General features: G+C 41.9%; 4 protein-coding genes and 1 pseudogene across 10 annotated transcripts in view; 1 reads left to right on the top strand and 4 right to left on the bottom strand.

The window, feature by feature from the left end:
• Positions 1-8,200: 8,200 nt before the first annotated feature.
• On the bottom strand, positions 8,201-25,500 carry LOC139557292 (GATA-binding factor 2-like). Of its 4 annotated transcripts, none has more exons than XM_071371925.1 (6): positions 25,145-25,500; positions 18,267-18,733; positions 16,707-17,278; positions 13,689-13,847; positions 10,023-10,148; positions 8,201-9,277 (listed from the first exon to the last, which is right to left on the bottom strand). In XM_071371925.1, the coding sequence occupies exons 2-6, from the start codon at positions 18,490-18,492 to the stop codon at positions 8,978-8,980; spliced, it is 1,383 nt and encodes a 460-aa protein (XP_071228026.1). In that variant the 5' UTR covers positions 18,493-18,733; positions 25,145-25,500; the 3' UTR covers positions 8,201-8,977. The 4 variants fall into 4 exon arrangements, with proteins under 4 accessions (XP_071228026.1, XP_071228016.1, XP_071228035.1 ...); XM_071371915.1 differs by lacking the exon at positions 25,145-25,500 and adding an exon at positions 19,031-19,152; XM_071371934.1 differs by lacking the exon at positions 25,145-25,500 and having other exon boundaries at positions 13,689-13,834; positions 16,706-17,278; positions 18,267-19,140.
• An 11,371-nt stretch (positions 25,501-36,871) lies between these two features.
• On the bottom strand, positions 36,872-42,517 carry LOC139557288 (dolichyl-diphosphooligosaccharide--protein glycosyltransferase subunit 1-like). The gene is made up of 10 exons (XM_071371894.1): positions 42,127-42,517; positions 41,408-41,472; positions 40,588-40,894; positions 40,227-40,436; positions 39,918-40,110; positions 39,691-39,790; positions 39,466-39,604; positions 39,057-39,176; positions 38,668-38,913; positions 36,872-38,553 (listed from the first exon to the last, which is right to left on the bottom strand). The coding sequence occupies exons 1-10, from the start codon at positions 42,370-42,372 to the stop codon at positions 38,371-38,373; spliced, it is 1,809 nt and encodes a 602-aa protein (XP_071227995.1). The 5' UTR covers positions 42,373-42,517; the 3' UTR covers positions 36,872-38,370.
• Positions 42,518-53,603: 11,086 nt separating this feature from the next.
• LOC139557358 (ras-related protein rab7) lies at positions 53,604-64,629 on the top strand. Of its 2 annotated transcripts, none has more exons than XM_071372060.1 (6): positions 53,604-53,944; positions 60,061-60,123; positions 60,244-60,370; positions 60,496-60,714; positions 60,807-60,935; positions 63,191-64,629. In XM_071372060.1, the coding sequence occupies exons 2-6, from the start codon at positions 60,071-60,073 to the stop codon at positions 63,284-63,286; spliced, it is 624 nt and encodes a 207-aa protein (XP_071228161.1). In that variant the 5' UTR covers positions 53,604-53,944; positions 60,061-60,070; the 3' UTR covers positions 63,287-64,629. The 2 variants fall into 2 exon arrangements, with proteins under 2 accessions (XP_071228161.1, XP_071228172.1); XM_071372071.1 differs by having other exon boundaries at positions 53,607-53,676.
• A 387-nt stretch (positions 64,630-65,016) lies between these two features.
• On the bottom strand, positions 65,017-67,120 carry LOC139557351 (abasic site processing protein HMCES-like; annotated as a pseudogene).
• Positions 67,121-71,545: 4,425 nt separating this feature from the next.
• Positions 71,546-71,851, bottom strand: part of LOC139557337 (transcriptional adapter 3-like) — a 20,182-nt gene continuing 19,876 nt past the window's right edge. For all 3 annotated transcript variants that reach the window (XM_071372018.1, XM_071372027.1, XM_071372034.1), the window contains one exon: positions 71,546-71,851. This exon is cut by the window's right edge and continues 394 nt beyond it. The gene's annotated coding sequence lies outside the window, so the exon portion shown is untranslated.

Raw genomic sequence — 71,851 nt, 5'->3', positions numbered from 1 at the left:
AGAAAGAAATAAACACCGCTCAGGTGTTTATTCTACGCCTGCTATGTTAGGTTCCTGGATACCCAACACCTTTTTGAACAGTAGGTAATCAATAAGGGAACACATCTTCATTTGCTTTCCTACTATGCCGAGTAGTAGCTTTCCTACTATGCCGAGCTTTCCTACTATATTTCGATGGTCTTTACAACCTTTTCATTACTGGCCTTCCCATTGTGAAACCCACAAGCAGCAGCAATAATGTTTACCACTAACCACTTCTCTATGATATGAAACACTTTTGCAGTTTCTTTCCCTCTTTCACTTCTGTCATTTTTCTCATTGTAGATCTCTTGTTAACCAGTCACTCTCTAAAACATTGATTTGTACAAATGTATTGAAAATATATATGAGGTAGGCTAGAGTACACTATAGCCAACTCTCTGTTTATCAATCTCGCTCTACCCTGCCCTTGTCAGATTGTTGGTCTCAATCAGTCCTAATAATACTTCATAAGTATTTCCTGTTTGGACTTCTCACTTCCTGATTTTCTTTTTTTATTGGTGCTTGGAAAAATGTGTGCAGCCAAGCTTAAGTGCAGCTGTAGCTATAGCTGTACCGAGGTGTGGCGTAGTGGGACAAAATGTGGGGTTGGGTCTGTGGTGAAAAAATACTATGAGGGGGGAGTACATGACTTATCATATGGTAAAAACAGTAATCCACTCCAGTCTGTGACTTGTGGGGAGTTTTTGTTACTTACTGTGTTCTGACAGGTCAGGATGTCACTATGAGTATCCTGGTTACAGAGGTCATCCATGATAGCCACAATCGGCTGTCAATTCTACTCTTAAGTTACAGTAAATGTCACAGACATAACATCAAGCTATGGTTAAGTGATTGGGAGACTGTGTCAAGGTTAACAAACCTGCAAGTGTGTTCATGTGTTAAGGTTTGTCTGTATCAGTGGTGTGTCCTGTGAGCTACAGTATGTTTACTAGGTGCTTCTATTGAATACAGTCTAACCACACATCTCTCCTGACATGAAATGAAATGTCAAGGGAGTGTATTTCTATGAATTTCTAATGGTCCGTAAAAAAGAGGAAGTTCACCTACAGCTTTAAATAGCATAATCACGGTGACGAAGCCTGCCTGCGTGTGTGCATGCATGTGGGAGCTTCTAGGCTACAACTAATTTTATTGGTGTAGTTCAAACTGTAAACCACCTAGCTGGAAATGCTTACTAATATCCTTGTTTTTCAATGTAGTCTGTTAAGATGATTTTCTGTCCACATAAGTCACTTCAGTACATGAATGTCAAACAGTGGGTTGATAAGTAAATATAAAACTGGAATGGGATATTAGTAGTTGGTATACATGAAATGTAAGACCTACATTAATCATAGATAACATCATGTACAGTATGTAGAAAGTATAACATTCAATGATGTGGCATGTACACTTGCAGGACTACATGTCCCATGCTTTAAAGCTCTAAATGTAATCCAGAAAATACCCAGTTTTACCTCATATCCTTCTAGGGGTTTTGGGTAGGGAGTCTGTTTTTTTCAGTTAGGCCAGCGTAAAGGTCAACCCCCACCCTCAAAACACACACACACACACATATCCACTCCAGGAGACCTGCATCTGAACCGACCGAACTGCACCTGCCAACATCTTTCCTCCCTGTCTCCCTAACTCCACTCCGTGTGGGGAAAGGACAACCACCTTTTGATTCTGCTAATTCAATTTCATAGAAAAACACATATATGAAGGGAGTGGGAAAGGGAGGGGAGGAATAAGTGGGAGTGGAAGGGATGGAGATGTTATAGAGAGCCAGAGGATGGGGTTTGTGGGAGAAGGGGAGGTGGGTGAAGGCAGAGATGGGTATAGGGAAGGAAAGACATCTGGAGGGGGAGGATGGGAGGGACAGAGAGAGGGAGAGAAGGAACATGAAAGTCCAAGGTTGAAGACTCATAAAGCTCTCATAACTGATGAAGATGACCATCATCTTCACCCTGCTCCTCGTCTAATGACGTCTTACCTCTGCATCTATCTTTATGGAGCTGTACTGTTGTAGTTTATTACTACCTTGGTGGTGAAGGTAATATTAGCTATAAATACTTATCGTATAACTGCTTTTGGGTTCTACATGGAACCCAAAATGGTATTACCTGGAACCAAAAGGGTTCTACCTAGTACCAAAAAGGGTTCTACAAAGGGTTATCCTATGGGGACAGCCGAAGAACCCTTTTAGGTTCTAGATAGCACCTTTTTTCTAAGAGTGTGTAATTCTCATCGAGCACTTTAGAATGAACTTTATGTTGGAAGATGGCTCCGATAGAGATGGCAGCTTCGCTTCTAGTCCTTAGGAAACTGCAGTATTTTGTTTTTTTAATGTATTATTTCTTACATTGTTAGCCCAGAAAACCTTAAGTGTTATTACATACAAACAGGGAAGAACTATTGGATATCAGAGAGACGTCAACTTACCAGCATGACGACCAGGAATATGACTTTCCCAAAGCGGATCCTTTGTCTGCACCTCCCAGGGCATTTGAACTGATTCCAGAGGCCGATCCAAAACAACGCCACCGGAGGAGAGGGTGCCGGAGCGGTCTTCTAGTGAGGCTTCGGATGCGCGCACACCACCCACCGCTTCCGAGTATATTACTCGCTAATGTCCAGTCCCTAGTTAACAAAGCCTACAAAATCAGGGCAAGAGTTGCTTTCCAAAGAGATATCCGGAATTGTAGCATACTCTGTTTCACGGAAACATGGCTAGCTTGGGACATGCTGTCGGAGTCAGTACAGCCAACAGGATTTTCAGTGCATCGCACCGACAGGAATAAACATCTCTCCGGTAAGAAGAAGAAGGGGGTGTATGTTTCATGATTAACGACTCATGGTGTAATTGTAAAAACATACAGGAACTCAAGTCCTTCTATTCACCTGACCTAGAATTCCTCACAATCAAATGCCGACCGCATTATCTCCCAAGAGAACTCTCCTCGGTTATCGTCATAGCCGTGTATATCCCCCCGCATGCGGATACCAAGACGGCCATCAAGGAACCTCACTGGACTTTATGCAAACTGGAAACCATATATCCTGAGGCTGCATTTATTGTAGCTGGGGATTTTAACAAAGCTAATTTGAGAACAAGGCTACCTAATTTCTATCAGCATATTGATTGCAGTACACGAGCACGCAACACGCTCGACCATTGCTACTCTAACTTCCGCAATGCATACTAGGCTCTCTCCCGCCCTCCTTTTGGCAAATCTGATCATGTTGCTCACCTCCTATAGGCAGAAACTAAAACAAGAAGCGCCCGTGCTTAGGTCTATCCAACACTGGTCTGACCAATGGATTCCATGCTTCAAGACTGCTTCGATCACGTGGACTAGGATATGTTCTATGTAGCCTCAGAGAACAACATTGACGTATTCACTGACTCGGTGAGCGAGTTTATAAGGAAGTGTATAGGAGATGTTGTACCCACTGTAACTATTAAAACCTTCCCGAACCAGAAACCGTGGATTGATGGCAGCCTTCGCACAAAACTGAAAGCACGTACCACCGCATTTAATCATGGCAAGGCAACTGGGAATATGGCCGAATACAAACAGTGTAGTTATTCCCTCCGTAAGGCAGTCAAACAAGCAAAGTGTCAGTATAGAGACAAAGTAGATTTTCCGACACAACAGTGGTAGGCTTGATTACCAACAACAACGAGACAGCCTACAGGGAGGAGGTGAGGGCCCTCGGAATGTGGTGTCAGGAAAATAACCTCTCACTCAATGTCAACAAAACAAAAGAGATGATTGTGGACTTCAGTAAAAAGCAAAGGGAGCACTATCCTATCCACATCGACGAGACAGCAGTGGAGAAGGTGGAAAGTTTTAAGTTCCTTGGTGTACATATCACCAACAAACTGAAATGGTCCACAAACACAGACAGTGTGGTGAAGAATGCGCAAAAACAGTGCCTCTTCAACCTCAGGAGGCTGAAAGAATTTGGCTTGTTACCGAAAACCGTCACTAACTTTTACAGGGGCACAATCGAGAGCATCCTGTCGGGCTGTATCACCGCCTGGTACGGCAACTGAACAGCCCACAACCGCAGGGCTCTCCAGAGGGTGGTGTGGTCTGCACAATGCATCACCGGGGGCAAACTACTACACCGGCTCTGACGCTCGTCAGATGTGGCAGGGATTGAAAACTAGTACAGACAACAAAGGGAAACCCAGACGCGAGCTTCCCAGTGACACGAGCCTACCAGACGAGCAAAATGCCTTTCATGCTCGCTTCGAAGCAAGCAACACCGAAGCATGCACGAGAGCACCAGCTGTTCTGGATGACTGTGTGATAACGCTCTCGGTAGCCGATGTCAACAAAACCTTTAAACAGGTTCACAAAGCCGCTGGGCCAGACGGATTGCCAGGACGTGTATTCAAAGCATGCCAACTGTCAAGTGTCTTCACTGACATTTTCAACCTTTCCCTGACCGAGTCTGTAATAACTACATGTTTCAAGCAGACCACCATAGTCCCTGTGCCCAAGGAAGCGAAGGCAACCTGCCTAAATGATTACTGCCCCGTGGCACTCATGTCAGTAGCCATGAAGTGCTTTGAAAGGCTGATCATGGCTCACATCAACAGCATCCTCCCGGATACCCTAGACCTACTCCAATTTGCATACCGCCCCAACAGATCCCCAGATGACGCAATCTCAATCGCACTCCACACTGCCCTTTCTCAACCGGAAAAAAGGAACACCTATGTGAGAATGTTGTTCATTGACTACAGCTCAGCGTTCAACACCATAGTGCCCACGAAGCTCATCACTAAGCTAAGAACTCTGGAACTTAACACCTCCCTCTGCAACTGGATCCTGGACATCTTGACGGGCCACTCCAGCTGGTAAGAGTAGGCAACAACACGTCTGCCAAGCTGATCCAGAACACTTGGGCCCCTCCGGGGTGTGTGCTTAGTCCCCTCCTGTATTCCCTGTTCACACACGACTGCGTGGCCAAACACGACCAACACCATCATTAAGTTTGCTGACGAAACAACAGTGGTAGGCCTGATCACCGACAACGATGAGACGGCCTGTAGGGAGGTCAGAGAACGGGCAGTGTGGTGCCAGGACAACAACCTCTCCCTCAATGTGAGCAAGACAAAGGAGCTGATCGTGGACTACAGGAAAGGGCGGGCCGAACAGGCCCCCATTAACATCGACGGGGTTGTAGTGGAGCGGGTCGAGAGTTTCAAGTTCCTTGGTGTCCACATCACCAACGAACTATCATGGTTCAAACATACAGAGACAGTCGTGAAGAGGGCAAGACAAAACCCTTTCCCCATCAGGAGACTGAAAAGATTTGTCATGGGTCCCCAGATCCTCAAAAGCTTATACAGCTGCACCATCGAGAGCATCTGTAGAGACAGCTGTTTTTTAGTCAAGACTTTCGTGTTAATTATTGTAATATGTAATTGATGTACTGTATTTGTGTTTATAGTTTTGTTTAATGTTGTGTTAGTGTCTGTAAATTGTTTGCATCTGACCATAAGGTGCTACAGAGGGTAGTGCAAACGGCCCAGTACATTACTGGGGCCAAGCTCCCTGCCATCCAGGACCTATACAATAGGCAGTGTCCGAGGAAAGCCCATAAAATTGTCAGAGACTCCAGTCATCCAAGTTATAGATTGTTTTCTCTGCTACCGCACGGCAAGCAGTACCGGAGCGCCAAGTCTAGGACCAAAAGGCTCCTCAACAGCTTCTACCCCCAAGCCATAAGACTGCTTAACAAGAATTGCCACCGGACAATTTACATTGACCCCCCCCCCTCCCTTTTGTACACTGCTGCTACTCGCTGTTTATTATCTATGTATAGTCACTTCACACCCACCTGCATGTACAGATTACCTCAACTAACCTGTACCCCCGCATACTGTCTCGGTACCGGTGCCCCCTGTATATAGCCTCGTTATTGTTATTCTTATTGTGTTACTTTTTATTATTACTTTTTATTATAGTCTACTTGGTAAAGTCTACACTTGTTGTATTCGGCGCATGTGACAAATAAAGTTTGATTTGATTTGAAACAACCTGCCCTCCAGGACACTTACAATATTCTCCATGTCACAGGAATGCAAAAAAGATCATCAAGGACAATAACCACCCGAGCCATTGCCTGTTCACCCAAGTTCCATCCAGAAGGTGAGGTCAGTACAAGTGTATCAAAGCTGGGACAGAGAGATTGAAAAACAGCTTCTATCTCAAGGCCATCAGATTGTTAAACAGCCATCACTAGCACAAAGAGGTGGTTGCCTACCTACAGACTTGATATCATTGGCCACTTTAATAACTTGAACCCTAGTCACTTTAATAATGCCACTTTAAGAATGTTTACATATCTCATATGTATATACTGTATACTGTATCCTACAATATATACTCTATATTAGCTATTGCATCTTAGCCGCTCTGTCACTGCTCATCCATATATTTGATACTTATATATTCTTATCCCATTCCTTTACTAGATTGTGTGTATTAGGTTTTGTTGTGTAATTGTTAGATATTACCTGTTAGATACTGCTGCACTGTCGGATGTAGAAGCAGCAATAACATCTGCTAACTATGTGTATGTGACCAATAAAATTTGATTTGATTTGATTTATAAATGCAATACATTAGATTCATTCATATATGAACACATTTCTGTAGCTAGAGGGCTTTATTTATTATAGCACAATACATACAGTGCCTTCGGAAAGTATTCAGACCCCTTGACTTTTTCCACATTTTGTTAGGTTACAGCCTTATTCTAAAATTGATTAAATTGATTTATTTCCTCATCAACCTACACACAATACCACATGATGACAAAGCAAAAACACGTTTTTAGAAATGTTTGCTAATTACATAAGTATTCAGACCCTTTACTCTGTACTTTGTTGAAGCACCTTTGGCAGCGATTACAGCCTAGAGTATTTTTGGGTATGCTACAAAAGCTTGGCACACCTGTATTTGGGGAGTTTCTCCCATTCTTCTTTGCAGATCCTCTCAAGCTCTGTCAGGTTGGATGGGGAGTGTTGCTGCACAGCTATTTACAGGTCTCTCCAGAGATGTTCGATCAGGTTTAAGTCCGGGCTCTGCCTGGGCCTTTCAAAGACATTCAGAGACTTGTCCCAAAGCCACTCTTGCATTGTGTTGGCTGGGTGCTTTGGGTCGTTGCCCTGTTGAAAGGCGAACCTTCGCCCCAGTCTGAGGTCTTGAGAGCTCTGGAGCAGGTTTTCATCAAGGATCTCTCTCCATTCATCGTTGCCGAGAGAGAGAGAGAGAGAATTTCCTGCAGTCCTCAGCTGCGAGCACATCTGTCTGTGAGGGGTCCAAACAGCCCCCCCGCGTGTTTGCTCACGGGTCGCCTGATTGCCTTTCCTTCCTCTTTTCTCTCCCGCTAAAGACCTGCTGTCCTTCCTCTCACTCTAATCAACGCACCACGGCCCAGAGAGGTGCATTCTGGGAGAGGCAGGGGAGAGGGACACACGGAATGGAAATAAGGGAGGAATCAAATAAAAATGTGTATTTGTGTACAAGAACATGTGTGCGCGTCAGGAAAGACTAGTGTGTGACTGTGTGCGTGTGTGACGTGGGCACCCTGTGCTCACCCTGGGTTTGGAGCCTGCTGTCTGGGTCACAGTGGTGCACCCTGGGGCCAGAGCTCCACAAAGAGGCCTTCTATAAACAGCAACACATCACTCCTGAGGAGCCCAATAAAACCATTTCCACACTTTGGGGAACATAGAGCTGGCTTCATTACATCTGATATCACTTAGAAATAGAGCTGGAATCAAGACCTCTTAACAAATATATTTTGGTATTTGTTTTGTTAGTCCATTGTTGATAGTTCCAAAATATTTTGTATGTCAGCAATCAAGTTTTCAATTTGCTGTATTTAATTTTATAAATACAGAAATATAGCAGTTGCGTTTTGGTATTTTGATATTTATCTTGAGAACTTGATTTCTGACATGCAAAACATTTTGGGACTATGTCAACAATGGATTAATGAAACAAATACCAAAGATAGTTTTTGTATGGAATTTTCCTTTAAGGCAATTTTAAATGTGTATAAGAAAGAGAGATGGGGAAAGAGAGAGACTGAAAGAGACACTGAGAGACAGAGAAATGTATACATTTCAATAATCAGTTTCAAGGACTCATCATTTATTATTCAAACTTTATTTCCTTAATGTTGTGAGATGGAAAAATGATAAACACGTACAGCTCTGGAACAATGTCTCGTCTAAGATAAGTCATGTTTTCTGAAGCAAAAAGAGTGAAAATAAATTATCATAACAATAATTATAACAGCAATTATAACAACAACAGTTGTTCTGTTTGCTTGCTTATTTTTTCAATAAAATCTGTTAAAAATAGGAGACCAGGTGGGTGGTGTGTATTCCAGCATGTGAGGGATGAGGGGTCAGTGGTGTTTGTGTGTGTGTGTGTACATGTGTGGGGAGGCTGGGCCAGAAAGTATTTTATTCCTACGGTATCAACAGTCTGTCCACAGCAGCCAGTCAGTGGGGGGGGGGGGGGGTTAAGCGGGGAAAGCAGTGGTTCCCCTATCTCTTCTCTGATAGGGTGGGGGGGTACCAAAGTGACTTAGTAGAAAAAAGGCAAAAGAACCATGAATGTCCCCATTCGTACACCCATGCGTCTTCGTCTTCCACACACTTGAAGGGAGCAACTTAGCATGCCCACATTCCTCTTTACCCTCTCACTTTCTTTCTACCTTCAGTCACGTTTCCTCTTCATCAATCTCTCAATGAGGCCAGGCAAAACAATGTCCTACTGACAGTTGATCCCCATTACTATTACACTTCTAAAAACAGACGCAGTCCTCTTTATGTGGTCCTACAGTAGTGGTGGTGATAGGGTTGGAGGGGTGGTGGTGGTGGTGGCAAGGCCTGATGCAGGGGCTTCAGGAGGCTTCAGTGCTCAGCCCAGGCCGGCGACCGACCTGAGTGGTGGGGATGGCTGAAGGAGGGGTGGTGGATGGGCATGGGAGTTGGCAGCATGTGTCCGGAGTGGCTGAAGGGGGGAAGGTGGCCCATATGGGTCATGTGTCCAGCCAGGCCGGGGCCACCCCCGAAGGGAGAAGACCTGTCATGCATGCATTTGGACAGCTCATCGTAGCCATCTCCGGACCGCTTGCCCCTCTTGGACTTGCTGGACATTTTGCGGTTGCGTGTCTGGATGCCCTCCTTCTTCATGGTCATTGGCCTGTTGACCTGTGGAGAGCCAGGGAGGACGGATGTTAGCGTAGAAGAAGCCAGACAAGTCTGGAGTAGGCTATTGGAGTAGGCTTCATATTGATATTTTGTGGGTTTCAATATCATGTCAAATACATGTTTCTTGTTTTAAAAAACTGTCCAGAACTAAATGATTTAGTCATTGGACATTTTCTTGCACTCTCAATGCTTTTATATTCAACTTTGTCAAGCTTCGTTCGTAATTGTGGATCATTTAGAAAAATCTAAACAACTATGATGGAAAACATATTGCCTTTTTAATAAACATGAGAAAAAATTCTGATGTGCCATAACTATTGTGGAACAGATTTAACAGACATTGGATAATCAAGCCACATTAAAAGGCATGAGCATTTTTCCACTTTTGTCTTTAAAATTAAATAGAATCCTCTCACTGAACATGAATACATGAGGACTGGAAGCCACGCTGAACCTGAAAGGGCTACTCTCAGACAAGTTGGCATCAATATAACTGACGCCTTTACCCTGAATGACAGTCCCACCCTCCAGCCTCTCCTGGGAGTAACACCCCCCATTGAAACACCCCCCATTGAAACAAAGATGGATTAATAAAAAGAAAAAACGACTGGCGGGTTCTGCTTGACAGGAAAAGCAGACTTTGCATCCCCAGCCTCTTTCTCCCCGGCTCCTCAATCGATACAAGCTGTCCGCCTACTTGACCAGCTCACCCCCCAGTTTCTATGTAAGCGGTCAGGCTACTTACGTTGTGCAGTTTGTAGTAGAGCCCGCAGGCATTGCACACCGGGTCACCATTGCCGTTGCGCCTCCAAAGGGTGGTGGTGGTGGTCTGACAGTTAGCGCAGCAGGTGCCAGCTCGTCTCGCAGCGGACTGAGGAGGAGAAAAACGCATAATGTTAATACATTATGAATAAAGCCATTCAAATGTTAGCTGATTTGATCATTGTATTAGGCAACAGAGGTCAACGAGGAAAGTGAACATGACATGAATACGATTATTGAAATTAACTACCGTGACCATTTAGGCACAGCCAAAGGCGGCTACATTTCAAATATTCATTCGGAATTTACAGGACATTTCTGAGTTTAGAACTTGAAACCACTCGTTTTAAAAGCCTACTGTAATGTTCCACCAGATCTACCCATATCAGCTAGTATCACGCATTGAACAACAGAATAAAGCATTCTCTTCGGTAAATATCTTCCCATGTATCTTTTAGGGTGATGAGTAATATGACTTTGTGTTGCTGTGTAGGCTATTCTCCAACCAACCTCCTCTCAGGGCTACATCCACAAATAACATCAAAGACAGCGCCAGTTAGACTCATGAAATTGCTTAAAGGGAGTCACATCTGTATTGATTTAATTGAATATATTCTGTGATCTATACAAGCTTAATTCAATTTTTCAATTTGTGCAATGCTGCAAAAGCTGTTTCTAGTTAAATGCGTTGTTTCTATCTTTTACCAATTACTGCTGTCATATTTCATTTAATTAAAAAATTAGATAGGGCACATTAATAATTTATGCCGTCTTTTTGCATGATTCTCCCTTGATCCAGAGAATCAAACGATCCGGACTAAGACGTCTACAATACCAGGGCCCTGTCTGCCAATGCGCTTTGTGTCCATTACAGATAAATTCTTCACACATAATAAGAAACATTTAAACTCAGAATACAATAACTATACAGCCATGATGCTGCATGTGTGTTTTTCTTTTCATTCATTTAAGGTTTTATCATATCATAGTTGTTCATTCAAAACATCCCCAATAAAAACAACGTTGGCGACGCACGGAATGTAAAAAAAGAGAAAAAGAAAAACGACAACAAAAAACACTTCGCATTCCGACGCATAAAGCTTGTGCCACTGCTAACCCAGCATGACAAACAATCCATTTATTTTCCGATCCCTAACCCCCCCTCACGTTCTCTCTCCACACACACATAACTGGTTCCTACAGTGCTGTGATAATCGCTTTACAGTATATGTCAAAGTCTGGCCTGAAAATGCAGCGGCGTTTGTTGAAGGCGGAAACACCGGGGAACCTGGCTTCCTTATCGGGCCCGGGCAGATATCCGGATAGGAAACAACTGGATGCCCTTTGAACTGAACTCTGAAAACACTTGAGCTGAAAATGCAAAGCTGCGACCACAGACCGACCCATGGAAAATGTAATGGACTTCTCATCGGAAGAACTAGGCAGAGGCGCGCAGCCAAGGAGAAAATTGCAGAAGGTTTATTTACACCAAGCTGCGCTAAAATTAGTTATACTTGTCCCACTAATGCTGACAATGTTGCTAATACAGTAAGAAACAATGTATTTCAGAAAGACAGTTTTTCAAAAGATATTCAAAACATAATCCCACCCTATTCACCATGCTCTCCATCCCATGACATGTAGCTCAATGGAAGATAGCAATGGTCAAGAAAACAACCATTTCAATTTGTTGAACATTTTGAATTATTGATTTCAAGGCAACCACATGGGTTAGGCTACACACATACATTAAAAACACGAGTGAATTGGGCTACAATTAGGTTATCCAGCTAATGTGTCTTTGGCACTGCATGACTGGATGAGTATAAGTGTAAGTATACCTGTCTAAGTACAGATTTAATTAGATATTAAGGTATAAGCTATTGATTGAAACATTTATATTATGTAGGCCTATAGTAGCATATGATTTAATTCTGTGAAATAAATTGAATGTCTAATCAGAACAAAACTATTCAGATTAAGCCTATAGGCCTACATAAACGAGATGTGGCGAGTAAAACGCCTACTGATCATGATTCATGAACCTGTTTAGCTGAGGAAAACAGAAGCTAGAAAAAGTCGTTATAGAAGCAAAATAAAGTAAAACAATTTTCTTGTAAAATTGAACTAACTAATTTAAAGATTAGATCAATCTACGGCCTCTATTCAGTCTGTATTGCTGAAGCTTTACAGATTGTGTTTAAATGCAGATTTACCATAAATGCAGTCTCTGCTAAGGGAGGGAACACTGCCTTTAAATTTCAATCAAGCTGTAACTTGTAATGCTGAACTTCCATATGAATTGAGTAGAGCCCTAAATCTACTGCGTAATGCTTAGCCTACATTTTTTTTGAGCTACCCAAAAGTTAGGAGTTGGATTGCGCCTTGGACTGTCATTGAAATTAGCCTCAATTACTTCTCACAATTTACTTTTGGGAAACTTTAATATATTTTTAAAGTTTGAGATGGTAAGACTGAAAATGCCAAATTAGTGATGTAGTGGAGGCTACATGCAAATGTTGAAAATGAAATTTGCATAGCACATAAAAAATGTAGAAAGGGGGAGATCTAAAGATGGAACAACTATCATTGGTTGCTAAAATGACTTGGCTGCTAGAAAATGAAAGAATGAATGAAAAGTTCATTTGAAAACCGATAGAATGTGAGAGCGCGTGAGGATGTGTTCATTAAATATTTCTATCAACATTTCTATGGTAGAATTTTGTCTTGGCTACTTTGAAGCAAGGTAAGACATGCCTCATAATACCAAGTAAAACGTCCAGGTTTCAAACGTCCAGGTTTCAAACAACTAAGCAACAACTAAGCAACAGGAAAAATATAGGATGCTAATGATTATTTGCATTGATCAATCTCATGTGGCCTACTATTAGCCTACTTGACTATGAAAGACCAACATGGGAATTATCATTTTAGGTCATTCAGAGTACATATCAATGTTACTCATAAAAGATTTCACACAGGGCAGGCCTTTGTACATTTTATTTTGCAAAATTAGAGCATACCCACTCCTCTTGGCCCCACTACACCACGGAGTAAGGCTATCCTATAGAATCAAAGTTATGATTCCTAATCAGAGGTCTGAATACAAAATGAAAGAAATAAAACAATTTCAAAATAAGCAGGAACCAATATATATATTTGTTTTAAATAACTTGTAATGATAACTAAACAACTCATCATGGTTAATAATATTGAACATTAAACGTACAATAATACTTTGGTCCGAGACAAACAAATATCTATAAAAGTGTATGTGCATTAAAAATAACAGGGCTTGGAATACTCCGTGCTCCTAAATGCCTGTGCAGAACACTGGACAAAGTGTTTGTGTGTGTGCACTGTTTTTCACTCACTCCAGTGTGGTGAAAACTAAAGCAGCATGGGCATTGGTATCAGTGACAGTATCAAAAGTACCAGCAATAATAATAGCAGTAACAATGGCAATAGTAGCAGTATTGTAACAGGCGGTGTAGGGGATCACCAGGGGGTAAGAGGGACAAACAATTCCAGGAAGATCATAGGGAAAATATAACTTTCCTGGAATTGTCCTGGCGGTATCTGCTTCATGCTCTATTTGCGCCCCCTTTCTCAGATGTGGAGGGGTAGACAGGAGAGAGACGGGACTCACCAGTCTGCGTTTGGGCTTGATGAGAGGTCTGTTCTGGCCATTCATCTTGTGGTACAGGCCGCAAGCGTTGCACAGGTAGTGGCCTGTCCCATCCCGCCGCCACAGGGGGGTGGAGGTGGCACCGCAGTTGACGCACTCGCGCCCCTCTGAGCAGAATTCAAGTGGAGGGAAGACAAAGGGAAATTTATATAATTAAAAAGTTCACACTCCATCAAAAGCTAAACTGTAACAGATTCACATTAAAGACAATAGTCGTCAGGTCCAAGGAGGACACACAGGTACTAATGAGCCTATTGGAGCCACTTTTCATTAGTAGTGTAATATGAAGTCGTCCCCCCCCCCCCCGCGAGGACAGTGTCTCAGTGTGCAGGTGTACCAGCCAAGGACAATCCATATGACTGTCATTTGTACAGCTTGGTTCAGGGCAAATCTCCATGGATACAGACACCTGTATGTAAAGTGATCCATGTTAGGAAGCCCAGAGACAGCCAGAACGTGTCCAAAGGTGTCCAAACAGGTGAATGTGAGACACCATCAAATTAGAGCTACATAATTCATCAGCTTAGCAGGCACACATGATAGGAAACAGAAGTGTGTGCTGCTTGTGGTAGTATTAAATGTGGGCCTGACCACACTGTGGTCTCAACCAAATAGATTCCCATAATATAGCTCAGTATCACTTTATATCAGCCCGGTTTCTATTTTTCCCATTACTCGTGCCCTTTAAATTTGTTTACTAAATGTTTTCATTGTTAGGTTTGTGTACCTGACAGCAACTGTGACCCATTTAGTGGTGACCCTGATTGTGTTTTCCTCCTCTGTAGTATTAAGTGCTAAGCCTTTTCACCCACTTCTACATCTTCAGCTGCAGAGAACAAATGGGCGTTCACTCTCTCTCCTCTCAGTTTCACTTCGTTTAATGCACAGGCTCAGTCAAATGGGAGGTTGCTGGTGCATCATGTCTTATTATAATGTCAGCGACACCCACAGTCCCACCGAAACCCGAGAGAGGGATCTGCTCTGGACAATGGCAATGTTCACTTTGAAGTGTATTCTGAGTGTTTGACTCTCTCTCCTAGTCCAGCAGAGGCACCAGTATCAATACAACATCACCTTCCAGCTCCACAAATGCTAAAGCTGTTGAATTGTTGTGTAATTTGGGGAGGTTCCACAGGGAGAGAACACTGAGATCGCACTGGCCAAGAGTATAGAGAGTGTGAGGCTATTGCCTTTCGAGAGAAGAGGTGGGTAGGTGAGCGGAGAGGGCTGTTTTTAGGTTATTTAAACAGGAAGCAACACTGTCTTAAGGTATGTGCTGACTGCTGAAATGTCATTGTGGCATTTCATACAACAATCAATCACTGCTACATCAGATGGGACTGACAGATAAGAGTAGCTAATGGCAGGCCTTAAGGTTACTGATTTTGGAGAGTAACTCACATAACAGTAGGCTTTTCTTGCATTAAATAATCCCCTTAAAACATTTGTGAAGTGTTTGAATTAAAATATTTGCATAACCAATCTACCATCCACAAAGTATTGAACTACTACGCATCCATCAGATAATAGCACTTTGAGCTCTGGTGATCATCTAAATGAAGACAGCTGTTGCTAATATCTCTATACACTAATGAACTGTTAGAGAGATTCCACACTCAACATATTTTTGGACACCAGGGCCACAACATAATTAGTCTGAGCAAATGCAATAATAAATGTCTCCCTATGAGCTCATGTGATGGCTTGATTAACTATCTAATTCATTATCTAGTATTTGTATTAATTTCTCTGAAGGTGAGGTGCTCTTTGGCAGATCCTAAACTTTTATATGAGTAACAGCTATTATTACAATATCATAATATCGTTATTATCAATTATAAATATCATATTATGACTTTGTTGTGATTGATGTGGTCATTACTACTAGTGTTATAATCATCCTCTCAACTAGAGTAGGCCACCCTATCCCTGGGTTGTATTCCTTCTCACCATCACAGCGCACTGGGCCAAGGCCATGCTTAAAAACACAAACAGCAGGGCTCTGTCGCCTGTGACGGCGCATCCCGACGGTGCTTTGTTAGTATTGGGGCAAGCAATGGGCAGGGGTGGAGGTCGTGATTTGTTCACTCAGAAGTATAGGCTACAGGATATGGTAGGAGCCAGAGCGTCGTGACTCCTGCATTTTGAGTGTAATAAAGAACTACTCTAAAAGAAAACAACTGGAAGCGAACACTTCTGCCAAACAAGGACATTGGTGGGATATATGTTCAGCATCTAAATCAGATAAACATAAAAACGTCCACTTTGAATATGGTTAAAAATAGTAGCAAGAACATGCACAATAGCTAAGCCTTATTGTGTACTGAAATATTATTATATTCAGCAGCCTCTTAAAAATACTATATCCTACTATAAGCCAAATAATCAACGAGAAAATACATTTTCACGTTGAATTCCCTATTTCTATTTTGGTGACTGTTGACTTTAGGCTATCATCTCTTTGCCTCGACTCCAAAACGTGTAATCATGTTCAAGATGGTCCTGAATATTTGCGTTTGAAATCGGTGACCCTGATTAGTCGTTTCATGTTAGATTCCCATTAAGTGACCCTTTAAAGTGGATGGTGTTTACAAGTGGTGACGAATGCGATGGAACATAGATACGAGTCGCTGGAACAGGTTTGAGGAGGAGAAAGAAACGCTGCAGGTAAAAATAACCTGAATAAACTATTACAGCAACCAACCGTTTGACAGCGAAACACATACCGGACCACCCAATCTATTTCAAGATTTTAAAAAAAACATTTATAGCCCTACAAGTAAAATCAATCTAAAGTATGTTAATTATTGTATGTGCCCTGACAGAAATCGATGCACTTCCAAAGCGTTTTGACAAACTATAGGCCGAGTTTATATCGTTAAACATGCAGGCCCAGATATTGGTATCTTAAAACTTACATAATTATACCAAACTCTTTAGGCACAGGGTAACTTTTGGAATAGAGTTATGAAACTCACCTGAGCATGACCGGGCTTTGCTTTTACACTTCGGCGTAAAGCTGGATGAAGATCCGCCCAGCAGGCTACCGGGGTGAAAAAGGCTGCCGCCGTACTCGTGTGGTGTTGGTAGAGAGTATGGGTAGGTCGGGATAGGGAGGTGCGTTGCGGGAGTTTGGGCACTCATCGAAGCCAGGCTGTTGCGCAAAGGACTGCAACCCTCCATTTTCATTCCGTCTGCGAGTGACACTTGGTACTTTATGGACTCCTTTTCGTCCATTCTCGCAGAGTTGGAGTTTGGAGAAGTAGGGCCGGGGTCCGGGGACACGTCTTTGGGAGGCGTAGGAGGGAAACTGTAGAGATGGTGCGGACTGGAGTGGGACGCAGGGGTGAGGGAAGACACGGGAGCAGAACTGGAGCTACTACTGCAAGGGTAGCCGGAGCTAGCAGGATGCAGTCCGGGCTTGCTGAAATGGCTGACTGCCCATGCGTTATGGTGGTGGGCAGCAGAGATGGCCGCCTTCCCGCTGTCCAGCCACGGAATGCCAGGGCTGTGGATGAGGTGTGGCCGGCAAACCTGACTCCCAAGGCGAGCTGGAAATAAGAAATATGCTATTATGAATTTTTACTAATCGAAAGCGATTGGTCCAGTTCTCTCAGAATGCGTAAAAGTGCTGTCTCTTCACCTGTTGATGTAAACTCCAAACTATTTAAACTCGACATCGAGTTATCATTTTCACAGTGTAAAAGTTAATCAAGTAGCCTACAGGGCACTAACTTAAAACCCACGTCATTTTACAATCACCAGCCAAAGCTAAAACAACAATTAGGCTACAACAGCCCCGTGCCATAGCCTATACAACATATTTACTAATTTAAATGTTCATGCTTATTGCCGAAAGTATGTAGGCCTAACTGAGAAGAAGAAAAATCCACGAGGAGAAAATCGGACCTTTGTAGAGGCCTTGATTGAACTGCTATTTGCCTATGGCCATTGCCTGGTCGTCGCTCAAGTTCCAGAACTTGGGCTAAAGAATGTTATTAGCAATTTTGCGCTTTTTATATTATATCCGGAAGTGCCTCTCTCTCTACTTTTCTAGAAACCCCTGACCCAACAGAGAGGGGTTAAATGACATACTTCCCTTTCCTCTTGCTATTTATTGCTAGAAATTCTCATGTTATGATTCCATGCCGTATGTCAGATACATATAAGCCTAGGCTACACGCTTATGGACATAGATGTGTTAGAGTAATTGAATTCACATATAGGCTTACGCGTTGAAGGAAAAAAAATAACAAAATGTCCTAGGATTAAATAAATGAAATAAAAGTCCCATAAGGGACTGTTATGACTTTTAACTGGTCCGGCGTCGTTTTTCTGTGTCAAAGGGCTTTGCGCATCACACCTAACCATTTATGGCAATAATATAGGCCTACCATCAATGAGTTTGAAAGCAACAGGCTGGGTTGAAGGAAACATGTAATCGTATTGTAACTCGCACACTCACAATTACCTACAGCTTTAAAGCAGACTTGACTAGAACACAAATACAGTTTAGTCACAAGGCTGAGCGCGTCTTACCATGTGTCTGGCTGTATGTAACCCTAGCCCGGGAGTTGGCATAGTAGGGGTTCCCCTGAGAGTCCAAGTGGTTCAAAAACACGTCCACCTCGTCTGGGGGCAAAAGCGGCGCCATGGGCTCCATGTAGTTGTGGGTCAGGCTGTGGTGATGCGAGTCCAGGTGCTGCCCATTCAACACCGCGTGGTGATGCGCCATCCACCGAGATTGATCAGCTGCGACTTCCATAACTAAGTCGTCGATCTCCGTATCCAAGATATAACCAAAACGCCGTAGCCTACTTTACTCAAAATATAAATGATCTTTCTGTGGTCCTTCTCCTGGATCAAGCACTTTTAAACAGTCCCGAAGTGTGGAGAAAAAGATGCACGTAGTGATGCAGTTGTGATATGGGTTTTCTGCACACTCTCCTTATAGTTTATTTGCTTCAGATATAGAAATTTTGATCCGTCTTGGCTCTTACTGACACCTGCAATGAAATGAAACAAAACAAAATGCTCTAATTTAATACACAAGGTGGTGCCAGCCCATTTTGTAGAACTCCTTCGGGGATGTATGCAAAAGATAATAGATTGTTGTTATCCATATATGTTCAGTCCTCCGAGGAACATTGATTGTATAGATAGGCTAGTCTACCACTGAAGCCCTTTTACAAACAGCTTCCGTCATGTATACTTTTTTTTAAATAGTAAAAAAAAACATTGCTGCAAGTTTCTGTTTTTTGCATCCAATCTTATTCCGTAAAAAAAAAATATTCTGAATATACCTGGTGAAAGTTTGATCTATAACTACGATCAGCTGTTCAAACACATTTTAATCTCTGAAAGGCTTGATCCGTGAGGTACCCGGGCGCACGCTCATTAATGAAATGTGGCTGTACTGATGCGACTGGCGCCAGTAAATTCAATATCAAGCGAGCCGGGGCGGAGTCACCGGTTAGCAATGACCTCCTGTAAGCCAACCACAGATCAGTATAGCTACAATTGGCTCATGTATCCCAGCTCTTTCAATTTCCATTCTGCTGTCAAAACAGTAATGCTCCGGACCAAAAAACTAAAAGACATATCAATCAGCGTTGTAATTTCTTGGGGGTCTTTTTCTCTCTCGTGAAGCTCACAAAATGAGCAATTGGCCTCTGATAAGGTCTTCTTCTACCAACACTCAAGAAGTGGACAGCCAAGATGGAGGCAAATTGTAACTATAAAATGTAAACCTACCAAGTTCTAGAGCAGTCAATTACATTATCTGGAAAACGCAATTTAGACTGTTGTCGCGTAGCCTTGCCTGTACCACGTTTAGAGAACGCATCATAATACTATAAGCTTAAATTTGAAGTGTATGCCAATGCTATTTTGAATTGGTTAATTAAATTAGATTAGATTTTCTAATCTACAGGTTTAGTGGGCTAATATAAATGCTATCAGACATCATAACATAATTATGGGTATTTTGGTTAAGCACTCTGTTGGTTATTATTCTGTATTCATGAATAAAGTGGTTGGTTTTAGCATAATGCCTTGTTTTACGCATATGCCCTGGGGAACTGCATCGGCAGGTTGGACAAACTTTACAAATATTATATATGCCAATCATGTACATGTTACGTAGAACAACAACCATTACAAGTGTGAGTTTTCACATGAGACTGCAATGCAAATAAATACAACTTTCAGCACCTCTAGGATTAATATGGTTGGAGGCGTTTTATGACCTCGAAAGTGGGGCCGATGTTGTGAACGCCTAATTGTCTTTAATTAGTAGTCACGACATTCTTCTTGTGAAAACACTGGTTTTGTCTCAGAAATAGGGCGATCAAACATGGTATGGTAATGTCATGGTAATAGCGCCTTTTTCTCACTTGGTGGTGCAGACAGGGCGTCAGGCCTCACTTGCGTAAAACCAACTGGTGACCATTAGCGGCACTTTGTTAATTCTTGTTTACAATCTCATCGTGGGCTAAAACAAGCTGGCTTACCCAACTCAGGCAGAAAGACTGAGTTCAGTTCGCTGCAGCTAGCGACTGGAACGAGCTGCAACAAACACTCAAACTGGACAGTTTTATCTCAATCTCTTCATTCAAAGACTCAATCATGGACACTTTTACAGACAGTTGTGGCTGCTTTGTTTGATGTATTGTCGTCTCTACCTTCTTGACCTTTGTGCTGTTGTCTGTGCCCAATAATGTTTGTACCATGTTTTGTGCTTCTACCATGTTGTGTTGCTAACATGCTGTTGTTATGTTGTGTTGCTACCATGCTGTGTTGTCATGTGTTGCTGCCTTGCTATGTTGTTGTCTTAGGTCTCTCTTTATGTAGTGTTGTCTCTCTTGTTGTGATGTGTGTTTTTTCCTGTATTTATTTAGTTTTTTTAATCCCAGGCCCCCATCCCCGCAGGAAGCCTTTTGCCTTTTTGGTAGGCCATCATTGTAAATAAGAATTTGTTCTTAACTTACTTGCCTAGTTAAATAAAGGTTACATAAAAATAAATATAACCAGGTAGGCTTTGTCCTATAATTGCCCGATTTGCATAGCCTACCCAAAGACTAATGTCTAGGTATATATGTGATTAACTAAAGTATAGATTAGACATCCTCATGCCTTAGGTAAGCAACCGCCTACTCAATAATAGGCTACCAACTGAGCATCTGAGACTCATAATATGTAGGCTTACAAGTATAATGGCCTTTTATTATAATGTGATGAAAAACTGTAGCTACACACTACATGGACATGCCATGTAGGACCTATCTGTTCCAAAGGGAAAGCATTCAGGATGAACTTGTCAGTCGAGACATACTGGCTTGGTCAAAATTTGGCATTTCGTGCCATGCTTTAACGATATTGAATATTAAAAATGAATTGTTTTATTGTGGCTTTTGTAATAAAGAGTGCGTGCGTGATTGACAGGCAATAATTGGAGGGAGCTCGGGGCACAGACTGGCCGCCTCTCTGACGCCGCGACTTGACGTCACAGCATCATAGAAAAGGGGGAAAAATACCAGCGCATGAACTTTATAATCGTTCCAAAAAAGCCTCGAGATCAACGAGGACCAAGTTTGACTTATTCTGATAGAAATACAGTGATGTTTTGGCCAAGCTTATGTGAAGTAATTACATGCATTCTACTCAACCTGTGAAAAAAGGGATGCACGAATGTTTAACGCAATGTTAGAGCAAGGGCATATGCGCAGTTTGGGCTTTGATATGAGCATGTCTGAATGGTGTGTGTGTGTGGCTTGACATTCAGTCATTGGCACTGGCCAGGGTACATGACATGATGAGCTCAGCTCTCTGTGCGTCAAATCCTAAAATCAACAAATTAGCATATGTGGGGGTCATAACACACCCAGGGGTCTCCCCAATTACAGTGGGGCAAAAAAGTATTTAGTCAGCCACCAATTGTGCAAGTTCTCCCACTTAAAAAGATGAGAGAGGCCTGTAATTTTCATCATAGGTACACTTCAACTATGACAGACAAAATGAGAAAAAAAATCCAGAAAATCACATTGTAGGATTTTTAATGAATTTATTTGCAAATTATGGTGGAAAATAAGTATTTGGTCAATAACAAAAGTTTATCTCAATACTTTGTTATATACCCTTTGTTGGCAATGACAGAGGTCAAACGTTTTCTGTAAGTCTTCACAAGGTTTTCACACACTGTTGCTGGTATTTTGGCCCATTCCTCCATGCAGATCTCCTCTAGAGCAGTGATGTTTTGGGGCTGTTGCTGGGCAACACAGACTTTAAACTCCCTCCAAAGATTTTCTATGGGGTTGAGATCTGGAGACTAAATTCATTAAAAATCCTACAATGTGATTTTCTGGATTTTTTTTTCTCATTTTGTCTGTCATAGTTGAAGTGTACCTATGATGAAAATTACAGGCCTCTCTCATCTTTTTAAGTGGGAGAACTTGCACAATTGGTGGCTGACTAAATACTTTTTTGCCCCACTGTATATAGCTACAGAAAATGACAGGTGTAGCACTGAGGAGATTTGTCTTAATAAATTGTTTTTTATATATAATGTGCAACTGTCTGTCGATTCATTGAGCTGGTCTAATTACATAAATTTCAAAAAATGTTTTCTATGGCACTTAGCTAGGTCTAAAGTACAATATAAATATTCCCTACAGATATTCCATTGAAAAAAGTGCAGGACTTCATTAAAATAAGCATCGACACAATAGATCTCTCCAAACTATGATGCATCAATTTAATAGTCATGTACCAACTCAAATTTCAAATATTAATTATTCTTGATTTACGTCTTGACCAAACCCTAAATAGTGATCATAGCAAGAAAAACCTATCATTTTACAACAACTTCACCCAAATGCATGCTGTTTGTAATTCACCCCTGCTGTCTGTCTGTGTTGTTGTCTGTCCTCAGTGCTGTGCTCCTCTCAGCTTTGTGCTGTCTGGCTGGGACTGGGTGGGTCAGGCCCAGCAAGCAAGCTTCTCCATTGTTGTTTTGCTTGTTTGCCAAATGGATTACTCAACAGGATTTACTCCTCTGTAATTTATACCTTCATTAATCCCATTTGTATCTGTGCTGGAACAAAGGATGGGATGATGGGTTTGGGGGGCGGGGGGGGGTCCTCTCTCAAGGACATAGCAGAATTGTCTCACAGGGGATACTACTAGAGCGGTAGAACCCTTGGAGGTAAGCAAGGGTACCTATAGCTGAGGGAAAGCCTTTATTCCTAAGAAATGTTCATTGGCTATCTTTACATAGCAAACACAGGCATGGTTATGAAAGACAATACAATAGTAGCAAAACCATGTAAATTCCTAGTTTATTTTTTATTTTCTGCTGTAGGGTTGAATCTGTGCAGCGGGCAGCTTCAAAGCATGCTGAAGATATACCCTACCACCATTGCTAAGGTCAGGTTGTTATTACTGAACAAGAGTAAGTGTATGAGTTACAGAGAGAATTCAAATAATTAACAGGTGCTGTTATGAAATGAGCTTGCCTTTCTCAACCTGTTTCTTCCCCATGCTCCTGGTCATCTATCATTTTCCAGCGGGGTGGGGGCTGGGGGGGTAGGGTGGTAGTGAGAGCCACAGAGGGGTTTGTGAAGATAAGCAGAGCTGGGGAGAGGAGAATGACACAAACCAGCTGAAGCATTATTGTCCTTTACTCATGGGTAATTAGATCGAGCCAGGGCACTAAGGGCTATAGAGACACAAGCACCCAACACCCAGCCCATCCTAGTGGAAGTGCATGGGAACACAGAACGAGATGTGAAAGCTATGCCTTTTCACCCTCACATTAAACTGCATCCATTTACTTTGAAGTTGGTATATGTTTTATTTGAATAAATTACACTGAGGTGCAGCTGAATTTTGGAGAAGTCAAACTACTATTTTCGGAGTAGGCGAATCTAGCTACTATGTTCTAAGGATACCCCATAGTATAACGGCCCATTAATGGATGGACTTCTGTATATGTTGGCTTCCTGTATCTCACTGGTAGCCTTGACATAATTTGAGAGTCGTTTATTTAGATTAGGTGTAAGTGATACTTTTGATTTATATGAAGTTGATCACAAGACACACACACAAACAGACACATAAAAGGGATGCTTAACTCTTTGGCATGTGAGGGACTGATAGGTGATAGGTAACCAACTGTAAGGGGCCACATGTTGAGTTTCGAGTAAAAGCGTCATTTTTATTAGATGATCCCAGTCTCACGGGGGCAATAAATATGCCGGCTCGAGACAACAGTCCCGCCCCTGTTTCTATTCGAGCGCTGAGATCATGACGTTTTTGCCCTTTCTTGTGATGAAAGGGGTTTACTGGAGTTAATGCGGTTGAAAGCACAGGTGATTAGTGGATACATCGTCATATGTCAATATAACGCCAATGTTGATCTCACACCCATGATTGGTTAGCCTATCTGGATCTGCATAATTCCATAAGCACAACCCGAGGCCAAGGCAATTTTCACATTTTAAATTATGAACTATTAAATACTTAATGAACATCTAGTACAGAAAATCAGATCACACTAAGTCAGTTCATTCAAAAACGGATACTCGCAATAACCATGTAATAAATAACACTGTTAAACCATTAAGAATTTAATCTGGACAAATTATAATCGATGCTCTTCTTCTGCTCATTTGACGCGGCAGGTATTTTTGGGGGACTCGGGAGGACTATGTTAGCTCTACCAGATGCCTTCATGTTCGAAGTATCACATTGTGTTATGTTCCTAGTCTATATAGCATAATATTTACGAAAAACAGTAGGCCTAATAACTAATGCTCAAAGGAGCTAGCTGTAGGCATAGTAGCCTATACAGTCTCAATGTATTTTTTCAACAATTTTATTTGAGGTCTATTTAGTCTAATAAAAAAATATTGTTTAGAAAACCAGGAAAACTTGTTTGATAGTCGTAATTATAGATTTGACAGAGAAATGCAAACAGCACATAATCGCACAATTGGATTAGATAGGCTACTGCTGTAACTGCGTAACGAATTGTTCTGAATGGTAAACTATATGATAAACACATGAGAAACTGTTTGCATAAAATACATTCCAATTGTAGTCTATTGTTGTCATTATTGTGATGGCTTCTATTTCATGTTGTTCTTCTCACATTCTAACTACTCTGTGTCATTCCCGAGTGCCGTGCCATGGCTCTCTGCGGCCTACAATGTAGTATATTTTAAATGATACATAGGCACATTCATTATCTTTGACTGGCATAAAGCTTGGATAGCCTACTCTCTCACATATTGTATTTCAGTTGATGGACAACTATTATTGCAATATGCACCCCAACCAGTAACAAGATTGCAAGGATCATATATCCTAAATAATTCCATTTACCACAATACCCTAAGTAAATATTGAATAGCTCTTACCACTTGATGGTTGCATATGTAGTGGCTGATCCCTGTTCTTCGCGATGCACAGGCTAGATGGACACAAACTGACTCGGTCCTGCTCTGTCTGGGAGAGGAATAATGAGAGACTCAGTCTTGTATAACCGGGTCGCCGTTTCGCTTGCCTGACACCGCGTAGTTCTAGCACGTTTCCCTGTTATGCGCACAGTGATGAAGGTGGTAGACTTGCCTAAAAATCAATCCGCGTTTGTGGTGATGCTGCTGTAGAAGTTATGTCGCTCTTTCCCAAGAGTTCTGTCAGCTGGCAAGCAGTTTAGCGACCTCTCTCTCTCCCTTTCAACCCTTTCACTTTTTCTATCTCTGCACTCCCCCTTTCTCTCCACTGAAAACGAGAAAGAATTTCATAGACATATAGGGGCTGGAGCAACGTAACAATGTCGGTCGGTGCGTCAACCAGTCTCGATCTTGTATTCCGGATCCTGGCTTTGGCCATTTTGATATGGATTGTGGAGGAGGGTATCTAGTGTTCATTCTTAAAAACATTTTAGTCATAAGGTTTATCCGGCCTACAGTTTCACTTCATAATCACTAAGCAGAACAGTTCCTTATGGAATCAATGTGAGAGTGGAAGGTCAATATCACTCATCCAATCCACTTGACGGTGTAACATCTTCCCAATCAGGTTATTTTGAACTGTAATAAAAGTCATATAAAGTAGGCCTAGTTTAGCGCTATGGCGAGGCAATATATCTTCAAAAGAATCTAATCTATGAAAAAACAAATTGTGATTATATTAGCCTACCTATTGAGCTATCGTGGGTTGTTGGGCTATGATGAAGCAAGCTACATAAATCTACATGCACAATAGTAATTGGCCTAGAGCAATCCGGTGTAATGAATTCCTTCGCCAATTTGGATTAAAATACGGTATACCCCATGACCGACCCTCCCTCCTCCCATCGTCTTTTTACTCTGTCCCACACATTAACACCAACTTTTAAAACATGCAAAGCCTCAATATCTCCTGCACGCGACCTGGGCTCGTGCACTGCCTCTGAAGCCAGGCAGGTGCAAGGGTGCAAGGACTGCTGCATCCCGGGCTCGTGTCCCCTAGAGTAGACACAGACAAAAAGAGGAAAAACCAAGCTTGCATCAATAGAAACAAAAAAAGTAAACTCTGACATAATTAATTGCATTCATTTCAATGCTTAAAATCATTTATGCAAAATTCATCAAAGACCGATCTGTTTTGGCTCATGCATAGGGCCTTGAATGAAAAAAAACAGACAGAATTTACACACTGACTTGACATAAGTTTAATTTTCAAAATAGAATAAACTGATAAGAATCGTCTGGTTTATGATAGGTTATATCATTTTACCAAAAAAAGAAGAGAAGCCGAAAAATAAAGACAGTTGTCTTGAGATGGCGCCAAGTCAACTCTCCCAACTGGACGCTTTACAACAATCCGTGCATATACGCCCAGAGAAACACATTTTAAATAGCCTGTATTGTGCATTTAGGCCTACATTTTTCTTCAAATAACATTGTTGTAATATAAAATCAAATTCAATGATGGCGCACAATTGAAGACAGCATATCTTGTTGAAATTGGAGAGTGCATTATTGGCTTAGGCCTACTTGCATCCAGTAACTAGCCTTTACCGTCCTTGAAATGCAGACTCGACCCCGGTCCATGATGTTGTTATCCCATTATCCAAAGTAGAAGTTAAAGCACAAAAATGAAAATGCACTCAATATTTGAGAACTTGGAGCAGACGTATGAGAGAAATGAGAACGGCAACGAACCATTATTTTCACAGTATCCCACCCCAAAAGCGACAGTTCTTTATTTTACTAAAAGTTGCACCAAAATCAACAACAATGGTGATGATCATACCAGTTAATGTTAATAGTTATAATCAAACACTCATCACAAATAGCTCTTTATGTGTATTGATCTTTTCGTTTATTTAGGCTACAATACCGTAGAATATCATCACTTGACAAAAAACTGGTTAAGCTAAATTAAGAATTTCGTAACATGCTCATAGCATTAACCCAATTAGAATGCTAATTATTTACAGATCAATAAAAGTACGAGCACCGCAAGCCTTGTGATCCGTCCAGCGGAAAGAGCTGCCTCCTGATTTGAGCGCGCGATAAAAGCTTATCAGCACCGAGCTCCCATTCCTATTTGCAACTATTGAAAAAAAAAAAGGGGAAAAAAGACTAAAATATATATAACCCATACATTGATGTAGCTGCTCACCTCATGTTTTTTTTAAATAGAAAATACGACATGTCATACTGTCCACCCAAATCTAGCCTTTAGGCTACAGTTTGACACCTATAGCTTCTAACATTTTGAAGCAAATTGTCTTGAGGTGAGCCTAATGACAATAATACAAACTTTATAGTTCAAGGTGAATGACTTAATAATAATACAAATAATAGGCGGAATTATAGCCTAATAATAATAATTGGCTTTACAATAATTGAATAGCCTAATAATCTTTATCATAGGGTTATCATAATCACATAATCACATGAAAATGCATTCGCTGCATTTATTACTGTATGTTTCTTATAATTTTCAACATGTTCTGCAGCAGGGTTTTTGTAGGTGTCTGTATGGTGCTTGGCTGGAACGTTATTATTTATAAATGCATGCTACATTAGATGCCAGGGCCCTTCTCCTTCTGATTATTACCAGGGGTAGGCTAATATTTCATCGGTGCTAGGCAATCTTTGTTCTCTGTGAAGATAATAAATGGCCTAATCGTTATCAGCAAACTGCTCGGGGTGTCAGCACCGACCGAGGCTGAAAGCAGGGTCCAAAGTGCCGCTGAATAAATTGGTGTTCCTTATCTCTCACTCCCAGATTATCGCCGCCTTTTCAAACGCGCACAACAAATACATTCAATGCATCTAATGCATCATTTGTGGGGGGGAGATCCCGCAGGTTGATAGAGACATACAGACACAGGGAATGCGAAATATTTACACGTTTTACCCGCTCCCGTGTTAGAGCCAATATTAGGTAGGCCTTTGGTTCACACATTTTACATATCACCCTATATTAAACATATATCATGGTGAAGTGATATGATGGTTATCTGCCTGATTAATCCTGTCTCCTCAGTTGTTGTCTCTACATTGGTAGTGGTAAAAAAAAAAAAAAAAACGTTATTTCTTTGCGTCGGATGTTGCCTTGTAGCCTATTCGTTTTCAGAAATGCATTTCTATACTGAATAGCCCACTATAACTTAAACTATAAACGCTGACATTTGAAACACAATGGAACATAATAACAATTGATAATGACACTATGAATGAACATACATAACAATGCAATAAATAATAACATAATACTGTAACAATTGTAGCTTAGGCTAAATAATAACTACAATAATAATAATGCATATGTTGATTAATCATAGTATTAGCAATGGCAATACTATTCACTTCAATATACATTTTTACATTTTAGAAGACGCTCGTTTCCAGAGTGACTTACAGTTAGTGCATTAGTTTTAAGATGGCTAGGTGGGACTTATAGTTAGTGCATTAGTTTTAAGATGGCTAGGTGGGACTTACAGTTAGTGCATTCGTTTTAAGATAGCTAGGTGGGACTTACAGTTAGTGCATTAGTTTTAAGATGGCTAGGTGGGACTTACAGTTAGTGCATTAGTTTTAAGATGGCTAGGTGGGACTTATAGTTAGTGCATTCGTTTTAAGATGGCTAGGTGGGACTTACAGTTAGTGCATTAGTTTTAAGATAGCTAGGTGGGACTTACAGTTAGTGCATTAGTTTTAAGATGGCTAGGTGGGACTTACAGTTAGTGCATTCGTTTTAAGATAGCTAGGTGGGACTTACAGTTAGTGCATTCGTTTTAAGATAGCTAGGTGGGACTTACAGTTAGTGCATTCGTTTTAAGATAGCTAGGTGGGACAACGACATATATACGTCATAGTAAGTACATTTTTCCTCAATAAAGTAGATATCAGCAAAGCCAGAGCTACTAAGAGGGAAACGAGTCAAGTGCGAGTGTTAGTTCACTAAAACCTTACAAATGCAATATATAGGCCTATATAACAAATACAATAAGCCAATATACCTCAACATTCCCGAAAGTATGGCAAACGTTTATTAGAGCAAGCAGACAAACAGTTTCTGCCGTTTTCTATAGGCATACTGATAATTCTCTAACAAATGCCTTTCTTAAAATATTAAAATTCAAACACAATTCTTTTTCCATGTTTTATGTGTATGAAATAGGCATACTATAGACCTGGTGTGGTATGCTAGAACTAATATTCCTTTATTCTCCCATGTTATTTTTGATGTCTTATGAGAGCATATTTGGCATACACGATTATGCGTCGATCACACCTACACTTTCGTTGCGCAAAATGGTAATCAGCATCATCTGGATATGTGTGCAACAAAAGTTCAACATTCACCTTCTGCTACCATTTCTGTCAAGCCATCTAAGCATACAATTTGATGCATATGTTTGATAAATTTAACATATGCACCACACAGAACACACTGCAACTGCCTCTGCAACGCAATGCTGCAAGACAAACTCATTATTCTATTGGAAATGAATGTACTTCTGGTGTACTTAAACGCAAGACACTGTAGGTGTGATCGAGGTGTAGGCGCAAAAACTTTAGCATGGACATCGAGTTCTCTGATGACTGCCCTTTGAAGTTTGCTGTAGTCATACATCTCAGAGTCTACATTACTAATTTGACCGCACAGAGAGCAAAATGTGTTGTATGTGAGAGAGAACCGTTTTCCATGTATAATCGAGCATGGAACATAATGTAGTATTTAGGAGTGACACATATGACAAAAAAATCGCGTTTTCCAATATACACAAGCTCCCCTTTTAATAACAAGGTATCTCCACCAGCCCTGTGCTCTGATGGTCTCCTAGACAACCAAGATAACAGAGCAGCAGTTTTCCATATCAGCACCAGTCTATTATATCCTGGGATTAGCTCTCTTTCCGAAAAGGTCAAACACAAAATCATGACACCTGGTATTTTCACCCTGGCTGTGAGTGCACACACATGTATATACATGCATTCTCGTGCCGTTTCATTTAAAGTCATTAACCTTCAAAATGTCCCTGCTCACAAAATATCAGCATCATAAAGAAGGACCTTCTGTGACTTATGGTGAATGTAGACAGAACAACATAGCAGCAACACAAGCTGAGGCTTGGAGAGGTTACTCAGGCTATTTGTCTCATTACCAACCCGCTAGGGCTCCGGTTTTAGTAGCAATTGGGCCCAATGTACTGTTATGTAGCGACCCCTAGTGATGAGATGATTATTCAAAAGTAGATCAATATTCAAATGAGGAAAATGGAGGAAAGTGTGTGTATTTGTGTGTGTGTATGTGTGAGAGAGAGAGAGAGAGAGAGAGAGAGAGAGAGAGAGAGAGAGAGAGAGAGAGAGAGAGAGAGAGAGAGAGAGAGAGAGAGAGAGAGAGAGAGAGAGAGAGAGAGAGAGAGAGTCGGTGTGCATGTGCGTGTTGAAAGAGAGAGAGAAACGACGAACATAGAGAGAAATTCATGGCGGATAAAAATTAATTGAGTCATTGAGAATAGATGCAGGGGATGGAGACAGAGTGAGAGAGAAAGAGATTGAGAGAGAGGAAGAGTGAGGGAGAGAGAGAGAGACTACAAAAGGCCATTGCACAGCTGGAATGTTCCAGCTGGGATTCCCGATGGCTGGACAGGAAGACAGTGGAGTCCTGACAGGAAGAGTGTGCTGGGAGGGCTAGTGCTGGGTGGGGAGAGAGAGAGAGCTGTTTCCTGTTAGCTGCTCTCCCTCTCTCAACACATTTCTCTCTAAGTGTTCTCTGTCTACCTATCCCTCTGTCTTTCGCCATGCTTCACTCCCCATCCACATTCGGACTTGTAGGCCTATTGGTTATGAAACCATCCTATTTCCCTCAAATGTTCTCCTTCAAACTCCTCATGTGGGTTCACACAGCCACAAGGTATGATACATTTGATCAATGGGGTTGTGGGAGGGAGGAGAGTGGGTCAAGCTGCCAGGCCATCAAGTTGCTTGAGGTGTAAATAAACTGGGGAGCAGGAACCAGGTGTTACCACGGTGGTACTTCCTGCCTGTCAGATCTGTCAGCCAGGTTACAAACCCACGTGGGCTCACAATGAAAGCTCATGTACCAACGGGACAACACGAGTTAATGTCAGAGGTTTGATAAAAAGAGGTTGAGAAAACACAGAAAGAATGAGTCTCACAGTAGATATGAAATAGAGTGGTACGTGAAGTGTGAGAGGAAAAATGTCTTTGTCTCTCCTAAAGTCAGTAGACAATCAGAGTTTCCTATCAGCTCTGGAGTAGGGGGAAATTGGCTGCCCTGGAAAGGAGAGGGCCACTCTCATAGCCAATGGGAAGTGCCCCTGTCACTCTAATCAGGAGTGATAGAGAGGAGGAAACATGTGTGTGTGTGTGTGTGTGTGTGTGTGTGTGTGTGTGTGTGTGTGTGTGTGTGTGTGTGTGTGTGTGTGTGTGTGTGTGTGTGTGTGTGTGTGTGTGTGTGTGTGTGTGTGTGTGTGTGTGTGTGTGCGCGCATGTGTGTGCGCATTTGCACATAGGTACATGTGCATGTCTTTCTCTGTGTATGGATGAAGTTGTTTTTAACCATGTCTCACTGGGTTTAGAAAGCCCATGGATCTGTCATGGATAACATACACATATATAAAATAACCATCAGAGCCAGATCTGCCACCTCTTCACTTCCCCTAGAGATGGATCGCCCAGTGGATGTTTTAGGTGAATCTCTCCCTGAGAGGCATGACCAGCGTGTCTTTGATGGAGAGCCATGTGGCAGAGATCAGGGGGTCTTAGTGGGAGCTGTGGACAGTTACATACAAGGGGAGGAGGGCAAGAGGATTACCGTTTCATCAATACAAATCCATAGAGAGAAGAGACAAACTGACATAACACACATATACCATGTATACAAACTCTGATTAAGAACACACATACTCTATGCAGTAGATGGAAGCAATGACAACCTTCTCAATGATTGTCCCCCTCTTTCTGTCTCTCTTGCACCTTTTCCTCCATTTCCTCACCATACGACCCACCCTACCCGCCCCAGACAAAAATGTGTCTCTCCACACCCCCGACACAATCCTCTGTTTGAAGTCAGATGAACACAACATGTCCAGATATCTCTCCATCCCTCTTTCTGTTCCCTTCCTTACCCTCCTCTGTCCGTTTGTCTGTCTATCTGTCAGCCGTGCTCATCTCCACCCCCTGCAGCTGTGAGAGGGGCACAGGCGCTCTCATTGTGCTCCTCTTCCTCGCCCTCGCTCGTCTGCACCCGCCACAATCACACCTGCCACCTGCACAGGACATGGGCCCTGACCAGGCAGCTTTCATCTCCCCCCAGCGCAGGCCCCTCTGCCCCAGGCCTGTCACTGTGGAATGGCAGACACACGGGCTAGAGGACGGAGAGCCATCTCTGTTTGTTTCCAGGTCAAGAGGAGCTAAAGTATACAGGATTTGTCCACAGCAAAGCCATAGATTTTAGCATAGGATGCTACATTTTTTTATGATTTTGAATACAACAGGAGACAGAGACCTGGGAGTGTGTGGGTATTGCCAGAATGCATGATGGGGATTTTCCTTGTTTATATTGCCTTGTAGCCCAAAGTCAATTCTCTACAGATTACCATCACTTTAGGTAAAATACCATCAACAGCATTTTAGCTATTGTGGGTAGTGAGTACAGTCTTTACAGCATGGAGGACAGTCAAGTATGACAGATATTTGATGGCACATGGTTTTCCATTTGCATTTGTAAGTGTTTATGAGTGTTCATGAATGCATGTGTGTGTGTGCATGCCAAGCTGGACTCAGGGGTAGACTTAACATAGTACATGTAAATCCAGGACACTCCAATTAGTATGATATGTTACGTTTCGTATGATATTTATTAATTTGTGGATGTCCATCATTCATTTCATATGATACGTTGCGAATTACAATTTGTATATGTTACGAAGTGCAATTTGTACAATGTGTTACGAATTTGCAAAATGTATGATATGTTACAAATTCCAATTTGTTATGGCTAACGTTAGCTAGGTGGCTCAGTTAGGGGTTAAAGTTATAAGTTAGGTTAATTAAGCAGTTAAGGTTAGGGTTAGCTAACATGTTAAGTAGTTGCAAAGTAGCTAAAAAGTAGCAAGTAGTTGCAAAGTTACTAATTAGCTAAAATGCAAGTTGTCCGTGATGAGATTCAAACAAGCAACCTGGTTATACGCCCATCCACCCACCCTACTTTTGTTTTGCGTTAACTAACCTTCTGTCTTATGTAATCATACCAAACATAAGATATCGTTCTAATTTGAGGCTCCTGGATTTATGTTTACTATGTTATGTCTAGTCTATGAGACCAGGTTTTGCATGCATATGTGTGAGTATTGAGAACTCCCTTGATGTTTGGATTAGTTTCCTCCTAATCTGCATGGTTTCTCTCTTCTTTCTTCAACCTTCTGCTATGTGCGTGTATGTATGTGCTGCATGTATAATAAAATAGGGACAGGGAGGATGGCTTCTCTGAGGGAGTGATTTATGAGCACGCACTTTGAAGGGTCTTCAGTGCAGGATATTGTTCTCTGACAGTGACTGGTCCCTCGGTAGGGTGTGTGTGTGTTAAAGAGAGGGAGAAAGAGATTAGGAGAAGGGGGCTGCAGGTGAGCTCTCAACATAATCAATCACCACCATGTCACGTTGCTCTTGGCCTCTAGATTCCCCATTTCATAGGTACCTGGCTTTTTCTTTCAGATTCTTCCAACACTATTAATTAATTCTGAGAAATAACTTACTTGCAATAGCCTAAGTTACTGCATGAGGAAATAAATATTATTTATGCAACTCATAACAACCACATGGTTCACACACACACACGTTCCTCAGCTTTCACTCTTCGACACATCAGGATACAGTTCTGTTTGTAGATTCCGGTTTAAACAGAATTTTGCTCGGATTTGGTCAACAGCTCAACCGCAGCCCTGGTGTGACCGGTTATCACATCCCCTATAGGCTGAAACTAAAGCAAGGCAGGGCCAGAACCGAAAGGAACATCTCTAACGAATCTTCACCTCCTACCACCCACATATCAACCAAATACAGTAAATCACACTAAACTATTACAAGAAAACACATTTTGAATCTGTCGCTATGCCACTCATTTGGGTAAGACATAATCAAATTATTGCCACTATTGGAAGTGATGTCAGATGTGAGGAATTGGTGGTATTATGAAGAGCTAATGCAACATACTGTACTTAAGCAATACTTTCGCTCTCTCCCTTGTTAACAGTTTATTTGCCAAACATACAGCGGTTCACAAATAAGTATGCAACCTGCTGTAGAATACAATAAGATCTAACATACTGGTAACCAAGTTGTGATGTGATGGCGTCATTTAATAGTAAGAAGCGTTACATTACCTCAGCTGTTTTGTTTGACATACCACTGCAAACAAGTGAGGGAAACTATGTCAACTACAGTATGTCTGCAGTATAGGAAACTCGGCAAAAAGAGAAATATCCCTTTTTCAGGACCCTGTCTTTCAAAGATAATTCGTAAAAATCCAAACTTCACAGATCTTAATTGTAAAGGGTTTAAACACTGTTTCCCATGCTCGTTCAATGAACCATAAACAATTAATGAACATGCACATGTGGAACGGTCGTTAAGACACTAACAGCTTACAGACGGTAGGCAATTAAGGTCACAGTTATGAAAACTTAGGACACTAAAGAGGACTTTCTACTGACTTTCTAAAACCAAAAGAAAGATGCCCAGGGTCCCTGCTCATCTGCGTGAACATGCCTTAGGCCTGCTGCAAGGAGGCATGAGGAATGCAGATGTGGCCAGGGCAATAAATTGCAATGTCCGTACTGTGAGACACCTAAGACAGCTCTACAGGGAGACAGGACGGACAGTAGATCGTCCTCGCAGTGGCAGACCACGTGTAACAACACCTGCACAGGATCGGTACATCCGAACATCACACCTGCGGGACAGGTACAGGATGGCAACAACAGCTGCCTGAGTTACACCAGGAACGCACAATCCCTCCATCAGTGCTCAGACTGTCCGCAATAGGCTGAAAGAGAATGGACTGAGGGCATGTAGGCCTGTTGTAAGGCAGATCCTCACCAGACATCACCGGCAACAACGTCACTAGACCAGACAGGACTGGCAAAAAGTGCTCTTCACTGACGAGTCGCAGTTTTGTCTCACCAGGGGTGATGGTCGGATTCGCGTTTATCGTCGAAGGAATGAGTGTTACACCGAGGCCTGCACTCTGGAGGGGGATCGATTTAGAGGTGGAGGGTCCGTCATGGTCTGGGGCGGTGTGTCACAGCATCATCGGACTGAGATTTTTGTCATTGCAGGCAATCTCAACGCTGTGCGTTACAAGGAAGACATCCTCCTCCCTCATGTGGTACCCTTCCTACAGCCTCATCCTGACATGACCCTCCAGCATGACAATGCCTCCAGCCATACTGCTCATTCTGTGCGTGATTTCCTGCAAGACAGCAATGTCAGTGTTCTGCCGTGACCAGGGAAGAGCCCGGATCTCAATCCCATGGAGCACGTCTGGGACCTGTTGGATCGGAGGGTGAGGGCTAGGGCCATTCCACCCATAAATGTCCAGAAACTTGCAGGTGCCTTGGTGGAAGAGTGGGGTAACATCTCACAGCAAGAACTGGCAAATCTGGTGCAGTCCATGAAGAGAAGATGCACTGCAGTACTTAATGCAGCTGGTGGCCAGACCAGATACTGACTGTTACTTTTGATTTTGACTCCCCTATGTTCAGGGACACATTATTCCATTTGTTAGTCACATGTCTGTGGAATTTGTTCAGGTCATGTCTCAGTTGTTGAATCTTATGTTCATCCAAATATTTACACGTTAAGTTTGCTGAAAATTAACACAGTTGACAGTGAGAGGACGTTTCTTTTTTTGCTGAGTTTATGTTGGTGTGAGAATGATTGGCTGAGGGGGGGTCTACCAGCCCTGCAGCTCCAAATCTCCACTGAAGCGCAAACACAAAATGCCATTGTGGGCCTTGTAACGCCACCGAACATCAGTGCTAACAGACATTGTCTTTGCCTTCCTCCAATGTGTATTTTCACAATGATTATTGTAATGCACATACAATACATGAACATTATCATGGCAACTAGAATGGGTAGTTATAGCACAGAAAATGCCTTGGCACAACCTCTTACGACCCTAAAGGGAAAGCGGTGACCTCAGACTGACCTATGTCTCATCTCCTGTTCGTCCTTCTCTCTGATCAGGAAGAAATAAGCAGGTTTCCTAGGGAGTGCCACCCTCCACTGGCAGTTTGGGTTGCTAGGTGTGGTCATCCTACTAAGGCCCAGTGTGCACTCTAGAATAAATCGTGTTGGAAATTCCCAGAGGAATGTGGAGAAGGGAAATGTAATATACATGTCATATACAGTATGTGACATCTTTGAATGTAATGGAGAATTCAACCCACCATTGCCCTCTCGTTTATTAATTAATTGACAGGTGAGCCACGATTTAGTGTCTTCAATAATATAATTAGCTGATGTGATGATCAGCAAAATTAAAGAACAAGCCAATTTTCCCCCATGATTAAGAGAGAATCAGCAAGCCACATTTACATGGATCACATATGAATTGAGCACCAGTGGTTTTATTTGGGGTTGCTTCCATATTAAAATAAAATAAAACAGTGCAAACTTTGTAGGCACTATCCCTTTCTCAAGACAAAAGCCTCACTTTCCCACCACAGATGGGGAAAATATCTTGAGCAAGAGTGCCCTCGGGTGGTGGAACTAGGTTACTTCACTCAAGAGTTTTAAAAGTGGAGGAATCATTTGTATTTTAAAACAGTTCTCAGACAATGTTTCAAACTTGGTTCATTTTCCCCATTTCATTTACTAACGATACAGGTTCACATACATTATCACTCAATGTCTTCGACTGCCCCATACTATTCCCCACACACATGGCCTAATCTCATGCATTCACTAAATCTCCTATCAAAGAAAATATACCATTTACAAAGAGAAATTATACAAAATGTTAGAAAATATTACAGAGGGACAATGAGAAACTTAACATGAAGATGGTAACCCTTTGGATTGTGGTCCACACCGTTTCAGAGCTTCAACTTTGTTCAAATATAACAGCCAGGGCGAAGTAACAATAGTTCGTAAGTGCAAAGAATATGACGAAGACATTTAGAGACTGTTTGACTCACAAGGGATCCCTTATTTCAGGGGCACTGATGACTACTCCACCCTTATCACCACCGACCATTCAAAAAAGGTTACAAAAATAATATTATATACACAAAAGATTCAAAATGTTTATTTTTTTCACCCCCCTTTTCTAGTATCCAATTGTTAGTAGTTACTGTCTTGTCTCATCGCTACAACTCCCGTACAGCCGTACGGGCTCAGAAGAGACAAAGGTCGAAAGCCATGCGTCCTCCGAAACACAACCCAACCGCACTGCTTCTCAACAGCGCGCATCCAACCCGGAAGCCAGCCGCACCAATGTGTCGGAGGAAACACCGTACACCTGGCGATGGTGTCAGCGTGCACTGCACCCGGCCCGACACAGAAGTCGCTAGTACGCGATGAGACAAGGATATCCCTACCGGCCAAACCCTCCCTAACCCGGGCAGCGCTAGGCCAATTGTGCGTCGCCCCATGGACCTCCCGGTCGCAGCCGGGTGCGACAGAGCCTGGGCTCGAACCCAGTCTCTGGTGGCACAGCTAGCACTGTGATGCAGTGCTTAGACCACTGCGCCACCCGGGAGGCCTAAGATTCCAAATTTAAACATGAAAATTCTGCATTTACTCAGACGAACAACAGAGCTCTTCCTCGCAATTTAACTTAGACTGCCATGTAAGGTGTGACGCAAGCATTTCCTGTGGTGTGAAGCATAACGCTGTTGTGTTTCTAGCGAGGCACAAGTGTTTGCATGCACCTACAGGTTCCTTTAGTGTGTGTACTTTGTGACTGGGATGGACAATGAGCTTGCGGGTGAATGTGTGCAAAGGTAAATATTTCTTATTTTATAATAACTGCAGGGCCGGATCAACAGATGTGTAGTTGGGGCAGCACATGTGTTTTTTGTACACTGACACGTGTATAGTGGTGTTTACAGGGTGTCCAGCAGACTGTCGATGCGGGTCACCAGCTCCAGTCTCTTGCTAGAGAGGGTCTTCTCGTTGTCGATGTAGGCCTCCTTCTTAACCTTGCCTGCCACCAGGCGCTCAGCCTCCTGCCAGGAGCGACACACCAGCTCCTTCACCTGGCCATCCAGCTTCTGCACCTCACCCACCTGTTGACAAACACAAGGAAATGTGAGGTTCAACACAGTGTATGCACACAGGTAGGTATAAACTGTACATACACACACACCAAACACTGTACACACAATTGAATACACACACACCTTATCTGCGAGGTCGGAGCCCTCTGCTTTGAGGCGGGCCTGCAGGGAGCTGATGTCGTTGGTGAGGGTGCGGTGGTCGGCCTCCAGGATCTTGCGGCCACTGTTCAGGGCCCCTGTGTCTCGAGATTGCTTATAGCGATTCACCACCTCGTCCATGTGGCGGTACAGCCCTAAACGCTTGTTGACCAGGGTCAGGACCTGCTCTGTGATGGAGGACACCTTCATACGAACCTCTGCAGCAGGGTCCTGAAACGGGGTGGGGGGCGAGACGAGAGACTCAGCAAGTGCATACAGGAAAAAGGAGATAAACATAGAAGGGAGTGATGTGGAGAGTACAAGTGCTATCACTATTAAAGAGACTGAGGAGGAGTATGTTGAGGATGGTGTACCTTAGTGATGGAGAAGTCTAGGCGCACATAGATGATGACAGTGAAGAAGAGGATGTAGAATGCCCCCACCACCAACAGGGGCTCCTGCAGCATCAGGACCTTATTGAAGGTATAATGCACCTGGGGGATGAGACAGAGGAACTCACACCATCAATTGGGAACCTTACATAGCATCTAAAGCATTTCTCTAAAAGGGTTTGCAGATGTAAAGCATGCATCTTGATTGTTTAAATTGTTTTTATATTTCAGTGGCATAACTCCAGAGCCATTGCTTATAATAATCCTGTCACCGTAATGGCACTCTGGTTTTCCAGATGAAGTGAAACCAAAGAAAAACTGCCTTTGTTTCTCCCCTGAACCTCCCCCCTAAAGTCTCTGTTCCCTCCTCCACTAGGGGATTGCAGCTCACCACTACGTCCTGGATGTGCTGCTCCACCAGGTTGTTTTTAGACGCCACCAGCACGGGACGGCCAAAGGTGTCTAGGTAAGTGTAGTGCAGCTGGTCTGGAATACGGTCAATGGGGTAGGGTGTTTCCACATGGATGTTCCTGAGAGGAAGAGACATGGATCAATAAAATGAAACAGGAGATCAATGCATTTCCACAGATGCTAAATACACATCATGCATACTCACCTGGCGCCTTCTGGCAGTATGAGTTTAACAGTGAGGGAGTCGATGACCTGGTCATCATATACATGGTCAACCAGCCTCATCTTCAGAGCGTACTGATCCCCTGAGGACCATAGGAATATTTGAATTAGCATATTATTTTTTAGCTTTCAGTTAGGCCATTTCTCTTTAAAAAGAGTTCTGGTTATAAACAGTTATCGTAATATGGTAATCTAGTCAACTCAACTCACCCAGGGTGTAGAGGTACTCGTAGCTGGGCAGATTGTAGCCGATAATGTAGTGGGTTTTCCAGCCACCAAACAGGGGGAAGCGGGGCCTAACCTCCACCTCCACAGAGTCTTCCAGAATCTGGAGGTGGGAGGTGGAGATGTTGCCGATCTCATCCCGGTAGTACACATCCTGGGCTGAGGCAGGAAGAATGGTCTTTGTGAGAAAGAGGATGTAGTTATTATACAATCTTTACAAGTCCCCATTGAGAGCATGATTTGCAAATGCACCAATATTCCATAGCAATAAAAGTGTCTTTAAAATCAACACACCTTAAAGGATTTGACTGATGAGATGCCACTGTCAGACTGGCGCTGGTAGTCATAACGGGAGAAAGGCCCTTTCAGGAATGCCCCTGTGTGCCTCATGTCAATGGTCTCTTCCACAGCAACGTTTCCCCAATGAGAGACTTCAATGATGCGGGTGATGCTGCTAATGGTGAGGAAGGGGGTGTTGTTCTCATAATGGACCTTCAGGGCATCCTAAAAAGAATGAGAAACAAAGAAATATCAAACTTCTCTTCCAAATATGAATCTACTAAGCCAATATTTGCTATTCAGCAGGCCCAACAGTGTTCAGACCATTCAACAACAGATCAATGCATCTCAAACCCAGGGCCCTCAGACATTATACCTCACTAAATGGGGCGACATCACGGAAGGGGCCGTACTCAATGGCCTCATCACTCTTGCTGGGGTTGCCCAGCTTGGTGTAGCTCTCCACAGTCTTAGAGGCAAGGCGGACACGGGTGGTCTGGCTGCGGGTGGGGTATGGAGAGTACAGGTAGTGGTTGCCCTGGAACACCACCAGCTGACGCTCAGCCTGGGTGATGTGGGTGGGAAAGGGCCTCAGAATGTGGCTCAGGACTGTCTCCACCTTCACTCGCAGCTTAGCGCCAACGCCCAGACTGGAGGGTAACTGCACCTTGTAGAACTCCCCACTGTAAGAGGTTAGCAGACAGGAGGGGTCAGGTCAGTGGACACCAGCACCAACATATATGGCTTTAAAAAACAAGGGGACAAACTAAAACAGTGACAGAAACTCCACTGGAAAAAAGAGGTGAAGTTTAACATGGTGAAAATGTGCATATCTAGAAACTTTATAGTCTAATGCTTGACAATGGATAAGCAACACAACGATAGCATCATGGCATTTTGGTACATCAGAATTGCATTCATTTCCAATGAAAAGTTGTGTTTGCCTTGCAGCATTGCATAGGCAGTTGCAGTGCGTTCGGTGTGGTACATACTTATGCGTGAAACTGTATGCGTGAAACTGTATGCGTGAAACTGTATGCGTAGATGGCTTGACAGAAATGGTAGCAGAAGGTGAATGTTTAACTTTTGTTGCATACATATCCAGATGATGCTGCATACTATTTTGCGCAAAGACGCTGTCGGTGTGTTCGAAGTGTTAGTGAACAGGGATACACCAGCAATTAAAGACCTCTCACCTTTGGCCTTGGATAATTGTCTGTTTGAGCTCAAGTATGCCATCCTCCTCTTCATCACCCTTCACCTGGCAAAGACACACGTGTTTACATGTCTGTACAATCCGGTGCAATTCAACTCTTATTACTGCAACTGGACCTGATCTGTATTCATTATAGATAGGAATGAGTTTGAGTATGTTGCGTTGTGACTGTAGTTAGTACTCATTCCCCACGGCTATGGGTGGTGTGCACACAATCACTGATAGCACACACAAATCTTAATTTACAACCCTCACCATGAGGAAAACATTTATTCTAACTAGTTATTAAATATTATCTTACATAATCAAAGGTCCCGAAATCATGCACGCAAAAGGAGCTGTTCATAATATAGATACGACACGGAAGTAACTCCCCTCAGCGGATACGTGTCATTCCTGACAGAACGAGTGCTACGGAAGTGCACTCGTTAGCCCATTCAAACAGTTCCACGCCACAATTACATAATTGACTTATATATTTTTTGCTACAGCCTTGCATTGTTAGCAAAATACATTTGCTAGTTAGGAAGTCGCTATCTAGCAAGTAGTAAGTTAGCTTCCTTGCCTGGGCGCTGCAGGACAAATGCATGCTATTGTTAGCTAGGTTAACTACCTAGCCTGCTACCTATAATCATGTGTTAGGTCACTACCTGGAGAAAAATGTTTGGTTTACAGCGAATGCATTCCTAATTAACTTACCGATGCTCCGACGTACGCAAGGTTGGGGGCCAAGTCGGGCTCTACTGCCAAGATAAAGCTATGTACCGCCGAGTCTCCCTGGTTTGACAGAAGAATCTCTGCTGTTATCTTAGCGAGGTGCGTGCTCAGGTCCACTGTTCGTTTCACCTCCTCGTTCACCAGCCCGTCGGCAGCTACTCGATAACACAGTCCGGTGATAAGGAGCAGACAAGTGGGAACTGTGCAGAAGGGTATGCTTCGCGCCATTGTTATATAATTAAACAGTATGTATAGTTGAAGCTAGAGAGAGGGGGGAAAAAACAAAAATGCCGCGCGCCACTAAGATCGAAGTTGCACCCGAAAGGATGACGCTTAATTCATTTCTCACGTAATGGCGTAAACTTCTTCTTCATCTTCTTCTTCTGTGGGTTTTATGACAGACTACAACCAAAACATGTGTTTTGCCGCCACCAACTGGACGGGTTGAAACCAAAACAAGGTAAAAAATAAAATGCATAACTAACTTAATCCACCCAAATAGAAAAAGTACATTGACAAAACAAATCTCCCTACGGCTTGTGACAATATTGCATATAACTCCTTCGCCGAGAAATCTTTCAGCCCAAGGAACCCCTGCCGCATCCACAATGATTTCTATCTTCCTGGACCTTCTCTCCACCTTGGCAGGGCAATTAATCACCATAGCTATAAAGGCCACCTTCTTAACCTTTACAATGTCAGGATCCTGCTCGTGAAATGTAACCCCTGCAGTGAAAGACTATCCACCACCATGGACTCTTCAGGTGAACCATTCAAACCCTCAACCCTTTAACAGCTGCTGCATATGAAATGCTCTGGACAGCCCTGACTTTGGCCACCTCATTCTCTTTCACCCTTGTGGGGCATTCGAAAGACGTGGCTTCATGGTTCCCATCACAATTGCAACATGTCACATTTTCATCACTTTTATAACACGATATGATATTTTCCACAACTTGGACATCTAGGGTTCTCCCGTATGCAAACACTTGATACATGACCAAAAGCTTTAGAATGATCACACTGCATTGGTCTTTGGATAAATAACCCGACTCTGTAGTTAATATACCCTAACTGCACTTGAATAGGGAGAGACTCCATATCAAAAAACAAAAGAACAGATAGACTCTTCTCTTTTTCTTAATTCCCCACATGATTCAGCCGACGTGCATCAATCACTCCAGGAATATTTTTCATCTCTTCAACATCCACTTCCCACGAGACACCAGCTATAACCCTTGAGGGGTGCCCTGTTCCTAAGAGACACACACACGACACTTCAAACGTATAAAATCGGGTGAGACGCAACACACGTTCTTCTGATCCGCAGAAGCACATACAATCTAAACAAGCCCGCCTCTCCTGATCCCCACAGCCTTCACTCTACCCTGCACTCTCTCCACCAGTTTGGATATCTCCAATGGATTCCTCAAGATTGGTCATTCGATCAGTTGCTCCTCATTAATAATCCGTAGTCCTACAAGATACAAAGTTAAATTATCATCATTGTACACTACTTTTCTCCGTTTTCCATTATTTTGGACAATATTCCAATTCTCCTTGATTCTACCGCCATTAGATTCAGAATCCACTTCATCATCTGCTTCCGCCATCTTTTTCTCTCAAAACACGCTGAAAACACGCTGATCTCGCTTCTTGCGATTCTTTCTATTCCACTTCAGCTAGCTATATCAAGTTCTCAAAAGCATTTCCTAGGAGGGGCCGTTTCGACAGAACACCGGAAATAAGTGTTTGTAATGGCGTAAACAGGTTGCTTCCCAGGCTAAATGGTTCTTCTTCTATGATATCATGGTGGTCCGCAAACAATCATTTGAGTGCATGCCGCCGCCACCTGCTGTGCTGGAATGTAGGATCAATCATGTTCTGCCCAATTCTGTACTACCATGAAAATAAAATAAAAAACAAATAAATCCCTACTAACATCTACCCCATTAAACTTGATCTATATCATGCTGAAAAACTCCACCCTTAGGATTGTTCAGTATGTCAACAACCATTTCAACAGTAACATCTGTTACCCCCAATATCTCTTTTGCTGTATCCACAATAACCTTCAACCTGGCATTTCTGCTTTCTACAACCTTGTTATTTATTTATTTCACCTTTATTTAACCAGGTAAGCTAGTTGAGAACAAGTTCTCATTTACAACTGCGACCTGGCCAAGATAAAGCAAAGCAGTGCGACACAAACAACAACACAGAGTTACACATGGAATAAACAAACATACAATCAATAACACAATAGAGAAAAAAAGTCTATATACAGAGTGTGCAAATGAGGAAAGATAAGGGAGGTAGGTAATAAATAGGCCATAGTGGCGAAATAATTACAATTTAGAAATTAAACACTAGAGTGATAGACCTGAGTCGTATTGATAACCTTACCAATAAAAGCTATGAAGTCAACTTTATTCATTATCAAAGTGTGCTTTGACACCACACATTCATGAGTACAAGATTTCTGAACAGGCCTCCAAACCATGCCAGGACCAGCAGAAACACAACATTAGGTGCACTTACTACAGGAACAGCCATGGAAGCGCCATCATTCCACACTGTAGTTCCAGCAATCTGTCTTACAGCCTCTGCATACGATACATCATGACTAATTCTATATCTATGAGTCTGTCTAGCCTCTCTCTGCACCTGGCATCCACCAAATGCTGTACTATGCCCCCCCACAATTACAACACTTAACCTTCACATTACTCCCACATTCACCGTAATCATGTTTCCCTCCACACTTGGCACATCTTTTCCTTCCTTTACATTGAGCAGCTACATGTCCAAATCTTTTGCATTTAAAACACTGCAATGGGGAAGGGACAAATGCTCTGACATTGAAACTAAGGAATCCTATCTGTACTTTTCCAGACATAACCTTCTCACACCTCAGCAGCACTGATAAGTCAAATAAATGAAAGCCTTCTTTCCTACTGATCAACCTGGCCTCAACCACTCTTTCTCCTTTCATATTTTCTTTAATGCCTCACGCTCCATACCATCAGAACTGACACCCATATTGTTTGCATTCCAGCACAGCTGTTGCTTCAACCAACTTTTTCCCAATTTCAGGCTAAATGATTGATGCTCAGTAATCGCTGAGAGTAGTGCGTTTGCAGAAGAGGAGAAGACTTGTAACGCTGAAAACAGTTTGTTAAATGTTCTTTGTCTCATCAAAAACATGACAAGGCTGGCCCGGGTTTGAGTGTGAGTGAGGGCTTGACAACGCGCTCGGGTTGGATATGGCAGCGAGTAGTGTGGACGAAATGGAGGAAATTGAGAACAAGTTGGTGAAGCAACAGCTGTGCTGGAATGCGAACAATATGGGTGTCTGTTCTGATGATATGGAGCGGGAGGATGAGGGTCAATGACCTGAATGGTCAATAGTGGAAAGACATAGGAAGAAAAGAGGTCATGAAACTGAAAGCAGTGAAGTGTCTACTAAAGAAAACATAAAGAGGGCCAAGGTAGGATGCAAGAGTAAAGATGTGTTGGTGTAGAAAGTGGTGAGTGTTTGATGAGACCACAGGGCCTCATTTAAAATCAAACTAGCCCGGTTCATTGGAAAAGGTAGATTGCTAATATTTTGTGGTAGTCAGGCTCAGCAAGGGAAGATTCTGCAAATGGAAAAGCTTCATGGGAAGAAGATTAAAAACCAACACCCTGGTGCTTATGCTAGGTTGATGGGAGTCATCACTGGGGGTCACAATATCTACAGTATGTCCATAGATGATGTTAAAGAAAATGTGAAGGGAGGAAGAGTGATTGAGGAAAAAAGGGTGATCAGTAGAGAAGAGGGTCAAAGAAGGGACATAGTGCAGCATTTGGTGGATGCCAGGTGCAGAGAGAGGCTAGAGGCTCAGAAATATAAAAGCAGTCATGATGTATCGTATGCAGAGGTTATAAGACAGATTTGTGGAACTACAGTGCGGTCTGATGGAGCTTCCATTGCTGCTCCTGTACTAAGTGAACCTACTGTCGGAGCTGGTGCTTCTGCTGGTCCTGCATGGTTTCGAGACCTGTTCATAAATCTTGCAATCATGAATGTGCTGTGTAAAAACAAACTTTGACAGTAACATCTGTTACCCCCAATAACTCTTTTGCCGTATCCACTATAACCTTCAACCTGGCATTTCTGCGTTCCATAACCTGAGTCGTGTTGTTAACCTTACCAATGAAAGCTAGGAAGTTAACTTTATTGACTATCAATGGTTGTTGACATGCTAAATAATTCTAAGGGTGGATTGTTTCAGCATGATTTAGATCAACTGTAATGGATTGGGGGGGTAGGGGGGTAGAAGTTAGTTGGGATTTATTTGGTTTTTAATTGTATTTTCGTAGTGGTACAGAATTTGGCAGACCATGATTGATCACACACTCCAGCACAGTAGGTGGCGACATGCACCTTACACGTTTGTTTGCGGACGCATGATATCATAGAAGAAGAAAAAGGGCATAAACTGGTCCAAAGATGCTGTTCCGAAGAAAAAACAGCAGAGGGAGCAATTGTCCTTTTCTTTTTTTTGCAAAACTTCTCTCTCCAGTAACACATAAATCTGTATGTAGCTTGTAGCTACAACCTAACCTTACTTGTGAATGACCAGAATAGAGACGGAATATGTTCGACCCCTCCCTGTCGTCATCACTTACTTCAAGATGGCTATCATGGATGGCATTGTTCCTGTACCCAATCATAGCCTAGGCAGCCGATAATGCAGATCTAGCATTCCCGTTCGTGGACCGGTTCTTACATAAAGCATTAAGGCTGCAAAGGCAGCATGGAGCATCGTCCAAAACATACATCTCTTTCTCATAAAACACGTTTGAATTTTCGAACTAGTTTTCATTGGGAAGGCAGAAGACAGAACACAGAATCCTACTAATTACTATACGTGCTTAATTACATCACTTTTGTTTTGAGCCGACGACGCCGTTGGCTTTGAACCTGGCTTATGCCCGGGTGGCAGCCCGGTTCCAAATCGAATACAATTCATTGTCCAAAAATCCAAAACCCTCCCACAAGGCCTGAAAACTAGCCCAATTTTTTTCTCTCACATTTATCCAACAGGTGTCTCTATAATGACAATCTAAATACAACTGGTAAAATTGCTTTACCTTGCTCTCTGCATTTCTCCCTTTGTTATGGTTCATCACACCAATTGATTTATTCTGAACTATGGGGATTGATAGTAAATGGTTAAGACATAGGCCTATGTTTTCTTTAGAAAACATTATTGTGAAATTGTGTTAACACTATGTTAAAATTGTGAAATAGTGTTAATACAAGTCACATTGTTCTAAAATAATCATATTATAAACTGGAGTATAAAAATCGAAAAGTCCCAACAGTTTGCTTTTTGGCTTCTTTTATATATGTCCGAGGGTTTATAGCATGGCTTTTGATGATCCTTGGTTGGGGTCTGAGCAGATTATTTGTTGCAATTGCAAATGTAAAAAAAATGGTGGTCCGATAGTCCAGGATTATGTGGAAAAACATTTAGATCCAAAATATTTATTCCACGGGACAAAGCTAGATCCAGGGTATGACTGTGGCAATGAGTAGGTCTCGAGAAATGTTGGACAAAATCCACTGAGTCGATGATGGCCCCGAAAGCCTTTTGGAGTGAGTCTGTGGACTTTTCCATGTGAATATTAAAGTCACAAAAAATAGAATATTATCTGCCATAACTACATGTACTCCCTGTTCACCCATGACTGCGTGCCACCCACGACTCCAACTCAATCATCAAATTTGCTGACGACACGTCAGAGGTAGGCCTGATTACCAACAACGACAAGTAAGCCTACAGGGAGTTTAGAGCACTGGCAGAGTGGTGCTAGGAAAATAATCTCTCCCTAAATGTCAACAAAACAAAGGAGTTGATCGTGGATGAGAGGAGACAGAAGAGGGAGCACAACCCCATCTTCATCGACGGGGCTGCAGTGGATAGTGTCAAAAGAGTCAAGTTCCTCGGCGTGCACATCACTGAGGTCCTAAAATGGTCTCACCACACTGACCCCATGGTGAAGAAACTGCAACAGCGCCTCTACAACCTCAGGCGGCTGAAGAAATTTGGCATTGCCCCCTGAGCCACTGAATGTTCAATTGGCTACTGTCTGACAGACAGAGACAGTACGGGTACATCAGAGCCAATGACCGAGAGACTAAAAAACTGCTTCCATACCCAGACCATCAGACTGTTGAACAGCCATCACTAGCCATCTACCAAGTGATGCACACTCACTCACACAGAACACAAACACAAGCCAGGCACACACCTGCATAACCTCGGGAAGTAGGGGGTGCTGAGTGTGTAGATGAAGGGGTTAAATAAGTATTTTTAAGCGATGAAACAATTGAGACATGGATTGTGTGTGTGACATTCAGAGGGTGAATGGGTAAGACAAAATATTTAAGTGCCTTTGAACAGGTTATGGTTGTCGATGCCAGGCACACTGGTTTGTGCAAGAACTGCAACACTGCTGGGTTTTTCACACTCAACAGTTTGGACATCCAGCCAACTTGACACAAATGTGGGATTCAACATGGGCCACCATCCCTGTGGAACGCTTTCAACACCTTGTAGTCCATGCCCGACGAATTGAGGCTGTTATGAGGGCAGCTCTACATACAGCTTTTGCCATTGCTGTTCTGAACCCACTGCCCCCAAGTCGTTGTGACGTCGCCAAGTTTGCCTCCCCCCACCCCTTCCCCATCCACTGCCCTGTATGGAGGTCACATGTGTCCTTTTCCAGTCTGCCCTGTACTGAGATTGGTATCCAAACATGCATGGCTTGAAATGCGGTCACCGGTCAAATGTGTGTAGCAAGCTACCTAGTTTAATTATCAACAGCACTGCCACAGCAGCATAACATTTGATTAACACTGGAAAACACTTGATTTACATCATCATCAATATTTGGTCTGGTTGGCTGATAGCCTACGAGCAGCAGCACTTCATAATGTCTTTCCTTATAGAATCATAGCCGTAGAAAGGGTGCTGGAGGTGCTGCAGCACCCCTGATAAATTTAAATAACTTTTACCCCTGATCAATTGAAATACATTTGCCAAAGGTAAAGAATTAGTGATTTGTGTTCAGAAATAAAATGCAGATTATGTGTAGCCTACAGTCGGCTATGCGCGGCAAATCTGTCAGTGAACAGCATGCAGACAAAACAGGTATTTCGCAATATTTCAAATACAATTGCAGGAAAACACAGGTTGGAAAGCAAGCAAGTGAGCTGCGCATCATTGGGTGAGTCAGTGAAACTGGAAAGCTTTTTTAGGACTATAATGTCCTCATATTGTACAATGTGTCTCTACATACCTTTTCCCCCGATGTTAGTCATGTCAGGAAGCACTGTAACTAGCTTCCTTGCAATTTATGATGAGTGAGTGTGTTGTTGCAGAAATAAATAGGCCATTGCTAAAGAGGCAGTTAGTACCCACCGGTCACACACTGGTTGAATCAACATTGTTTCCACGTCATCTCAATGAAATTAAGTTGAACCAACATTGAATTGACGTCTGTGCACAGTGGGGTTATGAATTGAGATATTAATGATGAAACTCCATTTAATTTTTCAAGGGTGGGATGGGGTTATTTAATTTTGAGCACCTGCTTCCTGAAAGATCTGTGCATGGCCCTGACACAAGCTATCACACACACACGCCTCATACTCACAAATGCACTCGCATATACACTCACACAGCAAAAGCTCAGTATTGAGGAGTAGTGAACTACATTCAACTATACTGAACAAAAATATAAATGCAACATGCAACAATTTCAAAGATTTTACTGAGTTACAATTAATATAGGGAAATCAGTCAATTTAAATAAATAAATTAGGCCCTAATCTATGGATTTCACATAACTGGGCAGGGGTGCAGCCATGGGTGAGGCAGGCCCAGCCAATCAGAATTAGTTTTCCCCCACAAAAGGGCTTTATTACAGACAGAAATACTCCTCAGCTCATGAAACATAGGACCACTTTAAATGTTGTTTATATTTTGTTCAGTGTACATTTACTTTTGATACTTAAGTATATTTCAAACCAAATACATTTAGACTTTTACTCAAGTAGTATTTCACTGGGTGACTCAGTATCTTTACTTTTACTCAAGTATGACAATTTGACACTTTTTCCATCACTGGTTAAAAGGGCAGTGCCAGAGGACCTGAGGGACCTACTGGGTGCATAACTTACAAGCATGTCTGACATGTATTGGGGTGCACAATTGTGGATTGATTTTAAAAAAACAATAGAAAAATCTTAAAATTCATTCTAAAACTTTCAGGCACCAGTGCAGAGTTCTTAAAACCGGTGTAATGTGTGCTCTCCGTTTGGTCTTGGTCAGTACCCGTGCTGTTGTATTCTGTGTGTTTTACAGTTGACCAATGGCTTTCTTGCGTAGACCAGACAGGGTAGCATTACAGTAGTCAAGCCTGCTTGTCATAAAAGCATGGATGAGTCTCTTTGTATCAGCCTGAGAGAGAAATGGCAGCACCTTGGCAATGTTCCTCAGGTGGTAAAAAGCTATTTTGGTCACATTCCTAATGTGTGATTCAAAATAGAGTTCAGAATCTAAAATAACACTTAGGTTTTTTACCTGGTGTTTTATCTTTATTGCCTGTGTATTAAAATGTGCGGCCAGATTCTCTTTCTGTGATTTCGCTCCAACAATAAGTACCTAGGTCTTGTCTTGATTTAGCTGGAGGAAGTTGTGAGCCATCCAAGTATTTAAACCACTAATACAGTCTAATAATTTATCTGTGGAGCAAAAATCCTCTGGTGACACAGAAATTGTTGTGTATCATCAGTTGTGTATCATCAGCGTAGCAGTGAAAATCAATTTCCGATAACGCTTCCAAGAGGTAACATATAGAAACTGAACAGTACCGGACCCAAAATTGAATGTCACATGTGATATGCATTTTCTCTAAGTTATGTTGACCAAGGGTGACAAAAAAAAACTCTTGACCGGTTAATGAGGTCCTAAACCAATTTAGAATTGAGCCGGAGAGGCCAACCCACCTCTACAGTCTGTCCAGAAGGACATCATGGTCAACAGTGTCGAATGCAGGACTTAAATCCAAGAGAACAGAGAGATGTTTGGCATCTGTGTTGGCTCTAAGATCATTTACCACTTTAACTAAGGCTGTCTCTGCACTGTGGTGGGCACAAAAAACAGATTGGAATTTTTCAAAAATACAGTTGGCATTGAATTTTTTTATTTTTGAAAACCATATTCTCCAGAATTTTGCTTAAGAATGGAAGGCTGGAGATTGGCCGAAAATTGCTAAAAGCTCAACAATCTAGATTACTTTTCTTCAGAAGGGGTTTCAGCATAGCAATTTTTAGTGCAGTGGGGAAAGTTAAAAAAAAATAAATAATAATATTTCACCTTTATTTAACCAGGTAGGCTAGTTGAGAACAAGTTCTCATTTGCAACTGCGACCTGGCCAAGATAAAGCAAAGCAGTTCGACACATACAACAACACAGAGTTACACATGGAATAAACAAACATACAGTCAATAATACAGTAGAAAAAGTCTATATACTGTATGTGCAAATGAGGAAGGATAAGGGAGGAAAGGCAATAAATAGGCCATGGTGGCGCAAAGTAATTACAATATAGCAGTTAAACACTGGAATGGTAGATGTGCAGAAGATGAATGTGCAAGTAGAAATACTGGGGTGCAAAGGAGCAAGATAAATAAATAAATACAGTATAGGGATTAGGTAGTTGGATGGGCTATTTACAGATGGGCTATGTACAGGTGCAGTGATCTGTGAGCTGCTCTGACAGCTGGTGCTTAAAGCTAGTGAGGGAGATATGAGTCTCCAGCTTTAGTGATTGTTGCAGTTCGTTCCAGTCATTGGCAGCAGAGAACTGGAAGGAAAGGCGGCCAAAGGAAGAATCGGCTTTGGGGGTGACCAGTGAGATATACCTGCTGGAGCGTGTGCTACGGGTGGGTGCTGCTATGGTGACCAGTGAGCTGAGATAAGACGGGGCTTTACCTAGCAGAGACTTGTAGATGACCTGGAGCCAGTGGGTTTGGCGATGAGTATGAAGTGAGGGCCAGCCAATGAGAGCATACAGGTTGCAGTGGTGGGTAGTATATGGGGCTTTGGTGACAAAACGGATGGCACTGTGAAAGACTGCATTCAATTTGTTGAGTAGAGTGTTGGAGGCAATTTTGTAAATGACGTCGCCGAAGTTGAGGATCGGTAGGATGGTCAGTTTTACGAGGTATGTTTGGCAGCATGAGTGAAGGATGCTTTGTTGAGAAATAGGAAGCCGATTCTAGATTTAATTTTGGATTGGAGATGCTTAATTTGAGTCTGGAAGGAGAGTTTACAGTCTAACCAGACGCCTAGGTATTTGTAGATGTCCACATATTCTAAGTCAGAACCGTCCAGAGTAGTGATGCTGGACGGGCGGGCAGGTGCGGGCAGCGATCGGTTGAAGAGCATGCATTTAGTTTTACTTGTATTTAAGAGCAGTTGGAGGCCACGGAAGGAGAGTTGTATGGCATTGAAGCTCGTCTGGAGGTTAGTTAACACAGTGTCCAAAGAAGGGCCAGAGGTATACAGAATGGTGTCATCTGCGTAAAGTGCCTGTGAACAGGGAGTGATTAACAATAGCTTGCACTTCTTGAGATATGCAAATAAAGACAATTTTGAAGAAGATGGTGGGGATAGGATTGTGAAGGCAGGTAGAAGGCTTAAATTATGATATCACTTTCCTAAGCATGTCTGTGTCAACCAGGGAAAAATAAATCCATAGTGCCTTTGCGTGGTAGGCTAGGGCACATATCATCAAACTTCTCATCAGGTCTTCATTGACTGATAACCATGTTTTTTAAATGTTTTCTGTGATGAGATTCAAACATGTAACCTTTGGGTTTCTAGACATAGGTGTTATACGCCCACACATCCACCACTACCAACCACCCTCCTTTCATTGTTCTGTTAATAAGTAACCTTTTTCTTATGTAACCATACATAAGGGTGGCAGGTAGGCTAGTGGTTACAGTGTTGGACTAGTAAATGGAAGGTTGCAAGATCAAATCCCTGAGGTAAAAATTGGTCATTCTGCCCCTGAACAAGGCAGTTACCCACTTTTCCTAGGCCATCATTGAAAATAAGAATTTGTTCTTAACTGACTTGCCTAGTTAAATAAAGGTAAAATAAAAATACCTAACATATTATACTCATTTGAGTTTCCCGGATTTACGTTTACTATGTTAGGTCGAGTGTATGAGACCAGGCTGACCAAGCGCGACTTTGGTCTAGCTACCCTGTTTTTCAAAGCTATCACATTTTCAAATGAGGTGACCCCTAATTTGGGAAACCCTGCCATATACAGTGAAAAGAGGGCAGGGTTTAGGGCGTGTCTTAGTCAACATATGTGATGACGTCAAAGATTGCTGACTCAGAGGTTGTTTTGGAGGAAGTGACAAGAGACTGAAAAGAAAAAGAAATAGGCCCTCTTCAAGTAAACCTACAGGGATTCCTCTTGCTTAATAATTTATCTTACTTTGGAAACACAGGTGGCTTACCTACTAGTATTGAAAGTATATATTGCATATAATTAAACAGACGTGCGTTCTGACAGCAACGTTACCACACCACTAGCTAGCTAACGAACGTTAGGTTGTTTGTTGGGTGGGGGGGGGTTGAAGTTGTCTGTTTTTCATCTACTAAAACGAAAGGCCCATTTGAACATTCTTTAATATTCCTTCCCTGTGTTTGGGTTGATCAAGGTAAGATTTGTATCTGGTATTATTTTTCTGCACAAATTTTGATAAATGGTTATTTTATGTTTACCAATTTACTTACCTAGCTAACGGGTCGTTTTGTCCCCGCAGTGGGCGTTGAGCACTAGACACTGAAGTCAGATACCTAGCTTCTTGACTATAATATGAGTGTCACTCATCAGTCATACGAGAACATCTTTGTCAAAATCAGTCCTGTCCAATTACAGTTAGTTGTCTAAACAGCCAGTAAACATCCAAAATCATGTACTTAGCTAACTATCCAAAACCATGTACTTAGCTATTTTTCTAAATGTATGGCTCTGTAGTATCTAATTAGCTAGGTGCTAGTTAGTAATGCACCAACTAACGTCACGTTAACGGGCTAGCTAACCTACTAGGCCCATCAGGGGTAACGCCAGCTACTAGTTAGCTAAAGTAACGTTGTTAGAAAACAAACAGACCGTTTAGCTAGAGTTTAGCTAACTGTCATGTTAGCTAACGTTACTCAATTTAGCTAGCCTTGTTGATAAAATAACTAACGTTAGTGTTGAATGACGTGCTCATCTGTAATCATTAGCTAACTAGCTAGTATGTTAGCAACTGGTAAACATTTGTTTACGAGCTAACCTTACTAGCCAGCAAGGGGTGTATTCATTAATCGGAATCAGTTGCAAAAATGTTTCGTCTGTTTCAAAACTCTAGGAAGCAAATGGATGGAAACAAACGAGGGACCTACCTGGGGTGTATTCATTACGGAAACGTTTAGCCGTTTAAGAACCAAACAGAGTAAAACTAGTTTCTAAAGTTTCAAGTTTTTATTGTCACGTGCACAAGTACAGGGAAACGCCATTCTTGCTTGCTTTTTCCCAACCATGCAGTAATCAATATCAGTAGTACTACAAAAAAAGTAAAGTAGAACAAAAACACATGAGAAATAGAGATGAGAACACAAGAAAGTATACTGAACAAACATATAAATGCAACAATTTCAACGATTTTACTGAGTTTAAGTTCATAGAAGGAAATCAGTCAATGGAAATAAATTCATTAGGCCCTTATCTATGGATTTCACATGACTGGGCAGGGGCGCAGTTGTGGGTGGGCCTGGGAGCCAGGCCCAGCCAATCAGAATGAGTTTTTCCCCACAAAATGGCCCTAATTACAGACAGAAATACTCCTCGATTTCATCAGCTGTCCTGGTGGCTGGTCTCAGATATTGCAGGTGAAGAAGCCAGATGTGGAGGCCCTGGGCTGGCGTGGTTACACGTGGACTGAGTTTGAGACCGGTTGGACGTACTGCCAAATTCTCTAAAACAACGTTGGAGGTGGCTTATGGTAGAGAAATTAACATTAAATTAGCTGATAACAGCTCTGGTGGCATGCCAATTGCACACTCCCTCAAAACTTGAGACATCTGTGGCACTGTGTTGTGACAAAATGGCACATTTTAGAGGGGCCTTTTGTCCACAGCACAAGGTGCACCTGTGGAATGACCATGCTGTTTAATCAGCTTCTTGATATGCCACACCTGTCAGGTGGATGGATTATATTGGCAAATGAGAAATGCTCACTAACAGGGATGTAAACAGATGTGTGCACAAAATTGGAGAGAAATTGACAATTTCTGGGATCTTTTATTTCAGCTTATGAAACATGGGACCAACACTTTACATGTTGTGTTTATATTTTTGTTCAGTATCAGTCAGGGTCGGTTCCAATATCATATTTACAATGTGCAGGGATACTGGAGTAGTAGAGTTAGGTATGTTTAGGGGTAAGGTAGGCATCAGGATATATGATGAACATTGTAGCAGCAGAGTCTATGATGATTGTATGTGAGTGTGTCTATTTGACAAATTCAAATAGGTCCCCCCTTTTTCGTTTGCTTCAGAATCGAGGTAATGAGTACATTCCTGAATTTGTCCAATAGAAACTATTGTTTTCATTGCAAAATCCATCCGTTTGGGGTAAACGATTTCCGTTGCTAAATGTTTTGTTACAAGTGTACTGATATAGGAAGGACACGTGACATCCCGGCAATTTTGAGAGAAAAAAAGTTATAGCGGAGTTGTGCCTGGTCGTCAATAGTTACCACAAAGTCATAAACCCCGCCTATTTCTACAATTTATCTTCTTAAAATGTGATTTTCCACCTAACCACACTGCTAACTATATGCCTAACCCTTACCTTAACTAAAAATGTGCTTTTTGGTTATAATTTTTTTGGTTATAATTTTTTTTTAAAAGTTTTTATGATAGATCATTTTGACTTTGGCTTTGGTAATTAGTGGAAACCGTTATGCATGTTGTTCACACGCGTGTCTGCCCTCTCATTTGCTGGAATGGTCTCACCTGATCTGGCCTCCTCCCGACTGTCTTCAATTTTTAAAGACAATTATCTTCGTTGTTACTGGCCAATAGTGTAGCTGGTCAATATAATGGATAATCTGTGGTGTTGCTTTCTACATGCGAAACCCATGTGACCCACCCGACTCTCATGAATGTCATGGGTTAGAGATTAAATATGGAGTCAGCAAGGCCACAGTCAGAATTGCCATATTGTTAGAAATTTAAAAAGTATATAGTGCTTCATTTAATTGTTCAGACTGAGGTTAGGCCTATTTTGGCACCATGCATGTATCTTCCACCCTCTAGAGTGGTCCAATTGATCACTTATGTTGGTCTACATCCCAGGTCAGGGTTCCTGAATGCACGGTCCTGTGATCAAATTTAATTTGTCACATGCGCCAAAAACAACAGGTGTAGACCTTACTGTGAAATGCTTACCTACAAGCCCTTATCCAACAGTGCAGTTCAAGAAATATAGTTAAGAAAATATTTACTAAATAAACTAAAGTGGGAAAAAAAGAAAATAAATCCTAAAATTATATAACAATAACAAGGCTATATACAGGGGGTACCGGTACCGAGTCAATGTGCTGGGGTACAGGATAGTTGAGGTAACTTGTAAAGTGACTATGCATAGGTAATAAACACAGAGTAGCAGCAGTGTAAAAACAAAGGGGGGGGGGGGGTCAATGTTAATAGGGTGGCCATTTGATTAATCGTTCAGTAGTCTTATGTCTTGGGGGTAGAAGCTGTTAAGGAGCCTTTTGGTCCTAGACTTGGTGCTCCAGTACCGCTTGCCGTGTGGTAGCAGAGAGAACAGTCTATGACTTGGGTGACTGGAGTCTTTGACAATTTTTTGGGCCTTTTCTCTGACACTGCCTATTATATAGGTCCTGGATGTCAGGAAGCTTGGCCCCAGTGATGTACTGGGCCATACGCACTACCCTCTGTAGCGCCTTATGGTCAGATGCCGAGCAGTTGCCATACCAGGTGGTGATGTAACCGGTCAGGATGCACTCAATGGTGCAGCTGTAGAACTTTTTGAGGATCTGGGGACCAATGCCACATCTTTTCAGTGTCCTGAGGGGGAAAAGGTGTTGTTGTACCCTCTTCACAACTGTCTTGGTGTGTTTGGACTAGGGCTGGGTGATATGGCCAAAATCTCATATCCTGATATAGGTCATTTCATAAAGCGATACATATCACAATATAGCAAATTTTCTGTAAATTCAATGAATAAATAGTTTCTATAAAATTACCACATGTAAAGGCCTATTTCTTATTACATTTTGAATTATACTCAACAAATATACAATCACATTTCTCGACCATGTACATTTGGGCCATGTCTTTGCAAATGTAAGTCGTAATGGCAGGTTATCTTCCCTCTTCGTGATACTTTGCCATATGGTGTGCTGTGGGCAAAAGCCTCTTGCAATGTCTGAGTTGGGGGTTTGTTTTGAGCACTCGACTGTACTTTTTGGGTCTCATCCGTAGACTCTCTCCGTACTGTTTCACATGATTCTTGCATAGGTGGTAAAAGAGGTTAGTGGTGTTTGAGCCTGTTGTCAGGACTGCCCTGCGGCATATTTGCAGAGGACGTTTTTTTTTGTCGTGACAGACTTTTCATACCCAAAGCACATCCATGCGACCGACGTGGCCCCTCTTTTAGGTACAAGCTCTGTGTCTCCGTGCTCTGTGTCATGTTCACTCTCCTCCATGTTTGTTTGTGTTGCAAATTTCCTTCCACACAGCACGTTCACTTGCTCCACTTCAGCCCCGTCAATGTTAATGGGGGCCTGTTCGGTCCTCCTTTTCCTATAGTCCACGATCAGCTCTTTGTCTTGCTGACATTGAGGGAGAGGTTGTTGTCCTGGCACCACACTGCCAGGACTCTGACCTCCCTAGGCTGTCTCATCATTGTCGGTGATCTGGCCAACCACTGCTGTGTCGTCAGCAAACTTAATGATGGTGTTGGAGTCGTGCTTGGCCACGCAGTCGTGGGTGAACGGGAAGTACAGGAGGGGACTACTCCACTTCAGCCCCGTCAATGTTAATGGGGGCCTGTTCGGTCCTCCTTTTCCTATAGTCCACGATCAGCTCTTTGTCTTGCTGACATTGAGGGAGAGGTTGTTGTCCTGGCACCACACTGCCAGGACTCTGACCTCCTCCCTATAGGCTGTCTCATCATTGTCGGTGATCTGGCCAACCACTGCTGTGTCGTCAGCAAACTTAATGATGGTGTTGGAGTCGTGCTTGGCCACGCAGTCGTGGGTGAACGGGAAGTACAGGAGGGGACTAAGCACGCACCCCTCAGGGGCCCCAGTGTTGAGGATCAGCATGGCAGATGTGTTGTTGCCTACCCTTACCACCTGGGGGTGGTCTGTCCGGAAGGTCAATCATGGTCCAATATTGACGTTTTGCCTGTTTGATTGTTTGTCTGAGGGCATAGGGGGATTTCTTATAAGCGTCTGGATTAGTGTCCCTCTCCTTGAAAGCGGCAGCTCTAGCCTTTAGCTCGGTGCGGATGTTGCCTCTAATCCATGGCATCTGGTTGGCAAATGTACATGCGGGAACGACATTGTTGATGCACTTATTGATGAAAGTGAAAGGGGGATACCTAGTCAGTTGTCCATCTGAATGTATTCAACTGAAATGTGTCTACTGCATTTAACCCAACCCCTCTGAATCAGAGAGGTGCAGGGGGCTGCCTTAATTGACATCCACGGCGCCCTGGGAACAGTGGGTCCAACTGCCTTGCTCAGGGGCAGAACGACAGATTTTTACCTTTACAGTTCGGGGATTCAATCCAGCAACCTTCCGGTTACTGGCCCAACGCTCTAACCAATAGGCAGCCGGTGAATGAGGTGGTATACTCCTCAATGCCATTGGATGAATCCCGAAACATATTCCAGACTGTGCTAGCAAAACAGTCCTGTAGCGTAGCATCCGCGTCATCTGACCACTTCCGTATTGAGCGAGTCAATGGTACTTCCTGCTTTAATTGTTGCTTGTAAGCAGGAATCAGGAGGATATAATTATGGTCAGGTTTTATTTGGGGGAGATATGGTTATGCTGTTTTGTTAAGAAAATGTAGGTCAGTGAGAGCAGTGGGTCTTTATTCAATGTGTCTTTATGGAAGGACTCTGCACAAAGATGGCCTGCACAACAGGAATATTGTATTCCACTCTCTCTGTCTGTGGATCAAGTCTCATAGCTTCCTTCACATGTTGAAACGTTTCTGGGTTACATTAAGTACATTCCTCTCCAAAACCTGTATCTTGTGAAATTAGAGGAACATGTTGTTGGAGGGGCAGGCAGAGTTAAAAAAACAAAAACAACTAGTCTTGTTGTTTATGTAGTTAAACAGTGTCCAGTGAGGCACACTGTACTTGGTTACATTCCCAGAACTATTCCTGCTCCGAGCATTTCATTGTCTGTAATCCCAATGACTGGACCACTAGCTGTGGACCAAATGTCTAGAGTGAGGTTGAGCTAGCAGCTGGTCAATATAGTCAATTGCACAAAGGAAGTGTTATAATATTTACACTGCAGTAGTAGTGGTTGTAAGTAGTAGCCTGTGATAATATTGCCTGAGCCATGCTGTCATAAACTGCATCGCTTTTTAACCCGGGGGGGGGGGGGGGTTCACAGCAGACACACAGGCAGCATGCTTATAGACTATGTGCCTGTGTTATAGGTTGCTGTTTACCATAATAACAATGTACATGGTTAGTCCACCATTCTAATTTAGTGCCCCTTCTCTTTCCTCAGCTGTGGCACAATGACGTCTAGGAAGAAAGTACTACTCAAAGTCATCATCCTGGGAGACTCTGGGTGAGTGTCCTGTCTACCTTGCACAGCTAGGCTAATTTCACTTCTCAACTTAAAAGTTTACCAAAATATGTTTGTTTACCAATCACTCTGTCATAACTGTTGCTGAATCTCTCTTGTCAGAGTTGGGAAGACGTCGCTGATGAACCAGTATGTGAATAAGAAGTTCAGTAACCAGTACAAAGCCACAATAGGAGCTGATTTCCTAACGAAAGAAGTGATGGTGGATGACAGACTTGTCACCATGCAGGTACTGGGGAAGGGATACTATCAATTTACTCATCACTTCACAAGTGCTGAAGTAGAGGCCAGTGGGTAGGCCTATAATCTATTGTTGTTCATGAACATGTATCGCCTCCCTGTGCTCTGTCACAGATCTGGGACACTGCAGGGCAGGAGAGGTTCCAGTCTCTGGGTGTAGCGTTCTACCGCGGGGCAGACTGCTGTGTGCTGGTGTTTGACGTGACCGCCCCCAACACCTTTAAGACGCTAGACAGCTGGAGGGACGAGTTCCTTATACAGGCCAGCCCCCGAGATCCCGAGAACTTCCCCTTTGTGGTGCTAGGCAACAAGATTGACTTGGAGAACAGACAGGTGGGTCCAGATGTAGCATTTGAGACCAGAGCATCTCAGGTAGTAGCTTGTGTTCCCTTCAGAGAATGACAGCTGCCCTTTGCATCTGTCAGGTGACGACCAAACGAGCACAGGCGTGGTGTCAGAGCAAGAACAACATCCCCTACTTCGAGACCAGCGCTAAGGAGGCCATCAACGTTGAACAGGCTTTCCAGACTATCGCACGCAATGCTCTTAAACAGGTAGGGGTCAGAGGGGAGCTTATGAGCGCTTTGCTGAATGCCATGTGTGTTTTGTGTATTTACAGTAGTGCTGTCTTGATTTCATTGTACAGTGCCTTTCACACCCCTTGACTTTTTCCACGTTTTGTTGTTACAGCCAGAATTTAAAATGGATTAATTTGAGATTGTGCCACTGATCTAGACACAATACCCATCAATGTCCAAGTGAAATTTTGTTTGCAGAAATGTTAAAGCTGAAATATCTTGAATCAGTAAGTATTCAGCCCCTTTGTTATGGCACGCCTAAATACTTTCAGAAGGAAGTCATAAGTTGCATGGACTCACTCTGTGTGCAATAATAGTGGTTAACATGATTTTTGAATGATTACCCCATCTCTATACCCCACACATACAATTATCTGTAAGGTCCCCCAGTCGAGTAGTGATTTTTCAAGTGCAGATTCAACCACAAAGACCAGGGAGGTTTTCCAAAGCCTCACAAAGGGCACCTATTGGTAGATGGGTAAAAAAAAAAAAGCAGACACTGAATATTCCTTTGAGCATAGTGAAGTTATTAATAATGCTTTGGATGGTGTATCAATACACCCAGTCATTACAAAGATACAGGCGTCCTTCCTAACTCAATTGGCGGAGAGGAAGGAAACCGCTCAGGGATTTCACCATGAGGCCAATGGTGCCTTAAAACAGTTACATAGTTTAATAGCTGTGATGGGAGAACTGAGAATGGATCAACGACATTGTAGTTACTCCACAATACTGACCTAAATGACAGAGTGAAAAGGAAGTCTGTACAGAATAAAAATATTCCAGAACATGCATTGTGTTTGGGGCAAATCAAACACAACACATCGCTGAGTAAGTACTGTACTACTCTTCATATTTTCAAGCATGGTGGTGGCTGCGTCATGTTATGGATCAGGTAGTCATCGGCAAGGTCTAGTGAGTTTTTAGAGCTAAGCACAGGCAAAATCCTAGAGGGAAACCTGGTTTCTAACAGACACTGGGAGACATTCACCTTTCAGCAGGACAATAACCTAAAACTCTAGGCCAAATTTACACAAGTTGCTTACCAAGACGACATTGAATGTTCCAGAGTGGCCTAGTTACAGTTTTGGCTTAAATCTATGGCAAGACTTAAATGTCTGTCTAGAAATGATCACAACCAACTTGACAGAGCTTTAAGAGTTAAAAAAAAAAAGAATAATGGGCAAATATCCAGGTTTATAAAGCTCTTATTAAGATACTTATGCTGTAATCACTGCCAAAGGTGATTCTAACATGTATTGACTAAGGGGTTGAATACTTATCTAATGAAGATATATTATTGATTTATTTTTTATTATTGCCAAGAGTGTGCAAAGCTGTCATCCAGGCAAAGGGTGGCAACTTTGAAGAATCTAAAATAGATTGATTTGTTTAACACTTTTGGTTACTACATAGTTTGTCTTCACTATTATTCTACAATGTAGAAAATAATAAAAAATAAAGAAAAACCCTTTAATGAGTAGGTGTCCAAACTTTTGACTGGTACTGTATATATTCCACTTTGACATTAGAGTATTTTGTGTTGATCGTTGAAGAAAAAAAAGAACTCCATTTTAATCCCAATTTGTAACACATCAAAATGTGAAAGTCAAGGGGTTAGAATACTTCGAAGGCACTGTATGTTGAAGTCACACAAAAAAGCTCAGTGGTGGTGGAAAAAGTACCCAATTGTCATACTTGAGTAAAAGTAAAGATATCTCAATAGAAAATGACTCAAGTAAAAGTAGTCACCCAGTAAAATACTACTTGAGTCTAAAAGTATTTGGTTTTAAATATACAAAAGTAAATGTAATTGGAAAAAAATACTTAAGTATCAAAGGAAAAAGTATAAATAATTTCAAATTGCTTATATTAAGCAAACCAGATGGCAAAATTGTCTGTTTTTTAAATTTACAGATACCCATGGGCACACTCCAACACTGACATAATTGACAAAGAAAGCATTTGTGTTTAGTGAGTCCGCCAGATCAGAGGCAATAGGGATGACCAGGGATGTTCTCTTGATAAGTGCATGAATTTGGACCAGTTTCCTATCAGAATGTAACGAACTTTTGGGTGTCAGGGAAAATGTATGGAGTAAAAAGTACATTATTGTCTTTAAGAATGTATTAAAGTAAAACTTGTAAAATATAAATAGTTATGTATAGATACCCCACAAAACTACTTCAGTAAAAATACTTTAAAGTACTTAACACCATCTCGTCTTTTAGGAGACAGAGGTGGAGTTGTACAATGAGTTTCCTGAACCAATAAAGCTGGACAGGAACGAACGGGCCAAGCCATCAGCGGAGGCCTGCAGCTGCTGAGGACCTAAGAGACCTACAGGGGACAACTGTTGGCCGTGCTACTCTGTCTTGCCTTGTCTACCCTTTATCCCCCATGCCCCTGTGTGCTCTCCTCTGCCCAATATCATCACTGGCCTTCGTAGATGCAAGCAGAGTTCCGCTCGTAAAGTATACTTTACACACACACACACTGTACTCATCCCTGTGTACACATCACACATTTATTCTCAAGATGAGTCTCCAAGCCCAAAGAACACCCAGATGGATATTAGAGCATTTAACAGCATATCTGCTTATTATTTCCCCTTAACCTTTTTAGATGCCATTGTTTCCATGGCACCAGCCTCATAACATTTTACAAGGGGAGTTAGATATAGTTCACTCCCAAAGTTCCAGTGGTGAAGGATCAGATTGAGTAATTTATATCAATGGTGTGTGGGGGTTATACCAATGTACTGCCTGAAGATACATGTGTTAATTGGATTGGATGTGAACTAGCAAATCCAACATACAAGTGTGTTGTAAGGCATTTTTTGCACTTTGTTGTCATGTAGGCTTATTCAAACCCTATTTGACACCTTATTTTGGAGCCACAATAAACACTTTATTTAATTTTTTTTAGCTCAAGGCAGAAGAGGCCATATGGATTTTAACTCTGCTCCCCAACTTCCATGATGTCCTCAACTGCCCTACACATTGTTTCTCAATGGGGGAAAAGTCAAGCGGCAAATTATTTTGTCAACATTGAGACCTGACACGGGGTAGAGAATCAAACCAAGGGAGATATATTTTCAGAGTAGAAATATCTCTTTACTATTATTAGCTAGTACCCGTCTTCTTTTTACACTGTCAACTATTACAAACCTTTGTCAATCGTTTAAGGCAAAAAGACATGTCTTGTCAGTTACTCGCTCTGCCTATAGCTCAGGTTGGCAAATTATTTAAGTGCCTGATTTTTTTTTTACCGATCAGATCTTTTGTCTGTTCGCATATTATGTTTAGAATTTGAATTGCATCAGAGGACATATGGGGGAAATGTGTTAGCATTAATCAAGTTAATGAAATGATAAATGCACTTAATCTACATTGTTTAAAAATGTCTTTGGGTTTCAGGTAATAATAATGGTTATTGAATAAAGAATCTGTGTGTGTTAGTGCAAGTAGAACAGGTAGTTAAAGCACAGTAGGTTACTATCATGGCTCTCATACACACAGCTGTTGAAAGAAAGAGTTCACTAAAATCTATAGTATACATTGAAATGTGTCATTTTGCATGGGGGCACTCACTTGGTATTTGTATTCAGTCCACTACTTGTACCGAAATATAAAAATTGGTCACTTGTGAAAGTTGACAGAACACGGGACCATCGAAATCTGTCAAACGTTTAATTACATTATCTTCAACCAACACCAGACATAAAAATAATCAAACCATTTGTGCTCTTCCACCTCAAGACAATAAGACATACATTCTTCAGTCTGTTCCCATCTCTTTTCAAAGTCAGTCAATGTTTGTCCCAACCACTCAGTTGGTCCTGGGTTTCTTACTGGTTACCTGCAGCCACTTGGAGAGGTCCTGCAGTCTTCGGCTGCTTCTCAGGCCTGGTCTTTCCTGTGTGGCCCTCCTGTTTGACTTTCCCAGTATCTGGCTCTTTCCTCTTGGAGGGTGTGCTGCTCTTGAGCCAGCCCATCATCATCTTACTGCCAGCTGAGGGCTTGGGCTCCTGGGGAAAGAAGTGTATATGACGAGGGGAAGCAGGGAGGAGAGTGTAGTACGGTATGGAGCCCATTATGTATTTTTACTCTTCAAGGTTTTAAATCTAGATGTTTTTAGAAAGGTTGTCCCAGACCAATGATCAGTAGCTATTCAATGATTGGAACACATCAGACATCTCAAATATGGGTATGTAGCTCAGTGAAGTCATGCAGTTGTACTTTCTTAGCCTGAGGATCCACTGGCAGCAGGCACTCGGGAATTGTTTTGAGAGTTGTTGACCAGTGAAGAGACAGGGTGAAAGGTCAGTTTGTTTTTGGACTGAAGCAGTTTTAGGGCATCTAATGACCTCACCTGACCAAAATTCAGCCATCTTCTGACCTCTGTCGAGAATCACTGGCATCCTGCAACACAAGCAAAATCATTGGTGATTCTACCTCGTACACAAACTTTCATATATAAAGAACATACTTTACTCAAGACGAGAGTAATGTTTTAAACAGACCCATACTGGTCATCGATGCCTTGAAGATGGGGGATGTACCCAGAGTGATCACAGTGTAGGTCTAGAGGGGATCTCCACTATGGGGAGTCCATCAGTCAAACAGTCCTGCAATGGTCAGCAACAGCCAGCCATCCTCTCCACTCACAGACTCCTTTGTCCTCCTACATAAGAAAGAAATACATCAAAAGGCAAAGTTTACATTATTTCATTACTGCAGACAAACAGAAGGATCACAAAATGGGTCAGGATGGAGTCAGTGGGAGAGTGCTAAAGTATTTTTGAGAAGAAAAGGGAAGATGGGAGATCTCATCAGTGTAATCAGACTCAATCATCTTATTCTGAATGTTACGTTTTCTTAGTGATGAAAGGTGCATGTGTGGGTAGGCTCACCTCTTCCAGGTCTACAGAGCCTTCTTCAGACATGCATGTCTGTATCCTCCTTATAGGGTGTCCCCTCATCCTGGTCCTCTGTTTTCACGTGAGCGGGTCCTTGAGTCTGGGGGAAATAGATGAAGGGCTGCTTATCTTTCTCCTGCCTCCTCCATTCATAAAAGCCGTCAGCCAAGATGAAACAGTGCTGTCCTTTCAGCAGCGGATCCTGAATGAAATGGTACACAAACATTCACTAATACACGGGGAACCAAGTTTGAGGATGCATGCTGTCCCAGTTGATGAGTTATGTGTATTTCATGTGAAGATGAATCCAACTCACTCTGCACCTTTTAGGACTTCTCTAGCAGGCTCCCGCTGCGACAGTTGTTGGTGCTGTACTGCATCTTGCTTGGGTCATTGCTGCCAGCACACACATCCACTGGGGCATTCTGAGGGAAAAGGGGTGGATGCAGACCGTCTGGTTAATACACAAATCTCTCTCCAGGCAGGGTGCAAATGAAGCCCCCCCCACAGAAACATCCAGCCCCCTAGCCAGGATCAGTTGAACACCTATACTTTGCTTACCTTATCAAAATGTCTTTGGGACAAGGCTGGGCTCAAGGACTGTGGACTCTTGTTGTAGGAAGGTCGGTACGTATCCGAATCCCATTCTTTCCACCTCGGTCTCTGTACTGAGAGGCGCCCTCCGCCTTCAGGATGAATGCAGTCAAAGATTAAGATTAATCTAACCCATGTATTTGTGATGCAGTCCTCCCACACGTCCTCAGCCCAGTGTCTGATGAAACAACATGCAGTAATGAAATGCATGCATTGTGTATATTACTGACAAATGTAACATTTTCCACGATGACTCAAGGGCAGCATTCCAAACACTTAAAAGACACCCTATCCCCTCAGCCCTCAAATTAAGTGGACACTTCTGATGACGTTTCATGACGTCTGACGAGTATACACTTGCAGGGCAAGGGCGGAAGGAATGATTTTTAAATGGATCGCCCTTGCCCGGAAATTCGTCACTGTTCATCCCGCGATGATTGTGTTTTCAGCCACGGGTAGCTTGTGGGGGCTTTATGTGCGCTACAGTCAATTATGACTGCATGTCTATATTAACTATATAATTATTAATATATGCCTACTGTATGATAGCTAGCAAATGAATTAGCTAAATAACGTTAGCCTGCCTAGCTGGAACTTCTGAGGAATGAAAATGTTTAATAAATAAAAAATCCAAAAGCAAACCAAACAAAAATATTACTACTTTTATGAGATGTGTTTGTGCCGTCATGTCCATTAGTAGCACAACTTCTAACCTTTTTACATTAGTTTACTTGTATGTTTACTTATCCATATTGACGTTGAGGTCTTAAGTTTCGGCTGACTTTTCTTAGCGGATGTACAATCATCGCGAATTTAATTGTGGGGCGTTTCAGCCCTGAAGTGAAAATAATTGTACACTCGCAAACTCGATCAAAAAGAAGGGCTTACGTTGCGAATTTCCCTTGTTTGGCTAATCGTTTGGACCGACGTCCAAGATTGTGACGAGGATTCCCCAAGGATATAAGGCGAGGGTAAGTGGGCGAGGGTGTGTCTTTTTTTTCTTCAACCAGTCAGAATTTGGGTTTAATACATTTTATGAAAAATGTTGATCTTACTGATACATGGACACAGATCGTTCACTTTGAGTAACAAAACAGGTTCCAGAAAGTCCAGAATAGATTTTTGGCTTATATCCAAATGTATATTTGTACTAGTCCCCTCACAGATCATAGTGCCATTTACATTGATATCAAAATATTTACCCCTGATACTAACGTTGGTAGAGCATCCTACTGGAAGCTAAATAGCTCGTTATTAAATAATGATATAGTTAAGTTTGAGGTTAAAGATCTGCTCTCACACTTTTGGAAAAGGGCTTGTGAAGAACATCTTATTGCAAGAACTGGGAGCTCTTTAAATTTGAGGTGTTCAAATACCTCAGAAAATATGGTAGTAATCTTGCTAAAACCAGAAAAGCTGAATCTTGCTAAAACCAGAAAAGCTGAGGAGGAAAAGGTGATCATTAAGATAACTTCCCTTTCTCAGAGGTCCCCTGCCGGCCTCTCGGGGGAGGAGAAGATGGAACTGATTGAGTTACTAAATAAACTGGATGATATATATAGATTAAATAAACTGGATGATATATATAGATTAAATAAACTGGATGATATATATAGATTAAATAAACTGGATGATATATATAGATTAAATAAACTGGATGATATATATAGATTAAATAAACTGGATGATATATATAGATTAAATAAACTGGATGATATATATAGATTAAATAAACTGGATGATATATATAGATTAAATAAACTGGATGATATATATAGATTAAATAAACTGGATGATATATATAGGTTAAATAAACTGGATAATATAGAGAGATTAAAAGCAGAAGGAGCCTTTATTAGATCAGGAAAAAATGGATTGATAAGGGAGAACAGAATTCATCCTATTTCTTTAGACTTGAGAAATTTCAATCTACAAATAACACTATCCATAAATTAAACATTGATGGTGTTATTACAGATGACCAAAAATTAAAATCGCTAAATACTGTAGACATTTTTACAGGAAATTGTATAGCTCTACGTACTGTCAGGAAACCACAGATATGTTTTTTTACTCACTGAATAATGTTCACTCTATCAGTGATATAGAATCTAAACAGTGTGATGAACCCATCAATTTTGAAGCGATTATAGAGTCTATCAAACATCTAAAGAACATTAAATCACCAGGTGATGAAATTACTTCAGAATTTTACAAATTATTTTCTGAACAAGTAGCTCTCTTCCTATTTGAAGTGTTTTTTAGAAAGTATTAAAAACAATGTTCTCCCTCCTACAATGGGTCAGGGGTTAATAACACTGATACCTAAGCCTAAAAAATAAGTGATGCTCATCGATAACTGGCGTCCAATTTGTCTTCTTAATAATGACTATCAGATATTAGCCTTACTACTTTCAAAAAGAATGAAAGAAGTCCTGGATGCAATCTTTGATGAAACACAGTCTGGCTTTATGAGGAACAGACATATTTCTAACAATATCAGACTAGTATTAGACATACTTGACTACTCAGATCTAATAACAGAGGATAGCTTCATATTATTTTTATAAAGCATTTGACACAGTAGAGCATCAGTTCCTCTTCCACTCCCTTGAGAAATTTGGCTTTGGGGATTTGTTATTTAAGGCTATTAACCTTTCTGAACCACCCATCCCGGATCCGGGATAATTGTCATCAGCAACGCTGAATAGCGTAGCATAGCGCCACAGGTAAATAATATTACTAGAAAATATTCATATTCATGAAATCACAAGTGCAATATTGCAAAACACAGTTTAGCCTTTTGTTAATCCACCTGTCGTCTCAGATTTTGAAATTATGCTTTACAGCGAAAGCAATACAAGCGTTTGTGTAAGTTTATCGATCGCTCGACAAAACAATAAGTACACTTAGCATCAGGTAACTTGGTCACGAAAATCAGAAAAGCAATCAAATTAATCGTTTACCTTTGATGATCTTCGGATGTTTTCACTCACGAGAATCCCAGTTAGACAACAAATGTTCCTTTTGTTCCATAAAGATATTTTTATATCCAAATACCTCCGTTAGTTTGGTGCGTTATGCCCAGGAATCCACCGGAAAGAGCGGTCACGACAACGCAGACAAAAATTCCAAATTATATCCATAATGTCCACAGAAACATGTCAAACGTTTTTTATAATCCATCCTCAGAGGTGTTTTTCAAATAAAAAAAAAGCTGTTAGAATTATAAGTGTATGCATGTCCCTTAAGGTCCTTGTGTAATGTGATATTGTACCCCCAACCCCAATTGTCCTTTGTAGATTATTTATATATACTTGTGTTCCCACATGTACTTCCTGTATTGATTTGTTGTTAATAAAAAATAAAAATAAATATAAAATATAAAATATATTTAGATTTTTTTAACAAAAAATAAATAAAGGTGTCTTTTATGAGTTTGAAACGCCCCATAATTCAATTCGCGATAATTGTACATCCGCTAAGAAAAGTCCGCCATAACTTAAAACCAACATTAATATGGAGAAGTCAACATACAAATGGAATTAAAACGAATGTAAATAATTTAGAAAGTCTGTTACTAATGCACATGACGGCTCAAACACATATCATAAAAGTAATTATGTTTTTGTTTGATTCTTTTTTGGAAACGTTAACTTGCGCATATAACTTTCCCTGACATCACACTTATACGTTGTCATTTTCAATTTACCTGATATAGTAGAATGGCAAACATTCGATGTCTGCGGATGCGTTGTCTTCTAGCCAAGATATGAAATGCAATCACAATTGACTGTAGCGCACACAACTGTTTCATAATGACTGAAAACACAACCGTGCGATGAACGACTGACAAATTTCCGGGCAAGAGCGGTCCATTTAAAATGAATTAACTTTTCCCTCGCCCTGCAAGTGTCAACTCGTCAGACGTCATAAGTCATCAGAAGTGTCCACTTCATTTGAGGGCTGGGGTCTTTTAAGTGTTTGGAATGCAGACAATGAGACAGATATTTCGGGATGTATAAATTTAAAGCATCCGCTTGGCGTTTCCACAAACCACGTGCCCAGCAGTGGGAGGAGATGGATTTCGGCCGACATTCTGCACATTTTCTCATCGATGAAACATTTGCTCTCAATACAGTTTTCTGTTCACAAAACTAGAAGTGTGTTATGAACAGAGTGAACTAAGTTGTGTAGACTTTACCATTTGCCAAAGTTATAAAAAATCTCGTTGTTTAGGAGTACTAAGGCGAATTGAGTTATTGCACACGCGCACTTCAGAATAGGCGTTCCCTAACGGAATATGCAGATGATGCTAGAACGGGCCAATAGGATCTTGGTAGCTCGTGCTTGGCTCTGCCTACCTCCTTGCTTGTTCTGCTCGCTATGACTCATTTGTTCCCATTGGAAACGACAGACTGTGTCTATCTTGGTTTAGCTATTCAAATCTTTGGTTAAACGTTTCCCAACGTCACGTGCCTTGTGTAAAAGTTGAATGGCACATTACAGACATTCCCTCACAACCCTTTTTCTGATATTTATTCAAACATTCAGTTTGTTTTTCTATACTAGAGAATAGAAATGCACTATATAACGTTAAAAATAAAACAAAATCGACAACAGAACTTGGAAAATGCCAGTGGGAAACAATACCAGTTATTTGTAAAAAGGAGATGGATTTCAGCCGACATTTTCTCATCGATGAAACATTTGATCTCAATAGTTTTGTTGCCAAAACTAGAGATCTATTATGAAGAGTGGACAAAGTTTCGTTGACTTCACCCTTTGCTAAAGTTGTAAAAAATCGCGTTAGGAGTGCAAAGGCTAATTTAGTTATTGCACACGCTCACTTCAGAATAGGCGTTCCCTAACGGAATATGCAGATGATGCTAGAACAGGCCAATAGGATTTTACTACCTCGCTTGTTCTGCCAACTATGACTCATTTGTTCTCGTTGATAACGACAGACTGTGGTTTATCTTGGTTTAGCTATTAAAATCGTTGGTTAAACGTTTCCCAAGATTACGTTGCTAGTGTGAAAGTTGAATGGCACATTACAAACTCCCTCATAACCCTTTCTGATATTTATTTATTCAAACATTCATAGTTTGTTTTTCCATACTAGACAAAAGAAATGCACTATATAACGTTAAAAATAAAATTAAAACAAAAATCGACAACAGAACTTAGAAAATGCCAGTGGGAAACTATCAGTTATTAGTAAAAAATAAACAAACGCCAGCAATGCACATTAAATGATCATAAGCTCTTATGGTGACGATGTTCCAATAGTGAATATGCACTGAAAGTTTAGTTAGCACATTCATGCAAGAATACAGTAATTATCAATACAAAACATGGATACCTCCATTTTCAA

The sequence above is a fragment of the Salvelinus alpinus genome, chromosome 2 (assembly GCF_045679555.1).
Source record: "Salvelinus alpinus chromosome 2, SLU_Salpinus.1, whole genome shotgun sequence".
NCBI classification, from domain to species: domain Eukaryota; kingdom Metazoa; phylum Chordata; class Actinopteri; order Salmoniformes; family Salmonidae; genus Salvelinus; species Salvelinus alpinus.
Note: the sequence above shows the minus strand (reverse complement) of the source record. Positions and strands in the feature narration are given on the sequence as shown.

Excerpts from the sequence above, each read along its gene's own strand:
- LOC139557292 (XM_071371925.1), bottom strand. The coding sequence starts at position 18,492 with ATGGAAGTCGCAGCTGATCAATCTCGGTGGATGGCGCATCACCACGCG. Across the intron at positions 17,279-18,266 it reads TACATACAGCCAGACACATG|CTCGCCTTGGGAGTCAGGTT; the intron begins GTAAGACGCGCT and ends TCTTATTTCCAG. Across the intron at positions 13,848-16,706 it reads GCAAAGCCCGGTCATGCTCA|GAATTCTGCTCAGAGGGGCG; the intron begins GGTGAGTTTCAT and ends TTCCCTCCACTT.
- LOC139557288 (XM_071371894.1), bottom strand. The coding sequence starts at position 42,372 with ATGGCGCGAAGCATACCCTTCTGCACAGTTCCCACTTGTCTGCTCCTT. Across the intron at positions 41,473-42,126 it reads TTGCGTACGTCGGAGCATCG|GTGAAGGGTGATGAAGAGGA; the intron begins GTAAGTTAATTA and ends TGTCTTTGCCAG. Across the intron at positions 38,554-38,667 it reads GCTCCGACCTCGCAGATAAG|GTGGGTGAGGTGCAGAAGCT; the intron begins GTGTGTGTGTAT and ends GTTTGTCAACAG.
- LOC139557358 (XM_071372060.1), top strand. The coding sequence starts at position 60,071 with ATGACGTCTAGGAAGAAAGTACTACTCAAAGTCATCATCCTGGGAGAC. Across the intron at positions 60,715-60,806 it reads TTGACTTGGAGAACAGACAG|GTGACGACCAAACGAGCACA; the intron begins GTGGGTCCAGAT and ends TGCATCTGTCAG. Across the intron at positions 60,936-63,190 it reads CACGCAATGCTCTTAAACAG|GAGACAGAGGTGGAGTTGTA; the intron begins GTAGGGGTCAGA and ends CTCGTCTTTTAG.